A 60302-nucleotide genomic window follows, 5' to 3' on the forward strand; every position below is an offset into this window, starting at 1 on the left:
AGGAAGAGTCAAAAGAAGAAGAACAATGAATATGATGCTATGTTTCCCTGAAGCCACGCTCGCCAGATTTGGTTTGTGATGAAAGGTGATTTGGCCCGATCTAGTAAAGAGGGGACATGTGGACACTACCTAATCAAGAGATGACAATTCAACTTATCATAATCAGTTCGTAGTAGATTGAGCTCGGGTACCCAACCACCTCGGGCTAAAGTGACCTCGAGACGAGATCGCTTCGATACCAGATCGCAACAAGAACACCTCAATGCCGAGACACTTCGGCACTCAACCCAGTTCGGGATTTAAAGACAGGGATACCGACATACCACTACGTAGTGATCTCGAAAACCCCTCCAACGGATCGCAGGCCTCACGGAATCACCCCGCGTAACAGATAGCATTATCTCCCTGACCGGTTTAGGCGGAAGTGATGAACCTTATCGGTTAGCAGCGTTATCTTCCAACTAACGCGGAAACAGATCATATCGTGACGATGATCTCGGAACCGATCCGCAAAACCCGCGAGGACTCAATTATATAAAGGCTCCACCCCCGGTGGTTCAAGGTACGTGTGATTTTTCTGCTTTCTAGTTCTCCTACATCCTTAAGCTATTTCAGTTCGCTACCAGTTTACTGATTTAAGCATCGGAGCGACCTCGCCGGGTTAACAACCCCAAGTTCTCTGATCCTTTTCTTGCAGATCAATTTAGTCTGTCGTCCGCCTGGAAGCCAGATCACCTCCAATAGGGAGCAACAAGATCGCACAACATCATTTGGCATCGTCTGTGAGAAACGCTATAAAAAGTCTTTTTCCACCATCAATAACATAATCAAATCCATAGCTTTCTCCAACAAACCCAAGTTTTTTGATCCTTCTCTTGCAGATCAATTTAGTTCGTCATCCGTCGTCCGCCTAGAACCTCCAACAGGGAGCGCAGCGAGATCGCGCAACATCAATTTGGTTCCCATCTTCGCTTCCCGATGGCTTGGTTAAACTCTTGCATGAGAGTGATGCTCTACAGTACTTATTGTGCTGTTTTATCCAAAAGTTCATTTGGCTTGGAAAAACAGGTGCAAAACTTTTGTTTATGATGGGAGAAACGCAAAATACTAGTGCTGATGCTATAATATTTCGTACAAGCAGGTTGATGAGGGTGCCTCGTGTCCTGACTGGGCTGCCATTTAGAGTTTAGGCTGCTTGTGCTTCACTACTTCTCCTGATATAATCAAAATTATTCAGCCAATCCCTACTAGACACCTGGCATATTCGAGGACATTCTCGTCAAGCCTAGCCTTGGAGGGACACCCTTGCTACAGCCTTTTGGAATGTTTTATATTATTTGCACTCTATATTTGCATTTATACTCCTTCCAATTCCAAACCTCACCCTCAGAGATGCTATGACCGCGACTCTGCTCTCTTAGGCTCATTTAATGTCAGAATAATGCTCCGCCACGTGATTACCGTCTTAATGAATTTATCCCAACGTGCAAAACTGATACAAAGAGCTCGTAAGAAGACTACCATCAATGGAGCCTCCAGCCTCGTCTATTACATGTGATGGGAGCAAAGAGCCACGTGCATTTGTTTTTCGCTCTCTGATTCTCATTTTTGCTTGTCTCACTTTGGCACCTCGGCTTTTCCGATTATTTTGATCATTGAATGAATTCGTCACCCTTGGAATCACATTCGGGCGGGGCCTTTAATTAACGTTCTTTTGTACTCACATCACATGTAAGACCTATGGGCTATGGCCAAATCACCTCGGTAATTTCCAATTTACCCTCCCTCGCTACAAGAATAAATTGGCTGATTTTACCAGCAGCAAGCCACACGGCCAAGACACCAAAAATTCAAGGGCACGCACGCTTGATAACAAACCATCAAGCAAAAAGAGTTAAGATTGGGCATCCTCAACCCTCCTCTCGGCTCCAACCTCCGCCGCTGTTGTGACCTCCCCCCAGGAAGGCAGGAACACCATCACCAGAGCCACCACTGTGACTCTCTCCCACCTTTGGCCTCAATTTTCCCCTAATTGCCATTCTCAGCGTCGGCATAAACGTTGAGCTTACTAATGTCGAAGTTTGGAGTAATGGCCAACAATTGTTCTTGTTGAGGTGCATGTGGTGCGGTGGGGCTATTATTCTTGTTTGCTAGGTATCTCAACGACAAGCACCTTTAAGTTATGTTTGGTTTGAAGCAAAAAGTAGGAAAGGAAGTAAAAGGCAATGAAAACCTTTACAAACTTTGTAAAGAGAGTTAATGTTAACCCCCTTGGAGCAAAAAAAGAAACCAAATTTCAGTAAGAGAGTTAACATCATGAAATGCGAAAATATCACTAAGTCCAAGTTTTGAATATAAAACTAAAATACTAAAAATAAATAAACTAAATATAACAAATACTGTAAGATAATAAATCAATTACAATTTATCAAAGATTTCCTCGAAAACTACAAAAAGAAACTTTCATTATAACAAATTGAAAATCAAAAGAAAGAAAGAAAGACTTTGATACCAGAGAAGGAGAAAAGAATCATAACAAATTTTTATTCTTTAATGTTATAATTACAACCTCAGTGAACTAATTTTATAAGAATAATCAGCTCGCCTCTTGATGTGGAATAGTCCAATTCCCCCTCTCCCTTCTTTTTTTTCCCCCTCCCTTTCAAGGTATGCAGGGAGAAGAGTCCCCTCTTACAAAACTTCACAAAACAAAAGATTTTCCTTGTGTGTAACAGCTATGCAAACTCCTACAGATTTGGACTGTGTGTTCTGACGATGAAAAGGGACCTCGTTTGATTTGATGATTACATAACGAGGTACCCAACAAGAAATTTACATGGTGGGCAGATTGAAAAATACCACCTCACGTTCGTCTCATGATGAATAAGCGACCTTCGTCTTCTGGTTGTTAGACTAAATAGCTTGGAACACGGGACCTTCGTCTTCTGAAAAGCATTTGGAATGTCATCTCTAGATTGATGCAGGAATCATCATGTCATAAGATGTGCGGAATCGTAAGCCTGAACCAATATGTCTTGATATGGGGCATATCCAGGTGAAAATGCTTGGACCCAACACCTGGAGAAAGAAAGAAAAACCAACTATATGAGGTCAGGCTACATGAATCCTTTTTTGCCATTCCATACTCTTAAATGCCATATCCATTGCTGAATTGTAAGCCTTGATAATTTCTTACTACTTCAACCTGTATCCTTTTCGGTCTGCCCCCTAGCTCTTTTAACCCCTTCAAATTGATATCCATTCAATCCAGTAGCTAATTTAAAAAAAAAAAAAAAAAAAAGATATCCATTCAATCACCATCTGAATCTTGTATGCTATATGGAAATAAAATGCATTTCTTGTTTCATTTTTGGAAAAGAAAAAAAGAAAAAGACATTACAACCAAGAATATATGTTGTATCTTTTGTCTTAAGAAAGTAATGATTTTCAAAAATCACTGTCAGCTCCAGTTTTCTTGAAATTGCAACAAAAGAAAACAATTTATGTGGAGAACACCTCCCTAGTGAATGGCATTAACCCACAGGTTGTGTACATCTGATATAAAAAAGAAAAACATTTATGTGGAGAACACCACCCTAGTAAATGGCATTAATCCAGAGGTACCTGTATACATCTGATGTACACAGTTCCTTTACATGCATCTATGGTCCTTTTTCCCAAATTTTTTTCAGATAAAGCATGAACCCTCTACGTACAAATGGTTGTTAATACCTCCTAACAGGGAAGAAGAAGACTCTAAGAATAGCCTTGCCAGCCAGATTCTCAAGACCCATGGACCATAATTAAAGGCATTCCAGTTAACGAGGTCATTTGGTCAACGAAGACAGACATGGGAGGGCACTTGGCAGTAAGAGCATCAAGATGACAAGTGTGCAAGAAGCAAAGAAACCAATGTTCTTACCGATGTTAGATTTTCGTAGGGACCAAGATCATATGGATGCTGATAGACATTCCCAACCTTTTCTGCAAGCCACATTGCTCTGACTCCTTCATGATACTGCAATAAAAATAATAACAAAATCCAGAGAAGAAGACTCCTTGATCAAATCGGCCAGCAGAAAGATGAAGAATAAACTAATTGTATTCTATAAAATTTCTTCAAACCTCAATTGTGGTCTTATTGTGCAAGATGAGGTATATATGCCAGCCTAAGAGAATGCTCAAGGCCACAGATAAAGGAACAAGCAGAATTCCAGAAATGATCTGTCCAATGCAAATAATTGATGTATTATTATTATTTTTTTTTTCAGTTTTAGATACGAGTTTAAACTTTGAAAATTGCAACTATTGCTTACATAAAGGGTCCTGATGGATCCTCTACTCTTCTCTTCGTCCTTTTGAGCATCTTGGGCAACACTACCAACAAGTAAGACCTGATACCAAAACATGCATTATTTGTTGGCACATCATAGCAATGTGCTTCTGCACAGGTAAGTTGGGATTTAACCCATGACATCTAGACAGAATGTAATAAACCATAAAGCAAACAACCATACACAATGGGTTAGGAAACATACCAGTGCATAGATGCATGAAATTACAGCATACAACACGAAGACGAAGAAAACCTTATAGTTTGCATGGCCCACACAGTTATTTAACCAGATGCAGTGGTGGTCCTATATGCAAGGTATGGATCATTTTAATTACATGATAAAAAAGAATCTTTGAGATAAAAAGGCATGAACACTAGCATATATAAGAGGCCAGCTGGCTCAGCTGGATCAAAATCCTGCCTTCCCCCTTTCCCAAAGTTTGTCCAGGCAAGAAAACAAAGAAGTAGTTCATTCATACCATTCGCAGAACACATCTTTTGCAAACACGACAATGATGTGTGCGAGGAGGCTTAAAGTTGGAACACTTTTGGCAATATCTCAGATCCCCACCCTGCAAGAAAATCAATGATTGAGTGTGATAGAAGATCCCCAAAAGCTATCTACAAAACAACAAAGAATGAAAATCTTTGAATTAATACCATATAAAGAAAACACTCTTATGTGTGTGTGTGCGTGTCTGTGTATCAAGAGGTCTACCATATAAAGATCCTTAAAGAAAAATTCCTAAAACTAGTCACAAGCATTACTATTGCTTCTTACATCCAGATTAATCAGATTGGATTAGATTGGATTGGATTGGATGCATACTTGGGTAGTTAGATGGCACTTGTAGTCTTTTTTTTGATAAATGCCACTTGTAGTCCTACTGCTCCCATATGGAATTGTAGAGCAAAAGATAACTTTTAAAAGTTGAGAGACCAGGCAATGCTGTTTAGACCCAGATTGTTTACAAAATAAGAAAGATGACTGGGTCACAACTTGAACATTCCAACCAGAATGACCTCTGATGCCATATTTCCATATTTTAGAATATACAAAATATTTAACAATAATAACATGTAGATGGGTCACTGCTTGGTGCAGTGGTAAAATCTTAAGTTGACAAGCATGAGAAGGCGGGTTTAAAGTCTCAGAGTGGCCACTTTGTGCAAAAAATGCCTAAGGTTAGGTCTGCTTCCAGTCCACTGTCCAAAGATTCCTGATGGCTGGCTGGAACCAACATTGGGCAGGCCTGTAAAACAATAACATGCACATAACTTGTGGGTGGATGGTTATTCTTGATTTCTGTGAATGTTGTAGCCTCTCTTCCAAGTTTGAGTCTCTCAAATTGTCGTTTCTTAAGAAACAAAGAATTAGTTTAAAGCGGACGATCCAGGTAGATTAAAGGTTTTCATCAACAACAGTGGTTTCCATCTTTTCAGAAATGTTAAAATCATGGTTTGAAAAGATTCAAGTAGGCATTGGGTCCTGTTCTGGATTGAAAAATTATGATTTGAGCAAATTCAAAAAAAATAAAAAAGAGGTAGGACTGCTACCTTGCCTCCACCCCAAAACAGAGGCACAACACACAAATTCCCATTTGTCCTTGTAGTGTATCTCATTCTCATAAACTTGTCCTTACATTAGGGCTTGGGTCCTAAAAATTGACTAATATCTGGTTTCCTATATCAACCAAGGGTTTAGAGTTGTAGATTTACTAATGTAGTGTTCAAACTTGAAACGTTAAAGCATTAGTTTTTGGAGCTTGTAAGGGAAAGTTGGTTTTGCTTTTGAAAATTCCAGCTACTGCCAAAAGGTTGTCAAAACATACAAAGATATCATATCCAACCTCCGGAATGCATAGCAAAGGCATTTTCTCAATGATTAAGATTATAAGGAACTGAATACAGAAAAAGATTCTTGGAATATATAGTAGGATTGGCATTTATTTTTTTTAATTCCAGATAACACAGGAAATTATAGAAAGAAAGTGAAAACTAATTTTAAATAACGTCCTGTAAAAGAAAAGAAAGACGAAATTGCAATAATTCACTTTAAGACCCGTTCTACTGTAAGTATAGTGGCTTTAACAGCACAAAACCTACCTACATGTCAATATCCTTCAAATTTGCTAGGTCAGTTCATTTAACCAGCAAATTGTTGTCAGATAAAAGTTAATGATCAGATCAAACGAACGAAATAATGATCAGAGAAGAAAGGAAGCTCTTAGTTGTCAAAATCCAAAATTTTTAATAAATACCTGCGAGGAAATAGGAACCCCTCCCAGAACCCCCAAAGTAATAACCGCAATGGAAAAGAGAATGTAAATAAATCCTTACTGCCCACCTTTCTCTTGATCTCATGAATCGGTGTCTCTGCATCTTCAATGTCCGGCACAAAGGTTGACGAGACAAGACCTGGATCCTTACCGACAGCCGCGACGTAGTTGAAAATGCACATGGACGCCGTTGCCGTGAAAATGACGGCGTTCATGAATCCCGGAGAAGTCCTCAGACCGAACCAACCGTCTATGAAAACAAAGACGGTGGTATAATATATGTAAGCGATAGTCGAGAGGACAACTAGGACTGGGAGAGAGATGCTACAGCTCTCCCTCATCTTTTGGGATTCCCGGGTTTTTTCCGTGTTAGTCAGGAAACAATGGGAGGACGAGAGAGTTACCGGAGAACGACGCAGAGAGCTAAAGGAGGGGCAATTAAGGGATTCAGAGGGGAGCCCAAGAGGGACGTACTTGCAAGGAACGGCGTCAAGGTATCATGGTTTGACGGTCGGAGCCACCGGCGTTTGTCACGACGGCAGTCTCCGATGCTTCCTGTTTTCGCGAATCAACAGGCGTCTGCAACAACCGGTTGATGCCTTGACGTTGGTCCCGGAATGCGGATGGTCACGGGATTTGATATTTGTAGGCAGGTGAATGGTAAATGGACCGTTGTTTTCGTATTACCTAATTACCCTTCATTTCTTCTTCTTTTACAAATCTTTCTTTCCCGCCGGTCAGTTTCCCTTCCTCACGTCCATGTCCCATCCACAAGACAAGAGTCAAGACAACCACCACCGACCACGTATCTGAGCTCTGAGGTAGTCGTACCTTGTGGTATGTTTGGTGATACGGGTAGACCCAAATTAGATCCATGCCACATTTAGAACTAGGACTATCACAAAGGCCCAAATTCTTCTGAAATACATCCCACAGCGATGATCCAATCAAAATTTGGCCAAGATTTCAGGTATGGATCCAACTTATAATCTGAGCCAAATATGCAAATGGACCAGATTTTGATCCATAATATAGAATCTTGTCAAGTTCCAAACCTGCATCCAAGCCCATTTTTACCATCCTGGTTGTGACTTGTGAGTCTAAATTTGGCTCGCTTTGCTCAAGATCCAACCCGTTTCATGCCCTATTATAAGGCAAGAAATACGGGTAGAACTGTACAAGTAGCTTGTTAATATGATACACAATTGCTGTGTTGAAATGGAGCAATTTGATCACTCGGATATGGTAAGCATGTGGGTTGAATCTGTGAAACTGTCCTACCCAATGCTTAGTCATTTGGGAATTGGGATGGTTCTAACTCTTAAAGTTAAATTTTATTTGAAAAGAAATCTTGATTTAGATAAGGGCCCATAACGTGATTAAATCACAAGCCAAATCCCAGCCCATGGACATCGTAATACAATGGCCCATTTGGGAGGGCCAAAGCTGTGATTGAACTGCTTTGAAGAAGCTACCAAAACAAATTTCACCTTAAAGCCATATTTTTGGATTGAGTGATAGCAAATATGGGCTCCACCTAAAGGCCCTCCAAACAGCATTAAACCACAAAAAGGATTTAATTTTTTAATGGTACGCTTTAAAAGTTTAGATAATGGATTAATATGTTTTAAAGTTTTGGAACAAAATGATACTAGACCCAAAATACTGATTACTAATCTGCAATTTTTAAATATGACAAAGACATGATAAGAAACAAAGAGCAAAGAAAATTCATGTTACGACATATCACATGTATAAAAAAAGAAGGGAAGGTATTTTTCATTATTTGTTTCATGTTTGCTCAAGTAAACATAGATTTTATAGCCATCTCCATTTACAACGTTTTCCTTTGCTATGTAATGTGTTTACCAAGGTTTTTAAAACCGGATTGGACATGAAACCATTTTAGGGATCGGTTTCCAAGTTGAATGATCCAATTGTCTGGTTTAAGCGAACAATCCATTCTAACTTAAAAATAAAAACAAATAAATAATGGCTAAAAACCATTGTCTAGGTCAATGGTTCGACTGCCTGAGTCAATAGGTCATTGACCAAATCAACAGTTTTGGGCCAAAAAGCAATTTTAAGCCCGATATTGTTGGATTTTTAAAAACCATGGTTGGATTTGGGAGGGGATCGTAATGATCGTAATGATATTTTTGGTATGACCGTTCGGTCCAGTCAGGTTTTCAAAAACCATGGTTTTACTATCTATGTTATTTTTATAGCCATATATAAATTTGCAAAAATGACCTAATTGACCCTATATTGTTGGATTTGGGAGGGGATTGTAATGATTAGACCTGTTCATGGGCCAAATTGGACCCGACTTATTTTAGAAAACCCAAGCCCAGACCAAAAAATAATTAGGTCTGGTATTTAAAGCCCGAACCCAAATCTACGGGCCAAAAATTTTATCCAAACCTAAAAAATCAGGCCGAGCCAAGCTGACCCGTGGGACTACTCGGCCCATACACAGGTCTAGTAACGACCATGGTGATATGAGAAGCGGTTTCAAGCGTAATGGTTGCCTGGCAGCCTTCAATCTCCAACCGTTATTCTTGGTAGCGAAGCTAAATCAATAGATTTGCTATTATAGATATCTCTCCCCATTGACTGGTTGCGATATGATGTGCATTATATATGTACTAGTAGTTCCTTTGGTTCAGGCCTAGAACTATAGTATAGAGACAAGTTGCTGTTGGCTTGTCTTAAGTCTTAATGTCAATGCTGTTACTTACCAACCAAATCCATTGATTTTCCATGAACGTTTTGCTCCTTGAAAGAACAATTAAGGAAGAAGGGAAACACTAAACTCCTACTATGGTATGGTATGGATGCCAATGCCACCTAACCCCCATAACCCATTTCTTAAAAGACGAGATCTTGAGATTGTGATAGGGTGTTCTATTTAATTTTATATTTTCAAACAAAAGCAACTGCCATATGATATCGGTAAAATCTTGTATTGTATTAGGGACTGCAGTCTAACGAATAATAATGGCCCTAATCAGCCAAAGTGTATATGCCCCACAACCACTCAGCCTCTCGCTTGAGATTGGATTTATTTTTCACATAGGCTCTTTGCACCCACCTCATAACAAATTTAAACATCTCCCTGTTAATGATAATATACAAGTATAGGAGATGTGCTGTGAAATTGGTGTAAGGAACTCTATGTATTGAGGCTCTCACTTCACTTACATGGCTGATATGGGGCCTTATCATTGATAATTATGAGGTTCTCACTTCATAATTCCATCATTCAAATAAAATCTCAAAGAAACATTTAACCTAAAAGTTTAACTTGTTAGGTGATGAGATCCTTAAATAGGTTTCTATTCTCTAGCTTGTCACTCATATAAAAGCCTATTAAACTTGAAAGGTAGAGGATCAAACACTAGACCATTTGGTCAAATAGGCTCTTATACCATTTTAAAGAACCATTTTACTTAAAAGCTTAAATTGTTAGGTGAGATCCTTAAATAAGTTTTATTTTTTAAAACAAAACCATCGTAATTTGTCTTGGTTTTATTTGTGTGTTTTTAATTTTATCCAAACACCAACTAATTAATAGCATAATTTTCAAAACCAGACCGAACAGTCAGACCAGAAAAAAACCGGGAAATGGTTCCATTACCCCAGAACAATCATTTTAGCCAAAAAAAACTATTGATTTGGTCAACAAACTGCTGACCCAGGTGGTCAAACTGTTTGAACCATCCAACGGTTTTTTGGCCATTTTTTAATTTTTTTAATTTTTTTGTCAGAATGGGCCATTCCTTCGGTTTAAACAGTCAAACCATTCAACCTGGAAATTGGACCCCTGAACAGTTCATTGTCCTGTTCGGATTTAAAAACTTGATTAATAATTTAATAGTGACATAGTTACATTTGTAAATTCATAACAGAGTTGAGACAAATCTTGTTGTCACCGAGAGAGAGAGAGAGAGAGAGAGAGAGAGAGAGAGAGGGAGAGAGAGAGATATTTGAGAAAATCTTAGATCTATTTTCGTCTCCGCTGCAAGTGATCTCCTCCTCCTCTCTTCCTTCTTCTTCTTCTTGTTCTTGTTCTTCTTCTCTCAGTTTTCTTTCTTTTCTAAACTTTCTCAGCCGACAACTTCTCACTCTCATTCTCAAACCTTTTTTTTTATGGCATTTATATGCATCTTATCCTATATTCTAATTTAATGGGTAAGGTGATATATCACCTGTAAAAATGTTTAAACCATTTGAATTGAATGATTGAACCATTGACCCGGAGACCCAAAAGAAAGGTGATTGTTGCAATTGGCAATGGAAGTTTTAATTTGCTCAGGAGCCACGGGGGAGGGGGTAGCTAGTTGAAAACTCCAATGTAGTGGATTATATTCATAGAGTATAATTCCATGGTTTTTAAAATTGACCCGGAGATCAAACTGGTTAGGGGCCTGGTTACCGGGTCGAATGGTCCGACCATTCAAACAGAATGCTTGGCCCATTCTAACAAAAAAAATTAAAATTTTAAAAATTAAAAAAATAATAATAAAAAACAGTCAAAACCGTTTAAACGATTAATCGCCCAATTCAGCAGTTTATTGACCAAAATCAATGGTTTTGGGGAAAATCCGGTTTTTGGGAAAAATAAAACTGATCATCTGACCGATTTTGGTTTTTCCGGTCCAATTGTCCGATCCGATCCAATTTTGAAAACCATGTGTAATCCTTTAAGAAGCCGCAATGATTAAGTGATGTTAACTGTTAACACCGGCTCGTCTAATAACATTATTGTTGTCGCTAGAATTGATACCCTTGTATCTTATTGTGCCTAGGCCTGGGTGTATCATGTATGTCAAATATTTTTACGTACGTTCGTCATCCTCATCCATATGTGAAATTAAATGGGAGAATGAGATCAGTCTAAGTCAAAATTGTGTAATCCTACCATACAGGGGATGAATCCTGACAATGAATTGATATCAAATTTACCGAGAGGATTTAATTTATGGGGTACTAATAGAATATGGGGGTCATCATTCAGAATTATGCATTGAGTTGCATTAGGTTGCAGACTACTTAACCCAAATTAAATTTGCTCTGTTTTGAATAGTGAAGTGACATGAGAGCTTGGGCCTATGCCTTCCAGCCTTCCACCATGACAAATTTACGTGTTAGTGTTTCATTGGAGGGAGGGTCTTAGAAACCTTATTTTGCAGCATACCCTCAAATTTAAGAAAATAAAATTGAAAATCGTCACCTTTTTTCATATATGATTTCGTCCGAGACAACCAACTCATTAACAAATTTTGGCATCTCCATGATGCCATAGCCTAAACAAAAACCCCACTCTTGTTCTTTTTCACTTTGGAGTAGTATCAAGAAAAATAAAATTAAAAAAAAGTAAAAGATTAAATTAAAGAGAATAAAATGGAAGGCCCTTTCTGTAATAGTGTAATAGGATATACATTTTTTTGAATAGATATATAAAAAGAGCAAAAGGCAGTGTAAATGAATTAAATTAAAGGAAAATTCTTGATAAGTACCTATACTTTGGTTCTAGTATAATGTGGTCTCCAAACTTTAAAATGTGATAATTTAATACTTGAACTTTCAAAATGTGACAATACAGTACCTGTCGTTAACCAGTCCGCTAATTAGCCGCTAAGTAACATTTGAAAAGTAAAAAATGCCTTAAAAATGCCATTTAATTCTCTTTATCAACCATCCAAAACATTGACAATAAAATGAACCATCCCAAACTCTATATTCCTCTAAACAGTCACCAACTTTTTTGAATAGAAGAGGCTAGGATTTGGGATTGCTCAGTTTTTTGTCAACGTTTGGATGGTTGATAAAGAGAATTAGATGGTATTTGAAGGGCATTTTTGACTTTTCAAACATCACCTAATGGTTGATTAACGATAGGTACTGGGTTATCACATTTTGAAAGTTCGGGTATTGGATTGTTGCATTTTAAAGTTCGGGCATTGGGTTGTCGTGTTTTAAAGTTCAGGGACCAAATTGTCACTCGAGCCAAAGTACATGGTACTGATCGGGAATTTTCCCTTAAATTAATCCAAGTGATGATTATTAATACTTTGGAAGATCCAATGGTGGAGGTGGAAGCTTCTAATTCCTCAATTTTTCATCCAACACAATCCATGCCATCTAAGCCCCAACTAGTGTGCACTTCCAAGTGGCAATTAATACATGAACCACACATTTGTTGGTGCATTACAAAAATAAATCATGTTTAAAGAAGCTTCAAAGAAAAGAACTAAAGTTATAATAAATAGGAAGAACAATTCTTCACTGAATACTTAAAGAAAATCAATATAAACCTTTTAGCTTTACCCTAACTATTCTTTATATAGACTTTTTTACACCATCATGTCTCCTATAAGGAACTTTCCTAGTCAATTTTGAACACTCCTAAGAATTCTATTAAAACTCTTCAAAAAGAAAGTCATAATTGAATTTAAATGCAGAAATCTTGTTGTAATTCTAACTTGGTAAATACGAACTAAGATAGAAACCTTACAACGGTGTTAACTTGGTAAGAATGAACTACGATAAAAATGTCATGATGATTCTATCTCAATAAATATTTACTAAGTTGGTTCAATGCCATCACCTCTACTTCTTACATGCTTTGTAGTAGTCCCAACTTTCATAGAACTTATTAACTTCATTTTATACTGCATCCTCCTCCTCCTATATATACACTAAGATAGGTCTTCAAAAACCAACTTTATAAATGTTTGCTCAATTGGTGTGAATCCTATACTACATCACATATTCAATGTTCAATCACCTATACACAACTCTATTAACACAACAGCAATATATGTTTGGCATTGATGTTGTAGATGCAGCACCGTTTTTTCATAAACTAAGTTGTTGCCCTCAACTTTGTATTTAGCAACAACAATATATAAAGAGAGAGGAATAAAGACTAATAATTGTTCGGTTGGTTAATAAGTAATTAGCTGGTGATTCTGCTGAGAAAGAAATGTACAAAGAGCGCACTATATATATCAACTACTCAACTCTCAGATTGATCACAAGTCGGTTTAGAGTGTTATTCACTCGTAAGTTTTGGTTCTATTACTGTCTAATAACGATTCCTGGGGCTTAACTAACACTCCTTTATTATCTGCTTAACATATTATCCCTCCCAAATTTCCAATAATGTCCATTTTCTTTTCGGCCCGTTTCTGCATTGTCCAACAAAATAACCATGACTAATGTTTTTTCGGTTGCTGGTCAGCCACTAAAATCGACATTTTGGTACATTCCTGTCATATTGAGAGATCGGTCTTGGTGTTGGGGAGACCAGAGCAGAGAGGTGGATTGATTGAGTAGACAATAATCTTCAGGGGACAAGCGAAGCGGAAAGGGACTCACTGCACCAACATCATCAACTCGAGATTACCCTACCTAGAAGTACAGAGGGTTGAAGTGTAATGTCGTAGCCATCAACCTCCTACCGTCAACATTTGTGGTGGTGAAGGCAAATCAATCGAGGAAAAGACTGACCCATGTCGTTGCTCCTTTCAAACATTATCTGTACGGAAAATTGAATTAATGTTCGTCTTTAGTTGAAATTGGCCTTCATTTCATAACAAAATCACACACCTTGTCTCTGGGCAAATCTAATTTCTTGTCCAGGAAGCGTGCATGACCCAGAGCCCACCAACCTGGCCTAATAACCTATACCCATTTTCGGGCGATTCATTCATTATGCGTTGAACACGTCAAAAAAAACGAAAAAGTACGGACAGGTTCAATGTAAAATTTTCATTCTCCCAAAAAAATCTCTGATACATCAGTCAATTAATACAGTGGCGGGGCCAGGAGTTTCTTCTTAGGAGGTCATGAGAAAGAAGGGAAAATGGAGATTAACTGAAATTTTAAAAAATGCATTTATGAGATGTATACAAATAAAATCTAACCAGAAAGTTCAGTTTAAAGTTTATGCTAAGCTTAAAGTTAAAAAATATGAATCCTATTAAATTTCGGGCTGGGTTAAGATTGAGATATTGTTCAATCCAACCTTATAATATATAAATAAATAAATAAGATTCTAATTCAAATCCAACCTGAAAAATTCAATTCAAACAAATTAGATTGATATAATCTGTTAAAGTTAGAATTAGATCATGATTGAGATAAATCAGTATTAATATGACTCTGCCCACCTAATACTATTTTTCTTTAAAATGTTTTTGGGGGGCCAAGTATTAGCCCAACCTGATTGTTTGCATATGGGATGGGCTACCCCTAGCTAAAGGTATAGGGTGGGAAAAGTTTGGGGGAAAAAGGACCCCCACCCAATAACTTGTCTCCGCCTTAATAGGTACTCGACCCTGAACTACACAATTTGGCTATCACATAATTCCTATACGGGGTTAGATAAACAGGGTAGATTAAGTTGAGAGATGGTCACGATTCTCATTACAATCACAGAGATAAAGTGTTAGCTGGCTGCCATTGCAGCTCGACTGCTCCAATATGAATATTTCAAATTGGAACATCTTTTTCTCGAATTGGGGAAAAAGTTGGGTGGCTCTATAATATATACCATAAATCAGCATTGTTAGTTCAAACCTGAGATTGCATTTTTTCCACTTGATTTATATGTCATCTATTGTGTCATCTATATTTATTGAATTATTTGAGTATATGTTTGGAAATGCACAATTCCATGACTACTTTCCATTTCCATTTAAGCGTTCCAATATTCTCAAGTCGGAAAACATCCCACTAAAAATCCCCCCCCCCCTCCAAATGTTAGTCCGAATTCAATCTTAACCCAATTTGAAAAGGCCGGATTGGGTTGGGTTGATTTGATGCTTGGGTTAGGGTTAGGGTTGAAATTATAAACCCAACTTTACTTCAGGTTGAGTAAGGATTGACCCCTCGGCCAATTCGACCCAACTCAAACCTGATTTTATAGTACATTTCATATATATATCATACATTGATTTGTTTAGATGCATGATAGTGTATAGTCACCACGACATAAGTATCACTTGTTTCATTTAAAATAATCACTTCACTTAATCCTATTTGGAAATACTAAAACCTTAATAACATATTTTATGTTTTCTCTCCTCTCAGTTGTTTGCCACCAATGGCTTGTTGTCCATAAAAGATCTATTATAAGTCATCATAATAAACTATAATCATGTCAAACACTTTTTTTTTCTGAATTTTGTACTTAAAGAACCAATAAAAATATCAACAAGCAAATACTAATAAAACATAGGATTAATATATGTAATGAAAGTTGAGTTAAGATATAAGATTAAGAAATTCTACAAGATTTTAAGGGATGGGAAGAAGGTTTGGTTGGGCCCAATTCAAGCCCAGCCCAACCCAAAGTTGACTTTGACTTTGGGTTGAGTTGGATTAGGGTTAAAGGAATTTAGTTAGGGTTTGGGTTCGGGTTGGGTTAGGGTTAGGGTTGAAGGAATTTAATTAGGCTCTGAGTTAGGATTGGGTAGGTCGGGTTGGGGGTTTAGAACTTAGGGTTGCGCTAGGGTTGGCCTCAACCCGACCTAATTCGACCCGACTCGCATTCCTAAATTATACACTAATTTTATGATTTATTTACAGTTTAGGATTTTAAGGGTTTGGAGTTTAGAATTTAGGGGTTTTGGTTAGGATTTAGGGGCTCGGGTTTAGAATTTAAGGGCTTGGAGTTTAGATTTTAAGATTTAGGATTTAAGAGATTAGATTTTAGGGTTTAGATGTAAATATGAGGAGGTGGTAGGATGCATGTCCTCCAACGTGGAAGAAGACAAGTATTGCCCATATTCATTAAGATTTATATTCAAACGTTTACTTCAAAATAGCCTTAGAGGAGAAGCCTATAATCAGATCAACATGCTCTTTATGCGGGGAGCTAAATTATATTTCTGATTGTATATGATCTCCTATGTTTCTAATTTACCAGTAATATATTTAGGCCCTATTGAAAAGATCTAAATAACTTTCAAAATAAGTTCTGTATATGCAGCATATATAAAATAAAGCTGCAATTGGACCATGCTAATAGCTGCTCAAAGAGACATGAGGCTGGCTATCGGAGTGATGTGGATCCAATAAGTATAGAGGAGATGAATCAATAGGGAAAATAGCTATCTCAAAATGATGGTACGTAAGAGAAGCTTAAGCTCTCACTTGTTTAGTGTCTTTGTACCTTTGGTTTTGCTTATTTTCAAAACTTAAATTAATTAAAATCAGTGGAGGAGAAAACCCTCTGAACAAGCAGTTGCCCAACAGACAGATCCCGTTGCCTTCTCCAATGAGGTAAGGATTTCTTATATAATTCTTCTTTTTATTTTTTTAATATTTAGCAATTATATTTGTGCTCAGGATCCTATAGGTACTAAATTTATTTTTCATCAGTTGACGCATTTTGCCTAGCTAGATTTAATGGGTCTTTCCTTGTTTTAATCTGGGAAGATTATTTTACTGATATGGTGTTTCTCCTTTGTTTTTGTGATTAAAATTCAATGGTTATGTTGGTCTCTAAAGCATTGTAATCCCTGAAGTTGCTTGATCCTGTTTTATCGAATGGCCCAAAATCTTGGTCCATGGATAAAGCAAAGTGTTCATAGCTCAGAATGTGTTTTCCTCATCATGGTAAGCCAAAGAAGAAGAGGGTTTTCTCCTCGGGTCCATTAATTAGCTCCCAGCCTCCCAAGACTTTCTCTTGCGACATTTATTATGCATAGAGAACTGTACATGACGAGTGATTAGAGAGTCATAGAGAATGGTTATTTATATCTTGGGCCAAATACGCATGGATCCAGCCATGGATATAAATATCTTTTAATCGTTGAATTGAACCTGAACCATACGTTCTATATCTTTATACTTTTCTTTTCATCCATTTAAATAACTTTCGGTTTAAATGTTTTAAGGCCTTAACGAACATAGAAATAGTTTACTATTTCCCTGAATATAACTTAATTTTCAAGGATAAAATGAGAATAAAAATAATAAGATACTAATTAAATTAACCACGAGAGAGAGGACTCGTAGATTAGACTTCAATATTATTGATGTTATTGCAGAAGCTCCTCAAAAAACATATCAATCTTCTTTTAGACGTTACAAAAACAGAAAAACTTCACCACCGATTCTTTGGCCCCTTCTTTTCTACTTATTTGCGGGAGGCAGGAAAAAATAAATGAACAAACTACAATAGGTGTTGGTTAAAACGTTTGCTCCTCTGTTACTAGGGAAAAGGAGGAGCAATATTCCAACACAATACAATGGAAAAGGGAAAAAACAAACAAACGATGAATAAGTTAAACCGGTACATTCACTCAGATCGAGTCAAAAAATCAAGAACGAATCCGAACAATCAAACAATTAATCAACGTTAACATTTGGGAAGATCAAACGGCGGAGGCGGTAGTTTCTGATTTGGGAGCTTCCCATCCATCACGACCCATGCCATCTTCAAACCCCAACTCGTATGGACCTCGAGGTGGCAGTGCATGAACCAGACCCCTGTGGATTGTTCAGAAACCAAGTCAAATAAATGTAATAAAAGTGAGAATGAGAAACGTACGTCTATCGTTTGATATCATGGTGGTTCATGCATGATATATACAGCGTTTAGCTTTATTACTAGCTAGGCTGCTACTCACCTGGATTGTCAGCGAAGAAGCGAATAGCAACCCATCCACCAGACGGCACGCCGACGGTGTTTCTTTCCACGGGATCCACAAGATTGAAGTTGGCAGGGTCCTTGTTGGGATCAAAGTTGCCAAAGCCCTGGCCAACTACGAAGAAGTTGAAGCCGTGGAGGTGGAGAGGGTGGCTTTCTGCACCAAGAATGCTTGTGTCCTGCATCACTAGCTCTACGCTGGTGTTGAACGGCAGCACCACAACTTTAGTGCCATTGGTCACTAGTGTGTTGTTTGGTGGAGTGCCGGTGTAATTGAAGTGGAGTGGTGGGTTTGTTGGGAAATCAGTGGTGTAAACACCATTGGCCTGGCCGAGGAAATGGGCTTGGAGGAGAGCTGTGGTGGGCATTGCGAAGGAGACATTGTTCACAGAAGCGGAGAACTTAGTGCCATTGGGACCTTGGCAGGTTTGGTTCTGAGGGCATGGGCTTGTACCGAGCCCCACCGTGAAGAAGAACTGCTTGTCAACGGTCTGGGGGACGTTAGCAGGAAATTCAGCTGTGGCCAAGCTGCGCAATCTGTTTGTAAAATTGGCGACGAAGGAAGTGTCATTGAGGACAGGGAGGACTGGTTTGAAGAGCTGAAGCTTCTTGATTGAAGAAGTGATGGAGAGAGAGGAATCGGAGGGCTCATACTCGAGGATTCCAGCAGTGGTAGAGTTGTCGAATGTACCAAGGCCGGTTACATATGGCCTGGCAGCCATGAGGAAGGTGGCATTGGGGAAGTGGGGCTTGGTCTTGAGAAGGACATTGGTGGTCTGTCCTGGTGCGATGACAAGTGTGTCAGTGTCCAAGGGTTTTACGTAGACTGCATCAACATCGACAACTGTGAAGGTGTGGTTGGCGATGTTGAAGAAGAGCTCATCATTGAGTGCGGCGTTGATCAATCGCAGGAGGTAAGTCTTGCCGGGTTTCACTTTCAGCTTGAACGTATCTGCCAATTAAGTCATGCATGCGTCAAAGATCAAATGAGAAAGTACAATAAGCTTATGATTCCCAAAATGCATGCTCTATTAAGTCTTGTAAGTAGTAAAAGCCATTCTATAGCTAGTGTTAAGGGAATTGAAGGGTACCTTTGGCAGAGCAATTGTACAAGGGACCGGGTAACCCGTTAATCGTATAGGCATCAGAGACGTTGGGGCCCCCTCCCGTCTGCAATGCTTGGTTGATCACCGCCTCAGGGTCAGCGTTCCACCATTCTCCTGAAAATTCATCAAATCAGAGTTGAGAGTTGATGACAGTGAGAGACTAATTAAGAAGAATTAACAATGATCGAGGAACAAGAGAGATGCTTGTTGGTAGTCGGTTACCAAAAATGATGGGGACTTCCTTGTAGGGTTTGGCGAAGGGGTAGGAGGAATTGCGCTTGGGAAGAATGACAATGGGTCCGTAAAGGGTAGACCTTAGCCACGAAATGTGGGCATGCCAGAAGAGAGTTCCTCTCTGCCCTGTAATGGTGAAGTTGTACACATAGGACTGGCCAGTCTGTATGGGGCACTGAGTAATGTATGCCGGTCCATCTGCCCATCCGCTCTGCAGCTGTCTAATTCCATGCCTGTTTTCAAACACATTCAGCCAAGTTTCTGTTTAGGACGGAAAATAGGTTGCAAACTGGATATATATATATATATATATATATATATATAACCCGGCGGCCGGCCGGCCAGGATTATTGAGATGAGTGTCTCCTTACCAGTGCAAGGTGATATTCTTTTGAACATGGTTAACAACCTTCACAAGTACCCTGTCACCTTCCCTAGCAACGATTCGAGGTCCAGGAAACTTCCCATTGACAGTCACTATACTCTTTGTGTGGCATAGCCGTGTCACGTTCTGCAGCTTGATCTGCAAATTAAAGCAAAGTAAACAGGAGTGAATATGAGATATCTAAATGTAAGCATCTCTGACGATACAGATGCATCCAAGTGCAACTACTTTTGGCAATGCGGTGCAACATACTTCGAATTTGTAGTGCCTCGTTATTCCTGAATGCTGAGCAGCTATGGGTAGGAGCCACAAGTTGCTCAATAGCACCACAAAAGCCCCCACAAGTGTTGATAATGGAAGAACAAAGGAACCCATATCTCCCTCTTTGATGAAAAGAGAAGACACAAGATGGATCAACTCAACTGATTCCTGTAGACGTGTTCGTGAAAATGTTCTTGAGGCCGCTTTATATAGAAGAAGTTGAGGGTATGTTTGGTATACGTTAAATGCTGATAGATACTATCAAACAGAAGACGACAATGAAAGCACTTTTCTACAACAAACTTCAATCGTGTTTTGATGATCTGATCAGAAGTTCAGTAATAGATGTTGATCGAGCTTAATTTTAGAGTGCTATCAAAGTCAAATTATTTATTTTATCAGAACAATGTTTCTTGCGGAAATGCCCTTAACAAAAATTTAGTCTTATAACTTGCAGATGACTTTTGTCGAGCTTACTCTTGGAGACTCTCAGACTCAAGTTGGTTGGAGAATGGAGACTCTCGGGTCAAGCACTTTTCTCCACCAATCTTCATTAATTCTTACTCTACATCACATTCCTTCCATATTAAGAAGCTCTCTCCTCTTCAAATGTACTCTTCTTACTTCTATGCAAATGCAATGGTCTAATAGGAACTACTGCATAAACCATACGTTCTACCATACTAAAAATTCTGTATTCATACAACTTATGGACTGGTTTACTATGAAAGTTAACTTTCCAGTCTTTTTAAATTTAAAGGGTTGTTCGTTTGAACCCTTGAATGTATAGAAAAATAAATGTCTTCAAGTTGTAGTCTTTCCAACCGGCCGGAAATCTTTACAATCAAGCTAGATCTAATGCTTACCATCTTCTCACTTCTCATCAAGGAGTCGCTTTTGTCGAATTTCTGTCATTTTGGTTTTCGATTTTCATGCACAAATACTTGTCATATTCGGTGGGAAACATTGGTTGGTCTGTGTCGAAACAGGAGAAGGACATTTGACTAACCCAACCTTCTTTCAAGCAAGACATATAGATGGATTTGGTCGTTCCGTTCTATTCTACAATAAAACAAAAATGAATAAGAAATCAATTAACTACTAACTAGCCTTACAAATGAAGAAACAAATTAAATAATTTTGATTTTGGTTTGATCTCCGCATAAGAATGATCTAGGATCACAATTCAGAAGGACATTATGTCCAAGACTACCAACTACGCCCCTTGTAAGGAACTCTTTCATATGAGAGTATACATACGATACGATGGGATACTTATCACAAATTGAAAAATGAAAGTATAGTGCCAAAATATGAAATAAGAAATCCGTAATAGTATTTGCCACATAATTGGAGACTACCCTCCTGTTCCAACTATCCAAACAGACAAGGAAACGGATTGCAAACTGGTGAACGACCTTGATCTTCCCTTTGATTTTCTTTTATCCGCCAAGAATGTTGCAACTATGGCTGCGTTTAGTTGCAATACAAATTTCATTTGTACTGGTGAAAATGCATAGGAGTGCAAATAGACTATTTGACATTATTTGGTTTGTGAAAATAAGTAAAATGGTTTTTTTATCTCACCTCGTCTCTAAGAATGGAAGTAGGAGGGCTATTTGTTTAAGAATGAGGTAGGAGGCAAGAGGATGTAGTCCCCCACTTCATATGAAAGATAATTAAGATAGGAAGAAAGTGGTACAATTTTTGCATCAGTTTAAGCAGTAAATCCACCAAGCTGTTCTCTTGTTAAAGTAGGATTAAACATGCAGCCTAAATCCTTCCCCAAATAGATAATTGATGGCAAATAGAGATAGACTCCAGAAGCCAGGGTCATGGAGAAGGCAAAGATCCAATCAGCCTGGTAATCCCAACCCCTTAACTCAGAGCTTTCAGTTTTTACTTCTTTTTTTTCCTTTTTTTTCTGTTTTTTTTTTTTTATTTATTTGAAACAACAAAGAGCTTTCTTAGTTTCGTTGGATATAGGATTAAGCACATAACGTTAGTGAATGTCATAGTGAAAGAACCTTCTTTTCTTTCACTCCGGTAATTAAAGCATGGAGCCATGAATTACTAAAGAAAACAGAAATGTCACAACGACTAAGACGGCCAGTCCAAACAGCTACCAGCCTACCAGGTAGGCTCTCATGCGTTGCAGCCGAGAATCCGCCTCTGTCGAAGGCTGGAGAGAGAGAGAGAGAGAGAGAGAGAGAGAGAGAGAGAGTACATGGAATATCTTATTGGAAGTGTTAAACTTCAAAGCTACAAACCTACACCTTGTCGGGTTCATCAATCACATTGGCATTCAAGGGAAAAAGAATTCATATATATTATGTCAGGCATAACCTAAGTTGATACATATATAATTATATCGATGAAATACATACAATGGTACATGGGTGTGTGACAGCTTCAAACCATGTAGGAATTATCTACTCCACTCTCTCCATTTTCCTGCCATCCTGATGCTGCCCTAAACTTACAAACAGGGCATGTACCCTGTTGCCGCAGCCATGGGTCTATGCAGTTAGCATGGAACTGCAAAAGCAGAAGCAGAGTTGTTAATCAAACAACACGTGAATTCATAGGGTAGCCATTAATACTGATCTATGAAGTTATGATGTTAAGAACCAGAACCAGAAAAAATCTAAGAGAACCCTGTATTGTGGCTGCTAAGAAATGTAGAGGGCGGAATTCACCAATAGTCAAAGACCTAACAAAGGGGAGAGGAGGAACCTGATGCAAGCATGGCAAGCTCCTGATAAGTTCCCCAACATTAACCTGCTCTAAGCAAACACTGCATGTAAGCTCATCTTCTGGAGCCTTGATGCTTCCATCTACCTTGCTGACATCTTGTTTTTTCTGCTAAACAGACAGTAAAATTGAGCAACAATCTTTGCAATGGTATTTAAAGGTGGAAAGATACGCTTGCTACTGTGTTGACTATGAGCTAGTAATGTCAGTAGCCAAGTAAACCCCTCATGGTGCAACAGCTCGTCTAAACATTTAAACAGAGGGAGGGAAAAAAAAAACTACTGTCCCACCCATGCTGCAAAAAGAGTACTATGTTTGCATAACATGAAATTTGTGCATAATCCTTCTAACGGTAAAGAGAAAACGTTTTGAGGGGGAAAAGGTCATGTATATTTTTTAAAGACACCAATACTAGTCAAATGGAAATAACGAACAAATACATAGATGCAATAGGTGCAACATGATGATTAATAACAACATAGACATTTTATTCCTAATAATCCTCAATTATCAAAAAAAAAAATTAATAATTACCCTCTATAGTATCAATTGCATATGTCCAGGCCACCATGGGTCCCATGGTTCAAAGTGTAAGTGACCAAGTACAATTCTGAGATTTTGGCTACCATTTTCAAACCTCAGCTTGGGACCAGGGCTGGTGTTGGTAGAAAATCTTGACTAGAACACATGGAATATGAATAAGAGCGAGAGTGCATGATGATCAAGGAGATTGCCATGTTGGTAATTGGAGTCCATGGCCATGCCATGGTGGTAACCACAATATTGCACTTGACAGTACTGTCATGAAAAGATCAGCTAGTCGGTTGAGGACCAAACAGACTGCGTCACTGACTAGTCTATCAACACTCATTATGCAGTCACTGCCCGACAACTAAGCATTAACTAGGTCGATTCTATTATGATTAATGACTAGTTATCCTAGCCAACCATTAAATTATTTTAAAGCTCATTTCTTATGTGTATTTCTAATTATTTAAAGTAATATTATATATTTGTTCATTTTGTTATACGCTTTTTGTTGCTTTAAATATTTGTGTTGCCACATGGTTGGATCATGGGTATATAAAATAAAAACTAACCAAAAAAAAGGCAGTGGAGGAGGATTTCTTTAAAGTTTTCCACAAACAAGTGACAGACAAAATGCTCAAAAGGTTGATTGATGTAACTCTTCTTTAAAAAACAAGATTTTTTTTATGAATAATGAAGAATTTTATTAAGATAAAGTTTAAAGTATACAGTTCACTGACAATTGGTTACAAAAACAGAGTTCTCCCAGAAGGTACAAAGTAAAACAAGGTTCTTTTTCTGTAATATAAAAAACAATGCTCTTTTTTTTTGTTAAAAAAAAAAAAAAGATTCAGTCCACGATTTAATGGGCAGACCAAGTAAGGAGCCCTATTAATGCATGTAGTAGATGTATCAAGATTTTATGGCAAACTATTGCTCACGCTGTATTGTGGGGTATTTGGAAGGAGAGATTATCACATTTTTTACAAGGACAGGTCCCAGGAAGAGCTGCTCTCTTACATCATCCATAGATGTTTTATGTGGAAAACCAGCTCTGAGCACCTGAAGGTATCTCTGTAAATGACCTCCACAGGAATTCAGTTAACTATTCCTTCTCTTGCCCCAGGCCCTTGACCCTCCCTTGAGGTTCTACCACTAGAAAGGATGGGGTGATGGCTTTGAATTTTGATGGCAGTGCCTCTGGCAATCCGGGTGTAGATCAAATTGAAGGTGTAATCAGAGGAAGGGACAGTAACATTTGTTGGGCTTTCAGTGGACCAATTGGTATATTGCAGACTCTAGTAAGGCTGAAATTGTTGCTGCTATCACCAACATCTGCATAGCTAGAGACTTGGGTACCCTGAATCTAACTATAAAAAGGAAATTCTGCAAACACTATCAAGTGGTTACAAGAAGAGGGTGATCCCTAGAGACTAGCTCATTACTTGGATGAAGCTAGAGGGATTTTAAATTCTATGAATGTAAACCCGTGTTGGATTCCTAGGGAACTAAATTCTCTTGCTGATGGTCTATCCAAATCTGTTGCTTTCTTGGATTGCCTGTATAGTGAAAATTCTCCACCTACGTAGTCTTGTGAGGTTTGTGTTTGGTTTCTCTATTGTACATCACCTCATGTACTCCATTTTAATGAATGAAATCTTAGTTATCCTTTCTCAGGAAAAAGAACAGGTAGAACTATTCTACCAACTAACTTACAGGTCTTGTGCAAAATATACAAACTTGGGTCTGGACAACCTCAGTTCAAGAAGGCAGAAGGTATAAAGGTTGAAGGTCATGCTGTTACTGAAAATAACAAACAGTGGAAAGCTCCCTGAGGTGTACTTGCTCCAGAATCAGGTTTGATGGAGGACAAAGACAAACCAAAAGAGGGAAGCCTTAACTAAAGGTTGCTTACAAGAAGGGAAGAAATATGAAAAAGATAAAGATGGAGCAAACCACATAGTGAATATTGAACTAGCTATATCACCACCAAGGATGCTGAGATGGAAGAGTGACACGTATGAAATGATGAAACTACATATAAATGCATTTAGGAGACCTATCAATAGCCCCTACAAGTATGAGGTAGTGGTGCCAAAGAGATAAGAGTGTCTGACATAACAAACTAGGGGGATTAGTCCATCTCGAGTTTTCAACATAAAATGACTTATGACTATACTCAACATAAGCAGTTCTGCACAAAAAACATAATAAATACTATATAGAAAACATGAAGAAACAGGAGATATATTATAAATTAAAATTTGATGACAATTCTATCTAATATGGCCAAATTTCAGAAAATTATGTGTTCTCTGGCATGATCTTCAAAATGATGAAAAAGAACAAATTTTTCAGAAAATGTAGTGAAATTTGTAGGCACATGCTTAGCAGAAAATATGGCACAAGTAAAAAGGATCATATGATAATGAATTAAAAAAATAACTTTTTCTTCAAATTGTAGCAATTACTAGCATTTCATACTTATTAATGACAAAAGTTACCAAAACCATGACAAAGTAATCCCAGAATATTCACAGTTAACCTTCACCTCAGGTCACTTGTCAAGGCTGATGTTAGTGAGACTTGTACCACTTCTTATCATTATTTTTCTCTTCTCTTTTTCCTTGGTCATTAATTTCTTGGATTTCTACCACAATTCATTCAACTGTCTTCTTTTTCACAATATAATTTCTTTGGCTTAATAAGGTTCAAGATCTTATTTTTCTTAACTTGTAGCTACAAAGGCAGAATTTAACCCAAACAATAAGACTTAACCCTTGAATTAGCTCTTAATCTTCCATATAGAAATAGAATATGCTTGTCAGTCTTTCCTACAGGACATTGTATTTGGTAAACAAAGTTTGTAATACACCTTGTGAATCATTACTATCTATTTACCTAGTACAGAGAAGAAGATTTTGATTAGACAGACATATTCTTGCTTGTATACTACTCTATCAAGATAATCATGAGGTAAATAAGCAAGTAGCTTATCTATAACTTATTCTTGCTTGTATACTACTCTATCAAGATAAAAGAAGAATACCTCAGCTGCGGATGAAGAAGATGATGCTTGTTTTACTGATGAACCATCACTGTTAACAAGATTATAATTATGTCAAAACATTTTGACAAATTGCAGCATTCCCAAATTTTCCACTTAAGTGTCCCAAAAAATACAAGGATTTGAACTTGCCTATGTGGGACAGTGACCTTGTACTTGTGAACAGGAAGGGCATTGATCTCTTCCTCACTCATTGAAGGAACCGTAGAAGCATTATCAGCATCTAGTGCTCTCAAAGTTTCATAATCTGCAAAATTATTAATAGAACCATTTATCTTCATGAACTATCACACTATTTCAAATCAATGTAGATAAAAATCAAATAAGCTTTCCAAGCCCTTTTCTGCTTTAATGCTTTCTGTCAAACTTTAGTGCCCATCAAAAACAGCTTCTCTGGCAATATCAGAAACAACACTTGCAATCCCATTGTCATGGTAAACTAGTACTGCCTTTTCAATTTAAATAGAAAGCATGTCATAGTCGAGCAAGAAATACAACCTAGCAACCAGTACCTAGGTCATCAAATTCACGGTCAAGAAGGGCAAGCTGGAGCCTGAGTCCTTGTAATCTCCCTCTTGTTGCAAACGCTATGGAAGGTGGCATATGCAACCGCAATTCAGTGTGACCTAGAAGACCACTGGCTACTGCAGCATGAGCTTGCGCCTGATCTTGAAATTGTTGACAAGTAGCATACATCCTGAGGCTGGTGGCCATTAAAAACACTCCCAAAAATAGCCAGAGCTACAAAGTTCAAAGGGAATCTTCTTTAGTTGCCTATAGAATAGTTTATGCTTGCCAGAAAATTATTAATCACCACGGTTAACATGCCCAAATAACAGATATGGTGAAATTACCAGAAAATTTGGTGACATTTGGTGTGAATTTAGTATCATGAACAGTAAAAGAACTGCCAAAGAAACATGTTGAATATGGATTAGATGTAAGCCATAAAAGAAATGAATATAGGAAACAGTAGAGTCAATGGAAAAAACAAAAAAGAAACCTGTGACAAGGAAAGCCATTGAATTGGTATTAACTGGCCGGGCTGCAGGAACACGCTGGTATGGATAAAAAAAACACATGAATACATAGGTATAAAAACACCACAAATAAATTATTAAAAAAGCAACACAAATAATATGCCAACATACCACTGGACGTCGTTCAGGAATAATTCCTGGAAATCCACTTTCTATATCTGCTCTAGTCCCTCTGAATACAAAACTCATGGCTGCACAAGCTTTGAAAGAAATTTTCCTACGTAAGACTCTCAAAGAGCACAGGGCCCCAACCAAGTTCTTCAGTATATTTGTTAGACCTTCAATACCCTGCTAAAGTCTTAAGAGATAAAAACATTAGCATAAGGTTAAGTCTAAGAAAAATGTTATGTTAATATTACCATCTTTAACCAAAAGTACAATATCAGAAACTATGACCTAAACAAGAATGCCAACCCAAAAAAAAAAAACACTAACCAAGAATACCTATGTACAAAATTATATGCATCACATGCACATAAAAACATAAACAAGAAATACAAGAATTAAATGGCAAGGAATACTTTGTCAAAGTTCAAACCCTATAGATAAACACATGGAGACAACCAGTTCAGTAGTGATTGTGCAAAACAAAAAAGAAAAAGAAAAGGAAAAAAACAGTAACCAAATAGTTAAGAAAAGAGAAGAGAATTGATTGAGATGATGGGAAAAACTATTTAAAGAGGACTACAGTGCAGGTTGGAGGAACAAGTGGATAAGGGAAAGATTGAAAAGAACATGCATTAGACAGTAACAAAATAAATGAAGGTCCAAGATGGTCAAATACAGGGCAAGGACACTAATATAAGGGTCTAGGATGAAATTCTTCATTTCCCATATTTGAGATCAACGATGCAATTTTTTTTCCTCTTCACATCACAAGTGAGTGTAATGGTAGATGATTCAAATGGTTAGGAAAAGGCAATAATTAGGACAGAAATGCACATATCAAGTCAAATAAACAAGTCAATAACAGTTTAACATGGACTGTCCCCATTCATCCAAGGAGGTTCCCAGTGTAATATTTGCTCTTTCCTAATTAGTTACTTCCAAATTCCAATTATAAATCCATATAACACCAGCTGTCAACACCAGTACAAAAAGTTGCAAATGCAAGACAGAGAGAGAGAAGAACTCTGATATGAGCAAGACTAATCCAATGACTAGAGCTATCGACAAAACTTTTGTCTTATATCCCCTCACCTAGAAAAGGAGTCAAAAGTATAAACAGAGCTTGGAATGGGTTATACTTGTTGGCAGAATCTTCATCTCAAGAAAGTAACAGTGACACAACATGGGTTTATGGTATATGTGTTGGTTCCGCCAAATCTACATCTGTTTCCTGGATGCAAGTTTTGATGGACTGGTTTTCTACCCACCTAACTGGACAAACATCAAATAAATCTGATGTAGGACAAGGAGAAAAGGTCCTACATGGATGAACATGGTGGGTTAAGATGAGGAAATTATGGATTTGAATTATTCCAGATCTGAAAAGAGAAGAGAAGAAGAAAGAGATAAATAGCAAACCTTCAGAGAAGAAGAACAAAAACAAGAAAACATTTCCTCAGAGGTAACTTTCTTTTTATCAACAAATTAACATTTTCCCCACAGGTAACTTCAAAACAAACTTTTATTTCGTTAAATTAACACTAAAACTTGAATTACAATGACTATTTACAGACTCGACATAAGATCTCAGATCTCTCTTTACAAGCTCCAATTTAGACTTAGAAACTAGCCCAAAACAAATTCTAATTGCTTCGAAACTAAGACAACCTAATAGATAACCAATAGGGACGCCTTAATAAAGACTCTTAACTCCTAAAATAATTCCAAATATCAACTGCCAATCCTACTAAAATTAAAAAATCAAAAACAATTCTAAAAGCAACATTAAGGAATAAAAAACCAACATCCAGTCATTGACTGACACCATATCACTAAAATGACTGCAATTCACTGAAAACATGTTGAGTTTACAAGATCATGGTCTCATCGGATAAATAACTCAATATATATGATCTATCTAATAACACCAAAATCAGACAAAAAACAAGTTTTGATCCCCAAAAATAGGATGAAATAAAAATGGCATAATTGCATCTTTAATTTTTCAAAATGTCAAAAAAAACTCTCTTATAAGACTATAAGTTTATTGGATGCTTTAAAACAACCAGTTCTGTTCCTAAGAAACTGACAGACTAGAAGATAAATTTCAAAAAGAAATAAAAAATATTAAAATTCAAAACACCCAAGAATCACAAAATTGTCATTGGATGAGGAATCAGGAGAAAAGTGATTTCTTTCTCCATGGGTTCTTTCCCTGCTTCCATGCCAGTATCAAAATTATTAACTGATGAGGCAACTATAAGTTGAAATAGCCAACTAGCAAAACACTTTTCGATGTGAATTTTCACTATATCATCTTTTTTTTTTTTTTTGAGAGAGAGAGAGAGAGAAAGAAAGGTAAAGTATTGTGTTTTTTTCATTATCTTTTTTCACTATATCATTATATTTTTCAAATTATCAAGAAGAGAGTTTGCTTCTGTCATTTTTGGACTACAAAATTGTGGGATAAAGACCTAAACCTCCCCTGAGGTTTCTCATAAATAGTAACATCCCCCTCTTCTAAAAGGACTTGAACCTCCCCTGTCAGTAGACAACACCATTAAATTTGACAGAATCAATGGAAAGACTTTCTTACCCTTCATTTTTCTACAAATTTTCTAAAGGAACCACTGAAGCAAGAATATGTTTTGGTTAAAACCATGTCAATAAACGTGTACAGGCTAAAACCTTCTAAGAGTAAGCATCTCTGCTAGCTGCCTTACAAAGTCTCTTGAGGTTTCTCCTCAAGGGTTCAAATTATGTTTTAATGGAGTCCAAGTGTAGACAGTTACAGAAATGAAACCCCATTGTTCACTCAACCTAACAGAATATCCACATTTCATAATTGATCAAGTTCAAATCCTGATTGCTGTTGCCTGTTGGTAAATAATTGGATTAATTTCTTGAATTTAGGATCAGAAACATTACAAAAATAAAAACTCTGTGACGGTACCCATTTTACTATGCAATTAAATACAGAGACCTTTGTTTCGCTTTCAGTTTTAATTTTTCTTTCACTCCTTACAATTCTTACAAATCAAGGAAAGAGATAGATAGAAATGTGGTCCATTTCTATGACATTTCAGAAAAAAAAATAGCAAAACGATGAACGCATTTAGAATCCCTCTACAGGGCTAATGTTTGGCATACTCCAAAGGGAGCCCACACAGCTATGCAAACAACTCTATAAAAGCTGGTGTGCTAAGATTCAGGATTTATGCTTGGCCTACATGCAACTATTCATTTTTTACATAGTAAGCAGCTTGTTGTCATCGGCTGATAGAAGACAACAAGATGGTTTATTCTTCCCATGGTAAAGCCCCTTGAATACCCATCTCTTATTCACTTTTCACAAGGTTCTCACCATTTTCTTTATGGCTCATTTGGTGGAATACTATACTAGAGGCAAGAGAGTGACAAATTCATCCAAGTGGGCAAAACTGACTTTTTGAAAGATTTTAACCTCATGTAATGTCACATATAAACGGATCTTGGCGGATTGGATTGTAAGGGAAGGTTTCTGTTTGACGACATCATCCGAGAAGGGAGGTCTTACTCCAATTTGAAATGAGAGGGGATGTTTTAGTATTTAGGAGAAACCTTATGGGAGGTAAATGCCTTGACTTTTAGCACTAGGTGTCGTTCTATGCAACTAGGCACCGGCCTAGGCAACAAAAATGACAAGGCAGGCGCCTTTTATAATATCATTTATATTGTTGCATCTTATTAATGTGTGTGATAAAACATTATAAAACATTATAATATATATATATATATATATATATATATATATATATATATCAAAGGGTTTTGAGGAGATAAAAAGAAAGAAAGAAAGAGGTGCCACGCCCAAGTCCTAGGCACAGCACTTTCAAAAGGTGCACGCTTGGTGCACCTAGGCGTGCACCTTAGCCCAGGCATGCACCTTTGAAAATTTTATGCTTTTTTGCTTTTTTTGAACCTAGCAGCTGGGCCAAGGGCTCCGCCCCTAGACCCCCGACCACACCCCTCGAGGCAAGCCCAAACAAGTCCATGTTAGGGTCTTAAATTCTTAATTTTCAAACAAAAAATAATGATTTTATAATTGTGATTGCTTTTTCATTTTAAAATTATAAAATCATTATTTTTTGTGTGAAGATTAAGAATTTAAGACCCTAACATGGACTTGTTTGGGCTTGCCTCGAGGGGGGGGGGGGGCATGGCACAAAGGCAGCTCGTAGAATCAGGAATGTAATATGTTTTACATCACTTTAGCTACTTGAAGTAATGCAATTGAGGAAAAAAGAGATTGTGGGTTTTACATGCTTGAAAATTTTTTATATGTTTAATTTTATTTTTAAATTTTCATTTGAATGCGCTTTACATGTTATGTTTATGTTTTTTAATTTTAGATGATAGGTTTTTTAAAACAATTGTTTTTTAAGTTTATATTTTTTATTAATATTATATTTAATATTTTTGAATTTTGAATTTTTTGGCATTTTTTGAATTTTCTGACTTTTTTTTATTTTTTAGCATTTTTTTGTATTTTTGTGCCTTGCTTCAAAAAGGCGCCCACCTTGCCTTGTGCCTTGTGCCTCAAGCATAAATTGGCCCCTGCGCCTTGCACTTTTAAAACACTAAAGAGGTTCTTTTTTTTTGCTATTCTCTCTCTCTAATTAAATAAAACAGAAACTCCATCCTTGTTTTGTCCATTTTACTTTCCATCTTGAATATTTATCATATAAAGTTAATAAACTTCTTTAGCTGCTAATTGATATGAAATTGCTCTTTTAAGTACTTATTATAGTAGTATTATTTTTAAAAATAATGAAATTAATATATGTAAAAGATCTTTATCTTTTAGGTTTGATGACTTGTCACATTTTTAGAGAAAATTTAATGTTCTTACTAAAGAGAATTGCTATTTTTTCAATTAATATAGATGTTGAATGGTATATAAAACTAGGGAACTATCCAAAAGTTAGTTTTTTTATATTATAAAATTTTTATCGCCTAGGCGACTAGGCGCCCCAGTGTCACCCAGAATCGCCTAAATGCCTTCGAACTATGGGTTTAAGTCTTTTACCCTAAAATTTTTTTCTTTCAGCATCCAACATGTCCATACATTCATGTCAATTGGTGGAAAAAAATCTTAAGGCTGCAAATACATCAGAACAAATTCAAATAGGGGTATATCCAATTCCAATCTTATAAGAATCAGATAGATCCATATCTACCATAGTGCACCAAGATAATATCCAGAAATCTACCCTCCTTGGCAACTGCCTTCATTTTGGTGCCATCAACTAGACTAGGACCATAGCCCCATGGTTGAGGACCTTGAAGTCCAGCATGTCAACCAATTGGGTTATGGGCTGAAGAACATAAAAAGATTTTCAGTTCTAGAACAAAAGATGAGTTAGAAGACAGTTCATTAATTACTACCACAGAGAAATCTCCAACAAGAGTTAAAGGTGAGAGTTGTGACACCAGAAAAAGGAGTCAACACTTGAATTCAGACTATTCTAGTTGATTGGAAGAATAACTAACCGTCAATCACCTTAACACAGGCATTCAAATTTGCCTGTCAGAGGTTACTGCAGAGAACTTCCTTGACCCCCCCCCCAATAAAAAAACGGAAGTTTTAAAAACAAAAATACCTTCCAAGTTGAAATATTTTAGTAAGAAGCTGAATCATTAAACATAGAGGGAAAAACGGTAATAAGTTTAGGTTCTGGAACTGAAACAACTAATAAAACTTTTTCACACTAATGCACACAACTTGCGTGACAGGAAAAATTAATTAATCCACGACAACAGTATACATTTAAGAGAAGAAACCTTGGAAGATCATATTAGAATTTTTCTTTTTCTGTGACGCTAGACGATGTAAAGGTGTCACTCTCTACAAATGGACTCATACGTATTCACATTAACAGTCTTCCTAGGTTCCTCAACTACCACCTACATTCCCTTCTTTTTAGTTTTGCATTTTTTTTCTTTCCTCATTTTTTTCGTCGTTTCCTCTGTACATTGTTGAACCTTCCTTGTACTGAAAAAAAATCACATTTTGCAGAAAGTAAAATAATTCCCGAGAAGGAAACATTGTTGCAAGCAGAAATTTTGAACAAAATTACAAGAGAAAATATACTAATTTTGTCTCAAAACAACTCGCCCAACATCCCACAAACGAGATGTATCAAGCAACTCAAATTCATTATTCGTCTTCAAAACGAAAACGAAAATAAAACGCATAACATCAGACATCCTACAGCATCGCGGTTCCAAAACTTTCCATCGCGAAGCCCTAAAACAGTTGAAACTTGTAAAAATTGCAGGATTTAGAAAGAAGGAGAAAGAGAAAATGACTCACTGGAATGAAATGCGAATTCAAAGCAAAGATGTCACTTGTGAAGCCTCGATTACACCAAATAATCGGTTTCTTTTCTGTAATTTTTTTCCACTGACAGAGAAATAGGTGGAGCAAAACTGAAAAGAGGAGGAAAGGAAAGCAAATGACTAATACGACGTGTCTATATATACCAACGCGTCCAAACCAAACTCAACTGAATTTTGTATTTATTTTGGTAAAGAATTTTCCCGAATTTTCTCGAATTAAATACCAGGTTTCTTTTGCGGGGTGCTATACTGTTATTAAAGTTTAGGGTAAATTAAAAAGACCCCCCCGCTAATATGGGGTCTGTGACAAAGATCTCCTATACTTTATTTTGCGACAAAAACACCCCTGTATTATGATCATGAGAAAAAACCCCATTTAGTTAGTTTTCTATTGAAATCTACGTTGCAATATTTTTAATTTTCATACTACTCTTATAATAATTATTCGGACAATTTGGAGAAAAACATTGTTCATCTTTCCCGACCTCATGATACACGAACAGCAACGGTAGTAATCCCTTTTACCTCAGATTTCATCTCTCTTCTTCCCCTTCCCCTTTCTTCTTCCCGCTTTCTTCTATTCTGCATGTTCTGTCCAAACTCTCCAATCTTCAAACTCTCCTTAGTCTTCTCTCTCCACCGCATAGGTGTAATCGTAATTGGATTACAGTCAAAAGTCCGGCTGTCGATGGCCCTGAAAAAGGTAATTCTGTTCCGAGCAAGCAAAAAGAGGAAGAGGTAGAAGATTGGACGGTCATGCCTGTGTTGGATGGTAGCCTCTACATAGGCAAAAATTTCATTCCAGATAGCATGAGGAGCTCTCATCACTCTCCACCAGTTTTCATCAAGATAATAAATGAACAACGGAGATAATAAGGCCCACACCATCATCATTAAAGTGAATCTTGACCTTTATAATAAGCTTGATAAAGGAACAGCAATGTTGTAGCCCGTAGGTTTGATCAACTCTTTGTCAAGTTAAATCATAGCAACCAATGGGGGCGGTTCTGAGAAAGCAAGGCCGGAAGACCTGGCACCACAACCACCAATAGCAGAAAGCCAGAAACATGATTTGGTCTTTGTTCCGTTTGGTCTCTCTGGTGTTTTTATCACTAGACTCTGATGTTCTTCATTATGGGTCTAGTGTTCTTCAGTACAGACAAAATACTATCTTGAGAGGTTAATCGTTATGGTGGTCAACCTAATAGAGGCCTTACCATTAAACTCCAATTTAAAACTTCGAAGAAGAAGAAGGAAACTGGAATTGAACTTGCAATTAGTGTGGAAGCTAAGAGGTGGGAAGGTTTTATTTTAGTCCTAACTCCTAAGAACTTGGTCAAGCACAAAACCAAGCTTCCTAATCCGAAAAAAATAATTTACAGTAGTAAGACCTAATGAGTTATGAGCCCAGGAGTTCTAGATACAGAAAAACGGGTTACTTTATCAAGTTCTGACTTTTCTCATGGTGGGATTGCAGAACCAACAGCTTAGCTCAGGCGGTGGAGAGAGAAGACCAAAGAGAGTTTGAAGACTAGATAGTTTGGACAGAACAGACAAAACAGAGGAAATCAGGAAGAAAAAAGGGGAGGAGTGAAAGGGGAAGGGGAAGAAGAGAGATTGGGGGTAATGTTGGAGATGTAGACCAATATTGACCTAGTTCCCTTGTCTCTTTGATGATGGCCATTAATGTTGGAGATGTAGAGGGTCCTCCTCCTTTGTGGTTGAATCACAAACTTTTATACTAATTAGAAAATAATTAAGCACATGAAAAGCATTCCACTAGGCCTAGTTCCCCTATTTCTCCATTGATGGGTGGTGATGTTAGAGAAGAAGAGAGACCTCCTAAAATTTCCATTACTCGAATACTCTATCACAAAATTAAAGTTGGTGGTGTGATCGAAAAATCTAGTAACATCATCAAAGTTGTTGCCAAAATTTGCAATAAGGATGAAATAGGGAATTTGTTGTAGACCTTGGTTGATGAGATCTCACATGGATCCATGTCATCTTGGGTTGGTACCTCAGCTACTATGGAGCATCTACAACTAGAGCTTATGTAATCATGTTTAGGTGAACTTGGTCAAGTCAGATCAATGTGAAGTCAATTGGCCACCTTGCCCCCCAACCTTGTTGCCAGGATGTGATTTTTTTATTGGTGGTTGGTTTTGGCTATATCAAAAGCAATTCGACAATGGTTACAAATAGTATTTTGTTGTGGTTTTATTTGCTCTCAAACATCGAATTGTAAAAATTAAAATTATAAAATCAAATAACAAGTGTCAACACTTGATTTTTGCTCAGTCCCTTCTTTAACCCATCTCTTACATTCCAGATGCCCGATAAGATTACACCAATCTTTTTAAAAACATGCCAAAACCCTAAAAAACCAAATTTTAGCCTAAATGTCCATAAATCCACTGTTGAATCTACATGGTTCTATTTCGATGATCTTAATTGTGCCACATCACCCCACTTGATCCTTGATCAAAGTTCATCACATGAAACAAAATCCTTAAACAACAAATCACACAAAATTTCAACCTATCATTCATCAGAGATTTCATTTTAGCGCGTTTGACACTATGACGCTTCTCGAGTCTAAAACCTATGATCTATACATATCTGACACGATCAAACCCTCCCAACAGCCTCATAATCCCAATCCATACATATACACCAAATTTCATCTCAAATTTCCCTCATTTAACCCATCATCAAACTTTGATTTTATTTTGATGAATTTTATTGATCAAAGGCTTACCTGTCATGAATCTCCATCACCCAATCCTTATTCGACCAATTGGACCCCACCAACATGTTTAGAGACCCAAAAAAATACTAGAACGTCAAATTTCACATCTTAATTCACCTGTTTGACCTTTAAACCAGGAAAACATCATTTCAACGCACCAGATTGAATCGCCACATCAGTTGTCTCAATGAGGGTGGAGACTGATGTTAGCTCCTTACTTGAGCCCATTAAAAGAATTGGACCAATGAATTTGAGCCTAATAGGCTTAAAAAGCTCAAAATACCAAACTAACCCCCATTTGAAACTAAGAAATGACAAAATCGCATTCAAAAGTTCATCAAATTTATGTTTTTTGCTACTATTAACCCCAAATATGGGGCTGCAACGTCTAGCGCACCCCAAACCCTCATTGGATGCACGAAATCCATAAAAAGCCTTCCAAACTCGAGAAAACTTGTTGCACAAAGAATGAAGGGTCAACTAAAGGCTTTTTCCTCTAAAAAAACTTGCCTATTTCTATGAAAGCTGCTTAACCCCATGCACTGTATTTGGATGAGTTTCAGATCCATTTCCCTCCCTTCGCCTCTATAAATTGAGGCCCAACTCAAGTTTGAGGGGAGAAGAGAAGAGCATTGTCCTAGGCTCCTATCCTTTGTAGTGCATCCATTTTACCTAAAATCCCAAAGTCCTTGAAGTTCAAGCCCCAAATCTGCTTCCCCTATTTTCCAGACATAAATTTTAAAGATAGAAACACTCATCCCAACTTGATAGCTCGCCCAAGCTTCATTTGAAGTTTTTCTAGCTATTGGAAAACCTTCCTCAAGGTTGCACACGAGAAGTAAGTCTCTCATTCCATCGTCTTTTTTTTTTTTAAGTTTAAATTTGTAAATATATGTTTTCAGTGCTCTAGGTTGCTTGAGGTCCCATAACCATGGGAAACTTGCATTCTTGATTTTATCCAGATTAAGAAAAAGAGGTAAACAGGCGAGAGTCTTAGGGAAATCAATACCTAAGACCCGATAGCATCACCTCAAATCAATTATGGGTAAAATTTGAAGCATTTTCACCTTATTTCTAATGCTCTGAGCAACTCTTTTCATTGGCATTTTGTTAGAATTTGAGCCTGAACTGCTCCCATTTTGCTTGCTACAGTAGCTTGGAGAGAGAGGTGGCTAACACCTTTTCTCTCCCAATCCTTTCGGATTTAGAATATCTTAGTTGTGTGCTTTTTTCAGGGAGAATAAAATCACTATCAAAACCAATAAATCGAATTTCCAAATATGAAATGAGAACCCATTTCTTCTAAAAATGGGTGGCGACTCCATTTCATTGAACTAGACATGAGCTTCTTGGAGCTCACAACAAGCTCATGATATTATCTTATGTAAACCAAAGTTGACAAATGACTAATAGAACAGTACCATCTATGTAATGATATGACCCAACAAGGGATATCAGAGTCATTTGAGAAAAACAAAGGGAGATTTAAGTATTTGTCAAATACCTTAGGGAGGGTTTATGTATTTTTCATTTTTTATTATTGGAAAGTTGTCAAGCAATCGAATTTAGTTTGTTAAAAGTTGGCCACTTTGGTACAATGGGATTCTCTACAAACAATCACTCTATATACACTACCAAAGCATGAAGTCTTGACGTACATTAAGAACATCTCCCTATGAATTTAACATAAATGTATGGGAGATATTCCTTATATGTGGTTGGATGCTATGTGAGCAAAATTTTTGCTTGCAATACATTTGGGCTCCAATTTGTTTAGGCTTAAAAAAACACTAAATTTTTTTTTGGGTCCTTTTGGTAAAACAAATTTTGCGGTATTCATTTGAGTGGTAATCAATCAATTGGTATTTATCCATATTCACATGGGTTTTAATTGGTTAAAAGTTTGAGGTATCATACCTTTCCAGCACCATACAAATTGAAATTTGAAAACGACAATGATATGAAAACAATGGGATTTCATGGTAATCTAGGAAGAATTGTATAAATGTTGTTCTCTTCTTTTGTTATTTTGTTATGGAGTTAATGACACTTGACTTTGTGATTAAATTGAGTAACTTAATATCTAGATTATCATAATATTTTAATATATGCTTCAAATTTTGTCATTATAATTTGAATTTTGTAAATATCACCTTTTAAATTATTTATTATACGCATTCAAATATTAAAATGAAAACAAATGATCAAATCACTTAAATAACTCAATGGTAAAGTGAGACCATGGCTTTTGTAACCATGAGTGCTTGGGTTCAAATCTCTACATCCTTAAAAATATTTTGGGGTTTATTTCAAGACAAATTTGGTTCCAATGCCGGTTCCATCAAGGCCAACCAATGCTTATTCATTGGGTCAATTACAGTAGGACAAACCGATAAACTCCTAGACCCTTGAACCGATTTAGGTGGGAGTCAAGTCGGTTCCAAGAATTTGGAATCAGACCCTACCCTATAACAGATTGGATAGGGTTGGGTCAAGACCAGTTCGAGGTCGATTTCATTCGATTCCAAATAAAACCTATGCATATGCTCACCGCTAAAAACAATAAAGTAAACATCAAGTAGATTATATACTATTTTAGTATTTTTAGCTAATTGCTGCGTTGGATTTCCAATTGCATAACAACTCCATCCTCAGGTCATTGGTCTGAAGAAAATATTTGCATTGTAAAAATAGTGTTTCATTCAAGGGCCTATGTCCTAACATCACCGATCATTCCTTTCTAAGTCATAGCTTTTAGCTCATTTAAAGATTTTTCTAGGTCTTATAGTATAATTTCATTTGTATTTGTGCAATAGTATGCAAATGCAAATGAGTTTAAGTGCTATTCTAGTTTATCTTTGTTTTCAGAATTTTTTTTTCGGTACACATGAAGTAAAATAAAACCTTTTTGAGGTGAACCAGAATTTGCACCCTTCTCGTTTGCATTTCCTTGCATTTGTATTAATGGAAATAAACTTGTAACGCAAACAAGTGGAGCATAGGAGTTCCATCATTGCACCGTCAAGTATGATCCTCTTCCCCTTTGAAGGGTAGACACCGTCAAGATTTGTGAATTTTCCTTCAAACCAAACAACCTAATATCATGACAACCTTTTATCTTTCTCTTGGTAAGGGGTGTTTTAATTTTGGCGATTTTACTAACCACCTATGGTGGTGATAACTGGCTTCTTGATGAAGTATCCTTCTGATTTTAACAAAAACTCTATTATCCTTGTCAGGGTGGAGTGGAGGTGGCCATTTGGGGATAGGCTATACCCCATTGCGCAACCCAAACTCATTTACCCAGAAGAAAAAATAATTGCCTTGAATCAAGTCTGCAGGTTGGGCAGGCCTAATCTGAGCCCGACCAAAGCTTTTTGCGAAGGTTGGGCTGCAATTCTCAGGTTTGGGCCTGTGCCTTGGCCTGAAGTCTTGGGTTTATCAAAAGTTGGGCTTGAATGGAGGCCTTAGAAATAGTCCAAGCCCACCCAGCCTTTTACATCATATCCCTCTATGTAAACGTCCACCAATGTGAGTTTGTCTTACACCGTCGGTCCCAAATTTACAAAAAAAGGGTTGCATTCTGTTTGAATGATAGTTAGTACTAGAACTTTTGCCAAATTCTTTATGAACATGAATTCTAATTTGTATTTTAATGTTTATCCTTAAGTGTTAAGAAATGATTTAAGTATCAATAGTTTAATAGTGGATATGACTTTTAATAAAATGGATTGGAGAAACATGATTAACTAAACACTCCCATATAGTTGGGTTAAGGCATGGATGATGATGATGGTATATGATTAATTAGGCCCCATCCCATGCAGACATGTAAATACATGTTATTTATGTAGATGTTTTTTTTTTTTTTTTCTACCTATGTAAATAAATTTATCAATATGTAATGTTATATTGTTATTTGTATTTATATATATTTTTTTATTTTTTTAATAATGATTATGACTTTAAATAGAACATATTAACAAAACAGGATTCATGTAACTGACCTCATAATAATGAATTGGGCTTCGATTATTTATTTATCATCTAAAAAAGTTTGAATCGGTAAGTTTCAATTGTGACATTGAGTTGGTAGAGTTTGTGGGTTGGGTCTGGTTCGGACAAGGTGTACCAATCCCAAATCGACTATTAATTGGTTCCAAGATTTGACCTAATTATAACTGGCATCTATTATCAATGATAGAAACAATTTAGAATTTCATTTTAGATAATAAAACTTTAATAAAACTAATAATAAATATACTTTATATGTTGATAAAGTCATAAAACAGGTGTTTTTTTTTCTATTAAAACAAAATTATCTTATATACCCATTAAGAAAATCAGAAGACTTCTTATATATTATTAACTATATAATCCATTCAGATTTCGGGGAATAACATGTTGGTTGGACCCGAACCCGAACCTCGGGTCTTGATCCGAAATAGTTGTTTCTAGCAATTCAACCAATATTCAAGAAATTGACGTGGGTTTTAATTGATAAAATAATGGACAAAAAAATCCCTTGATTAAAAAAAGAAACAGAAGAATCATGTAAATCAAGTACCACTCGACCGGTATTTGATTTGCTCAAAAACAAAAAAATCATTCCACTGATCTTGATTTTTGGCAATCAAACAGAACACAGTGAATAATAAAAAAGATTTGATTGTAACGTAAGAAAATCGTAAATCGTAATAGCCAAACTGTCCGATCGATGGACCACCTCTGATATTCCCACGTTAACGGAAGAGGTGGACTATTACCAAAAAAAGAAAAGGGAAGAGGTGGACCATGGATTGGACAGCGTGGATCAATAAGCAGAGGTGCCCTTTTCTCTCGGTGTCATTGCGGTACGATGATCCCGAAGCTATATCTACGGAATCGGCTGCATACAAAACGCGCCCCATAAGCGTCCAGCTCATCGCTTCCGTGCATTGGGAATATCTCCTCATCACAAGCACGGGAGATGATCCCATTGCACGGAGGGGATGGACTGTGGGGCGCGCTCTGTAAGCAGCCCATCCTATCATATCCTTGTCACAGAAACTAAGAACCCTGACCCAACTTTTGACCAGCCAGATCACACCTGACTGGAGCCAATCCCACCCTTGATTTTTGCAGATCAAATTCCAGCCACACGTTTTGTTGGTGGTGATGCCCGATAACATACGCCTCTCTCCCCAAGCGATCCGAGTTCCCAAAAGTGAAACAGTAGATGGCATCACTACCTCTTACCTCCCCCGGAACCCGATACAACAAGGGATCTCCCGATACGGTCATCTCGGCTCCCCGAAACATCAAGCTCACCGTCGGTAATGGTGGCAGACTCCACTGATTCAACGGAATCCGGTAACATAAATCCATCGCATCTTGGAAAACGAAGTCTGGATCCTCCAAAACCCTCAAAACTCCTCTTGTCTGCTGCAAGAACTCGTTCTTCAATGCCGTGTAAGCGGGTTCAAGTAGGAATGTGAACTGAGTGCCGGAGTCAAGCATGGTCTGACCGGCGCCTGTGTGGTCCGGCACGAACACCGACTTGGCTAGCGGAAGTACCTTCGTAGAAACCCTAATCCCCTCGAGTTGAATTGTGTAGGCGACTCGGTCGAAATAAGGTAACGGGGTTGATATTTGGATGAGCGGCGTGTAGTTTAACGGGCCGAGCCAGGGGATACTCGCTTCTCCCAGCAGTAGTATGCCAAAGGAATCGCGATTCGAGATGCAGTAAGAGAATTTTGGGAAACCCATCTGAGAAACAAAGGAAAGAGAGCCTCGATTCATACCCATTAACCCTGTAATCTTGGAGTCCTCTTCCGAGATGCTACTGTAGCTGGAGTCCATGCAGCCGAAGATGGTAGCAGGTGTGGCCGAGCTCCCGATGTGGAATGTATCATATGCGAGGTTCCCTTCGCAGGACGACATGTCTGCGTAAGAGAGCGCGGCATGGCATAGCTTCTTTGGGTCGCACGAGACAGGTATAGTAAAGTCTCTGGTTCGCGTCGTGCAGATGGGAGAAGTACAGGGGATTGGAGAATAGGAAGAGGAGCCAAGTGGATCAAATGTTGTATACAGGCTTGGGGATTTTTTACAGTGAAGCCAGGAAAGCTCGCTTCCGGTGTCGATTACCATTGTAACGTCTTGTGGAGGAGTCCCGACTGTGAGAGAGACTGTTAAGCTGACGTTATGGTGGAAGTAGACCTTGTTCGGGGGTTTTGGGACGGCCCAAGCTGGGATTACCTGGGTTTTTAGAGGTAAAATGACTGCATTATTATTAGAAGAAAAGCAGAAATGGAACTGAATACAAAGAAGGAAGATTAGAAAAGGCGCCATGGAACAGGAACTTTTTTTAGTACAATATGTATGAATGGATTGAAGAATTTGGTGAACTTTGAGGAACGTAGATGTGAGTTTCAGAACAAGAAGTGAAACAATAGAAAATACGCAGCTGTGCCCTGCAACTTGGAGTGGTGAGTTTCAGTGATGTGTATATGCTGGAATTTATATTTTTTCCAATTTTCCTCTCTGGTAGCGGTGGTGTAGTGGGGAAAAAAGAAGGCAGACACCGAGTCGTCTGTACTGTCTCTCACTGTCTATATATTTATATGGTATTTTTTTTTTGTTAGGATATTTGTATATTTTTTTTTGGTAACTAGTTTTTGTTAGAATATTTACATAGTAATTGGAGATTGGTATTTTATACAAAAAATTACTATTTTGTGTTGTTAAATAAAAAAAAAACAACCAAATTTCCCTTTTTCTTTGCTATAAACCAGATAGCCCAACACTGGGGGCGTTTGGCAAATCTCTTTGTATGGTCATTTGGTCTTTGTTTGAAAGTTCAAAGTTGATCTTTGAGCTTTCAAAGCTTAAAATAAAGCTTTTTGTCTTTATGCACATAAAATCATTGAATTAGCATATTTATAGATCATCACGGTATATGAGAATGCATACCAAATGGTCTAGATCTTTAAAAATAATACCCTGAAAGCTCATTACATGATACATCTTTCCACATCTAGTCTCTTTTATGATCTTCATAAAAAGATTTACCAAATTGCCCTTATATTAATTTGATTCTTAAAGGATAAATTATTTGAACCTCCCCTCTCATTTTTGACAACACTTTAATCTCTGAGAAACCTACCTAACATTATTTGATAAACTATACAAATTGACCCTTTATATGCAGATGGGTGAATGTTGAATTGCAAAGTTATTCTTATATGTCCATTTAGACATAATAATGATGATGACGACATAGACACAACAATGATGACAATAATCATCTAAGCCATGTTTCAATTATATGGGGTCAACTACGTAAATTCTACTTTTTTTTTTATCATTTTGTACCATATTCATAGGTACTTATAAATCAATTTTCCTAACTATTAGGTGTGGTATATCATATATGATCGTCTATGCATGTAACAACAAATAAAATAATAATAATAATAATAATAATAATAATAATAAAGAAAAAATATCATAAACTTGGTAAGGGACAAGAGAGAAGGGGGTATTGATTTATATTTTTGTACTTTTTCAATCAATGGGTCTTTCAATATTCTTATCCTTAGGTAAAACTAAGTTCTTTTTTTTTCTGTTTAAAAATATGACATCATAATTTTCCATTAACATCTTAATATAAAATATCAAATTAATGGAAGGAATCAGTTTGTATAATTTGTTTAAATTGTGGAATGAGGTTTTTGGAATGGCCAAGGTTAAAAGAGATTCAAGCAATGACTAGAAACTACAGGCTACAGAAGAGGTTTAAATAATTTACCCAAACAGAACTTCTTTCCCTTTTCAAGAAATCTGGTCGGTTGCTATAATTATGATAATGACTGGCATGCCCTATTCGAAAGGTGGGATTCACAGCAACCATGAGGATAAAATGGGAAAGTACTATCTATTATTAAAATACGGCAGTCTTCCACTCCACTAGAGCACTACTTTGTACAAATTGACAGAAGCTTACTGCCCATGATAGAATTGGCCCTGGCCATTCATCGGAGATTTAATATATTTTTAGTTTTATATATAAAAACAGCACCTTCAAAATTTAATTGAATGTAGCAACGAATAAATTAATGAAACATTTTGGACAAACACGGAGAAGAGAATCGACGGTGTCTTTGTCTACGTTCCAACTATAGAGAAATCTGTCAATCAGAATTCAGAAGCAAGACGATTTTGTATTACCGAAAAGGGATCGGGTGTGGGTCATTGTTTTGGTAGTCGGATGTCACCCTCACCCATTACTACTCTCCAAAAGACAAAATTTTGTTGTTTGTTGTTGTTGTCTCCCCCATTGTAATGATATATGTTAGTTAGGAACCTTCTAAACAATCCATTTATTTATGTTAAAATTTGAAACAATCTAAGAAACAACAACCCGAAAAGCTTTCCTTTTATTTCTTGAGAATAAATAGGGTTCCATTCATCATCATAAGTGCTTGGTGGTAGCCACTTCAACCACCACATGACTACGTGTGAAATTGAGGGAGTGTCAGTGTCCACGTCCAAGCTATCTACATATTGATACCGAATCGTGGGTTTTTGTCCAATACTATTAATGTTAGCTTGTTGGTGTTTAGGAGGAATAATAGCGGTCATAATCTTATCTTCTATATATGTAAAGGTTGGAGGAGCTAGGAAACCTTGGGCTCTCTAATGGTGATAGACTAATAGTTATGTTAGAGCTCTGTCAGTCTGATCGAGTCTCAGTAGCAGTGGGGACATGAGTCCTAATTACCTAAACCTTTGTCCGAGACCGACCCAAACAACCCCTCAAGTCCACTGATCACGAGAGAATTGTTGAAAAAGATTCAGACCATGCCCATCAATCAAGTTATAGGAGTGGAGTCCAGGATGCAAGCACTCAAAGATGATTGAATGGTTGCCACCTAGCTATATTGACAGTCTTGAAAGTTGAAAGAGAAAAATCAGCAATACATAGTCAAACGAAACCCGACCACTCAATCTAGCCACGTTGGCCAATGAAAAGCAAGCAATAGGGTCAATGTCTCGAGTGTTTGTTCCGTCACTTTGGAACGTAATTATATAAACATTAAGCTAGCTGGATGATGTAGACTTTGAAGCTAGTTGTTTTCCACGTAAATTTTGTTTAATATTATTGTTATGTAGGTTAATTAATTGATGACGTGAGATTAAGAGAAGAAAAGATGCAAGCAACGAAAAAAACAAATGAATTGGTTGAAAATAATCAATCTCCCTTTGGATTTCGACTTAAATTTCGAGGCATCAACGATCCCTCGGAATCCATCATATGTATGTCAAAGCGCATAGGTGAGGACTGATCAGGAGGGCACCATGCATTAACGAGTCCTAGCTTCAATTCGCTCATCACACTTTAATTATTACCATGTAAGACGATGGGGGATTCCTAATTTCTGGCTTAAATCCTCACACTCATCAAACGGGATGGTAATTAGAAGATATTTATATGTGCAAATTATTATATGGTTGGTTATTACACATTACATGGTCATGTATCAAGGATGAAATTCCGTTGGTGTGTTGTCGTTACACAATAACGACTATGTGAAGAAGCAACATATATAGATACAATGCAATGCATCGAATTTCAAAGAGTGAGCACTGACAAGGGAGCTAGTTCGTTCGGTTCCTCATTTTTTGGCTTTAAATTCTTAGTTACGTTGCTCGTTGCTCGTTTGTTCTCCGAGCTCTACGATTGGATGCTCAAAAGGGCCCCGCATTTATTATTGTTCACGAGTCACGACGGTCGATCTGGTTGTCGGGGACAAATAAAATCTTCCCTTTCATTCCACATAAGATGGCCAGATGGGATGAAACAACACATGTAATAAATAAAATCTTCTCGATCGGATTGATTCGGAGGATGATGATAAAGCACAGCGGACAGGTCTTGGTCTTGTAGTGCCAGTGGAGTCGCATCTTAAAACAAACTTTTTTAAGTTTTAACAAAAGATTAAATAAATAAAACAAACTAAAATCTTCCACGTGTCAACTTGTGTTAATTTAAAGCTTCAAGCGCTTTTGTGTTGAGTCCGAATAACATAGTAAGCATACAATTAGCATTAAATAAATAATTAAATATTCTGATAAGTGTATCAAAATTTGTTTTTAATATAACTTAACCCATAAAACAACTGTATCCAAAATTGTGTTGCGTTGGAGTCCGGACTGTGTTTGCGTTCCCCTGCCTCTCCACGGCTCAACCTCCTCTATATTGATGATGATGATGATGTAACTTAACCCATAAAATTAAACCTCGATGGTCCAAAACTCTAAACTCCCCCACAATATTTAAAATGGGTATAGGACGGTTGTTATGTGCTATTATAGTGGAGAAAAGGGCCAATCCATCTCATTATTAATTATAATAATGATAGTTATCATAATCGTTACGCCCATCCATATCCAAATTCACATCTGCAGCACGCCCCACCGTATATCCCAACCATATATTCAATCATATATTGGGAACATCTCCCACTGATAATTTCAGGAGATGTTCTCAATGCACGTTTGAGATGGCATGCGGGGCACAAATGTGATCCATCATCTAACCCTTATCCTAATTGTACGGAATTAGAATTCTGTTTCCTTTTGCCCCGCTCCCTCGAAAAGAACAGAAATGTATTATACATAACGAGTTATCAGAACAAATAAAAAGAAGAGAAGGGGGAAGGGATGAGGTGTTAAAATTTAAAGAAATAGAAGAAGAAGAAGAAAAAGTCTCTTGAGCAAGCTAGTTAGTTGTCTGATTTACTTCTCTAAAATGATCAAATCTCTTCTCTACAAGCAACTTCAGATAATACCTTTTAACTTTCAAGGAATATCCACATTTCTTTTGAGGAAAGAGATGACAAAAGATGAATCATCTTTAATGATGATAAGAAACTCCCTGTAGTTTGTGGCTTGGACTTGGGCTTCCCATGCGGCCCATGCTTCAGCCTGGTTGATAGAGCATGTACTGAGTTTATAAGCTTTGACTGCAAATACCATACCAAAATGGTCCCAGACTATACTGGCCACTAGACAATATTTCCCATCGCTATTATGAGAGGCATTAAAATTTATTTTAATATAGCCATATTTTGGAGCATTCCAATTAATTTGTTTCCAAATCTTGCGAGATGTGATAGAGGTAATAATTTACTCCCATAAAAAAATCTATAAACATATTGAGAATTCTATCTAAAATTATTGGAATGGGAGTAGTAACCTCATTAAAGGTTTTGGAGTTCCTATTTTTCCAAATAACTCAGAGAACAAAAGCTAGTTTTTCCTTTATGAATATAATTTTGTTGTCTTTTCTAATGCACATTCTTGTCCACCAATCACTTAGATTTTCATTTTCATTTAGGCTCTCCAAGGGTGTGTTTAACATAAGCCAAACTTACTTTGTGTGATCACAACTTTTAAAAATATGTTTAGTATCTTTCTCAAACCCACAAAAAATTACAAGAGCCATCAATATTGAATCCTCTTTTGTTCAAATGGCTTGTAGTAGGTAGTCTATTATCAAAAAGAAAAAAAATAGAAATAATTTAATCTTTAGAGGGCATTTCAAGTTCCAAATGTTATTAAGCCAATTAAAGTTGTCAATTGGGTTTGAAATAGAGGAACATTTAAGCAAATAAGTTGTTTTTTATTGAGAATGTCCCCTTAGGATTACACCTCTAAAATGTTATCTCCTCCATGTAGTTAGGGCTATGTGAATAGTTTAAATGTCTTGCCAAACATTTTCAAAGACCTTAGCTTTAATTTTGTCCTCCTTCCAACAATCCCTCTCAAAATCTATCATTTCTGCTACTTTAATATTAATATTTGTGATATTTTCATGGTTCAAAGTTTCAGTTAAACATTTGTCATATACCCAATTTTCCAACCAGAAATTAATAGTACTTTCCATCACCCACTTGCCAACAAGATCCCATTTTAATGAGATCTCTATCAAGGAGGATGCTTCTCCAAGCCCAAGAGATTCCCTTTTTTTTTTTTTTTAATTTTGGTGTTCAAAAAGTTTTTCCTTCTCAAATATTTACTCTTAATAACTTTCACCCATAAATTATTTTCCTCATTCAATATTCTCCACCCTAACTTAGCCAAACTGGCCTTATTGACCCAACGAAATCTTTTTATTCCCATACTGCCCCACCTTTTGGGAGTACAGGTTTTTTCCCAATTCATCAAGTGAACTTTCTTACCATTAGTATTGTTCCAAAGAAAATCTCTTTGAATTTTATCCAACTCATTTATAGCATTTTTAGGGATTTTAAATAAACTTATTATTTATTGAGGCATCATGTTTGTTGTTGAATTGATGAGGATTAATCTACTTGTAGTTGATAAGGAATGTTTTTTCCAATTTGCCAATTTATTTATTATTTTCTCTTTGATATGAGTAAATGTGTTCTTTGTAACTCTTCCTATGATAATGGGATCCCATTGTATCATCTCATGCCAATTAATTCATCATTTTCACCTATCGTGTTAGACTTCAAATGACCCCTCTATTTAATTCTGTGCGACTTCCTCTTCAATGTCTCCCTTCTTATAAATTATCTCTTAGTCTCTAATTCTAAATATACCCTAATTTGTTCTATTATTATTATTATTATTATTATTATTATTATTAAGTTTACATGCCATACATTCTGTTTTAATCATACTTATTATTTTAGGCAATATTGTAATTTCTCTTGGATTGTCAAAAAAAAAGACCTTAATCATTTATTGCAAAACTTTATGATAATGATGAAATTAATTATAATGTGGAGACTTAATCATGGATGAGAGATTGCAATATTGCCTAGTTCAATCCATGCTTTAGTCTGAACCATACCCACAGACAAATGGGTGGATATTGTGGCGTGGATTAAAACCAAGTGATTTATAGTATTTCCATAACCCATAGTACCAAATGCCTCCTAGGTTAGCCAAGATGATGGAATTTACTCCCAGTGCATTGGGTAATTATACCACGTCATCAGTGCAATTTGGCAAGTAGTTGTTTCAGGTAGGTGTTAGTGGTCTCTTTTACTATTTATTGTCATTCACGGGAGATGTTCTCATTATGCGGCTGTGTTAGGTATTGTTATGGCTCACATGAATGTGGCTAACATTTTGTGGTCAACAAATATTCTAATCTCTCTCTCTCTCAAGCTACACAACAGGGCATAGCCCATCCCTCCTTCATCCCCTAACCCCCAGTCCTGGTGGCGACAGAATTTAATCCCAGGTCATCAATTGAGCCACCATCAGTTAGGCCACATGTTTGTTTTTGCATGGCCCACAGGAGATGTGTTCTCAATGCACCATTGGGATGTACTTGGAGTATGTGTGGGGCACACTATGTGGGGAGCCAATCTGAACTCTATACTGCAAGCATGTCCCACAGTATATCCCCATCGTGCATTAAGAACATAGGAGAGATATTTCCGATGCATTGTTAGGATGTGCTTAGAGTTTACATCTCTACCCCACAATGCATCACAGCACATTTCCGCCGTGTATTGGATACATCTCCTGATGATAGTATGAGGATCGATGATGATATTCCCAATACACGGGGATGTGAACTCCGTGCTTAAAGCATGAGTGGGGACTGGGGAGACAATCCGAGTTCTGTGCTGCGACTTTTGCGCTGCTTTAACCGAACCGCTTCCAAGAAGCTACCTACCATAGGTTTGCTGGAAAGTGGATTTTTGAACTCATGTGAACCTATTTCCAGGCATCATGGCTCATGCGGTTGTCTAAAAGCCCACAAAAAAAAAAGAAAAATACAAATACATAAAAAATACAAAATACAAGATACAAGGTTTGTTTGTAATTCAAATGTTCACTCTTTTCCGGCAATTCTCATGGTTATCCTGTTCCTGCAGTTCTCATTAATTATATATATATATCTATAATTCGTACGCCCACTCCCTTGCACGACGTTTATGGGGAAATGTTCCCGATGCGCAGGAGCTGTAGTGTTGCGCTTTTTTAGGGAAGTCCTCAATTGTGTAGCCTTCTGCTAATAAGTCCTCAATTGTATATGCTGCAACTTAACACTTGAGAGTGGAAAATTTCTAGGTCGTTTTCTTTGAATCACTCGTGCGCAAGAGCGCGAGACATAAGCCTTGAAAAGAGAAGTATTTAATTTATAACTGCCGTTCAAAAGTTAGGATGTTAAAGTACAAACAATGGAAAAAGAAGTCTCAAGGGATTAATTGGATGAATAATTTGTACTGTACACACTAAGGTAGGTTCACTTGGAACTCTATGGATTAAGCTTCTGCATATTCTGCATAAAGAACCAACAACTATTACTCTTCAGTATTCTGGTGTTCATTTGAAGAAATACATTTTAGAAGGCTTCTCTACTACACTCATCCTTGATTTCTCTCCACTGAATGTGTGTCTTGAATTGTTGCCTTTTCCGTTGATGACAGAATTTTCAGGCAATTTAATGTGTGGTAAGCTAGCTCTTTCTCTCCCCTTGTTTTAATGTCACTTTGGTTAAGCCATGTTATCAGCTATTTTTCTGATTGCTGAATATGTTCCACTGCAAGAACATGCTACTCCGACTGTAATAATAAAAATGCAAACCGCAATCTGAAAGAGAAGCCAGAAGCAATGGAATTATTAGGAAGGTATTTCACATTAGCACCTTAAGATGATGGTGATGATGTTGATAGGAAGTATCACAGAGAGGTTATATATGTAGGTTCTTTTTACCTGAAACCTATTCAATCTGCCGCGCAAGATTCTGAGGTAGCATGCACATGGAAAGATAAGAGCCTGCCATACGACATCAATTCAAAACTCGAATCAATTTGTTGTTTTTCATTTCATTTCATGTGTTATAACTCAACTTACATATTAAAAGGGCATCTGCGGAGTGAAACTTACTACAAGCATTGTAAGAAAAGACCCAATAAATGCCAACATGAAACCTGCAATTTCGATTGATAAAAGCAGTGTAACTTGGTGGCTGTTCTACTTTTTGGTGGTCAGGTAAGAAACAAGCCCATGAAAAGATTAGCAACTATACAGAACATTAATTTAAGTAGAGTGAGAACTTACCAAAGAAAGGAACTGCCAGTGCCACATACAATGTTGAGAGTACTAAAGCTGTTCTGATAACTATTGAGGCACAATGAGATCTTAGCTTAGCTGAAGGCAAGAGTTCCTCCAGACTCAACGCAACTGGAGTCATCGTCAGGGCATACTTTGATAGAGGGTTCACTGCCTGAAACACAATAAACTCGTTTAAGAAGAAAAACAGAAAAAGGACAAACATAAAGAAAATATCATCATATCAAAAATTGCATGACGCGACGGTTGATGGTTCAGTACTAACGTAACACAATTTCTAACCTCACAGATTCAACCTGAAAGTAACTATAGGTGCAGAGCTCGTATGGTTATCAAGGTCAAATACATATGGATTTGGGAGAGCACAAAAACTGTTACATTGGATTTCTTGATTATCATACCGTTGTCCATGCTGCAACCTTGGAGGCAACAAAATTCTGAGGCAAGTTTAGAGTGAACTGAGACTCCATGGATTCACCAAACATCAGAAAGCCACATACTGCTACTCCACTGTATAGGAAAAAGCATATAACGAAACTGCAATTTAAGAACAATAGCATCGGCTTGAGGAACATATATAGTACCATAGTAACAAAGAAACTGTGCTAATGGAAACAAGCAAAACCATGGAAAAGAAGAACCGCAAGTGCTGGAGACTGCCATGCGTGTGATGAAAATTTATGATCATTAATCAGCATGATATCACATAAAAAACAGGTTGGATAGGGCGGGGGGGGGTGTTGATTGTTCTTCTTCACCATTCTGAATTAATGTCATTGCAAATGAATAAATGGAACTTCGTTAAATAAACGTTCCAAAAAACAATATTGCCAGCTTAAGTATTCTCCTTAAACAAAATATGGAAATCACAAATCTAGTAGTTGATTACCTGGCCATTAGAACTGATGAAAACTGTGATGGGTTCTTCATGGAAGAGTAGATATTTGGAAAAACTGAGTGCCCGGCATAGCAAAAACCACATATCCCAATTGCAACAGGAAGGTTTACAAGATCCAAAGCAGTCCCACTTTGATGAAACCCAACTTTGTCCACAGCCCCCACCCATAACAAGCAAAGCACCAAAAGTAGTGTTGAAATTACTCCTCCAGCTGAAACAGAAACTCTCTGGAATGAGTAAGTTTAGCTCAGATTAACCTAGTAGTAGAAATGAATTCCTAGATGCTAAAAAGAACATGACCAGTGAAGGACCTGAAAGGTATGAGAGCAAACTTAGGTCCCGAAGCCAAACAGTTGGAAGAACAAGGATGGTCATTGCGATGGCGAAAATGTGATGACAATCCAAATAAATCCCAGCAAAACTCATTTCGACATTTGGAAACAAGGACGACAAATTATCACTCATTAGAGTAATGTATTCCACGCTACAGACCTTCATAAATTGTATTGGACTCTTTAGTCCACGTTAAAGACAGGGCATTCCAAATTTACAGTTTAACAAGGAACTGAACAAGAAAGAGTACAGATGGAAGCCTTCCACTTACATATAGCTCAATGTAAAGGATTATCTGCAAGAGAAACAGATTCAGGTGTCAACGTTGTTTTCCATAGAATATATTTAGTTCTGCTTCTAATCATGCAAATTTCAACAATTGAAGGCAGAGATGAAAGGAAGATTCAGATATTATACATATATGTAACTTGATATATACATTTATACAAAGAGACTTGTATATTCAGGAAGTAGCAATTGATGATGAACTTACAGCTATGACTGAGCGACCATATATCCCAAAGGCAGCTTGCCCAATATCGGGGTAAGTTTTGAGTCCAGGAGAGCTCTCTAAACATGTCTTCAACATAATTCCAGTGTAGCATGAGATGACACCAAATACAAAGAGAACCAAGAGGGTTACCCACCCTCCTTCTTTGACTGCAAAAGGAGTTGAAAGGAGTCCCACCCCACATAGGATGTTGACACCTGTAGAAAGAAGAAAGGATCGTCTAAATACCGTTCAGGAAATTGAAAATGGGATACATAAGGAAATATGTGTACGCAGCTGCAATTTTCAAGTGTTAAACCTTGTGTATTTAACCCATTAATTCCCACTGCTTATTCTGTTTTAAATGATAGACTGACCTTCTCCCAAGCCAACCCCACTCCCTCTGATGCTTTAACTATACCCATAGTTGTAAGCATGCACAAATGGAACGAAATGCAGAAAATATTAATAATAAAGAGTTGCTTGATGATAAATTACCATTTAAGACTGATTGAGCATATGAACACTCTCGGGATTGCGGTAATTCTAGGTAGGAGTACCTTGGGGAAGAAGCTACAGAATGCCTTGGATGGAAGGATGCAGGAGGTACCTCATCTCTGTCCCAGAATGTAGGGTCAAAGAGAGGTTTACTCAGTGGTGAACCAGAATCTGAATGATGTTTCTTGAATAGTGAAGAAGACAAGAAAGAGCTGCTAATTCCTGTAAAACTCCCGCCTATGAAACCAACGTTGGAAGGGGTCACACAGCTCGTATACATGTCCATCGACTGCCTGAACATGTCCAACAGACACAGACATAAAGATGTATCCAGAAACCAGAATAAAGAACAAAAGCAATAAAAAAAGAAAAAATAATAATAATGTTAATTTCCAGATATTCATCTTAGTTCCTTTTAGGCTCAATTTGGAAGGAGTAGAAATACATACAAAATTAGAAGGCTTTGCACTCCACGTATTTGTATTCGTACTCCTTCCAAACTGAGCCTATTAGGTTTTACCATTCCTCCCCAGAGAAGGTTATAATTACAATTTGTTCGAGGGACTGCCCATGACACCTTCCTTAACCAAGAAGCTATGATATGTATTAAGAAGAGTCAAGAGTCTACCATGGTATCTACAAAGAATTGATGATTTCAAGTTCGGAACCCCCATGACTCCATATGAAAGTTGTTGAATTTGTTTGTTCAAATAAATTTTGAACACAAGGACTTTGTTTGTGAAACTGGCCACATGGAAAGATGGTGCATGGCATTCTAAACCAAGAATTCCATGATCAAATCAAGAATCCCATGCATGTTGGCTAAGCACTAAAGCTGGTCTCTACCAAAATCCAATAATCCATAGAACACAGTACGTGCACTGTGTCATATAGGGTCCGTCACACGTACGTGGGAGGGACGAGAGAGAGAGAGAGAGAGAGAGAGAGAGAGAGAGAGAGAGAGAGAGAGGAGACCTGTAACTTTGAGGCCAGGAGGTGGTGTAAGAATCGATTGCAAAATTCGAGGGTCTCGGCGAGGAAATAGTGCTATCAGATTCATAACCATCTTGGCCCTCTTCAATTGTTTCGGCTTGATTTTCTTCATCGTCCGTCTGGAAGTCCAATCCTCGATCCATGCCGAATTCTTCCTCCGGCTTCATTTCCTCCTCACTCCTCAATTCCAATCAATAACAAATTAACAATGCCCGCCAAGCCAAGCTGTTTCTCTCTGAACTACAAACAGCCGACTTGCTGTTAAGGTTTTGGTTTCCAGGTTCGAAAAAGCTGTGAATCCTTCTAAAAAGAAATTTAGAAAAAAAAAAAAAAAGAGAGAGAGAGAGAGAGAGAAATTAAAGAAGAGGAATAATAATGTATAAGAATCCTTAGAAGAGCCGTTTGATATTTGATCATTCTTCACCATTCTCAAACTTATCTCAAACTTATCGGATTCGAAAACGTGAATGTCGCTCAATTCACTAAATAAAGTTGGGGATTGCTGGTAATATCGTTGAATTCGCGGTAAGCCGCTAAATTAATTGGTGGACCGGGCACTGCTTCTAAATCTTATTAGCTTAATAATAATAGGGATTTTCAATTGAACAATACAACGCAACTACGTGAGTTTATTAAGGTTGAATATTTTTTTCTATTTTCTTCACGTTTTGGGTAAATTATAGAGAGCCCCTGTAATATGGATTATTGATAAATACCCCCAAACTTTTATTTACAATAAAGACCCTCCTAAACTTTCAATTTACATCAAATACTTCTCTGATCGTGATGGGGCGCATTAAATTATTATTGGGGTTTTTATAGGGGTGGACTGAAGTATAGACTTTTTCTTCACTTTTTTCTCTTAAACTCTAATTGACAAAAAAATTCCTCAATTTTCTTCAAACGAAACCAGCTAAAATACAAGAATAATTTCACTAGTATAGAAAAAAAAAGTATTTTAAAATTCTTGATTCATTCACTCACATAAATGTTTCTCTTCATCGTATAATATAAAAATTATCCACCTCTTTCTCCCAAAAATCAAGAAAAACTAAACGAAGTCATAAATTTATATCTTTTAGAAAAACCTCTACATTTCATTTGAATATTGAATGTAGATAGGAATCTACAAAAATCTATTGGAGCAACCAAAAGGGATTCGATGTTATTGATGGAGGGTAATTTATCTAACCAACCATGAAGAGACACATGGCAAGCCCAAATTGTCTACTCACACCTTAGTGCCCTAGATTTGACCTTTAACCCAGAGAGGATGGTAGAGCGCCCCCCGACAGGGCAGCACACACCACCTTGATAGAGATAGTGAGGCTGGCTTGACTCCAACATGGTTTAGCTGAGGACTTGATTAGCCAACTATTTGGGGTACTGAGCTACTGACCTACAAGGTGGATCAACCTTATTCGGGGTAGCACGACCTATGGTCCCAAGTTAGGCAGTGACACATTACTTACTTAGTGTGGATGACCCGGCATGTCCAGATATCCCATACAAGAAACTTGGATCCCTATGCCTATAAAAGGACCTGGGCACTCCTTCACAAGGTACGTGCATACTGTGCAGATCACCTGCTTCTTTCTCTCAAGCTCTGTTCTTAATTTTCTTATTGCTGACTTAAGCATTGGAGTGTTCAGCACCTTGAGTATTCTAATCATTCTTGTCTTGCAATTTGATGGAACAACCTCATCAGGCCGTCTGAATTGTCCTCCAACAAGATCATCAGATTCCTACTACAACAATTATATTTAGAAAATTAAATGAATCATAAATCATTAAATAGATAGGGGTAATTTGGGGATTTAAAAAATTAAACAGATAGATGAGAATCTTTTTTGAAGTTAGCTGATGGAAGTCTAATGAAAATGAATTGTATAATTATAGCAAAGTGAAACTTTAGGGGTTAGTGTGAAAGAGTACAAATACAAATATGTAGAATGCAAAGCCTTGTATTTTGTAGTATTTTATATGTATTTGTATTTTCATAGCATACATTTGTATTTGCACAGCATCCAAATGTAGCCAAAGTGAAAGTTAGGGGTATTTGACACAAATTCACATGGGTACCCCACAAAACGCGCCCCACAGCCCATCCCAACCGTGCATTAGCAACATCTCCCCATGACAAATACTAGAGATGGTTCTCAATGCACATCGAGATGTACATATTGGGTAACAATCTAAAATCACTTACACGGGGTCGTTATAATTTATCCTTTTTTTTTCAACCAAAAACAATAAAAGATATTGAAGTATTATTACAAGACCTTGCAACTGGACTGGATAAGAAATTACTAAGTCGTTGAGCTCAAACTCAATCCTGCATTTTCATTGATCAAACTTGGCAAGGCCAATGCAACCGGTGCAAACATTTTGAGCCTGCTCTGCATTGAAACTTTTTTTAGTGTTTCAAAAGTAGCGGAATAAGACATAACCCTATAATTCCAAATTTTATAGGAATAGGAGTGAAGACCGGAGAGGGAAGTCACTAGTGAGCGTGAGATACAGAAGATTGAACTGAGTTTGTGGAGGAAAGGAAAAAAAAAAAGAGCAATTTGATTACTTTTAGGCCCCTTCATTTTTTTATGACTTATTTATCGGGGTAGGTGTATTTATCCATGTTCTTTTATTTCCCAAGTGAAAAAAGAAAATAACCATTTTAGCCATAAAAATCTATTATTAAAATGGGCATTTTTATCTTATTCAAGTGTTGGAAATTTTTTTCCATGTGAGAAAGTTATTTATCCACTTAAGAGATGGGTACCCAAAAAAATAAACTTTCCCCTCACATTAATGTGAGAAAAGAATATGGAATTATTGGTGAATGGAAATCAAAATCCCATTGGCCACATTTTCCCCCTCTCAAAATGAAAAAAAAAAAAAAAGAACTCTCAAAATGAAAAAAAAAAGGAACTTTCCGAGTTCTGAGCAGCGCCATTCGACCATCAGATATCTGCATTTGATGAAATTGAAACCTCCCCACCGCATGCGCACGGCGCACTCTAGTGACTCCATCGTCGGACATCTTTTCTCTCGTTTCTGTTGAGCCGTGCCGGCAGTACTGAAAGCTGATGAGCCTGTTGTATAGGGATCAGCAATCTGTATCTGCTGTCATCGATTGCATCAATGAGGTTGGACAGATCAAAAGAGCTTTGAGAGGAGGAGGCCGCATAGGCTGCATTGAATATTTTACTCTACTTCCTGCAGAATTGGTATCTGCTCCTGACACAATGCACATCATATTGATCTCACAGTCATATCCCATCCTGTATTAGGAACATCTCCCCATAAATAATAAATACAAATAAGAGAGATATTCCCAATGTACAGATTCCATCCAGACTCCTCGCTACAATGCAGCAATCAATGTGTGAGTGACAAGGAACAAAAATCCATGCGGATATCAACTTGATTCCAAACAAGCATTCAATCAGAATTCTCTCTTTCTCTCTCTGTTTGGGCCCTTTTGAAAGGTTGGCCTTGTTTGCAACAGAGTTTCTATCCACCAACGGATATCTTTTCTATTAAATGGTTCTTGCTCTGAAAAAGGTAAGACTATGTTTCGTTTGATAGAAAAATAAGAGAAATAAAAAAATAAAAAAATTGAGGGGAGGTTATTGAGAAATTTTGTAAAATTCCCAATAACCTTTTGTTTCTCTTATTTTATTGCAAACCGAACACAGTGCGGTAGTTCACAATTCAAATTGTCTTGTTAGTTGTTAATTTGTTACATCCACAGTTGGGCCTTCCGTGGGTTTGCCTGAGACCCGTCTTACTTTTTGTAGGTATTTGGCATCAATGCCGTTTCCTCGGAAAATACCACATTAGTGCTACATTAAAAATAGTTTTTTTGGGGGGAAAACGTCTATTGCTTAGTTAACTGTTTTTCAAAAACTGTTTTCTCATACTACCATTTGAGAAAACGCCTCTCAGTAAACGGCATTGGTTCCAAACACCAAATTTGTCTTAGAATAAGATACCCTCCTCCCTCACCTTCTCCAGACTCTAAACATGTATGTGAAATGTGAAATGGCAAATGCAATTTCAACAGTCCATAAAGATAAAGCGAACAATTTTAAAAGTATTAGTAAAATGTCTGAGTGACGACTGGAAACCTTGAAGTTAAATATTTTTCTCGATGGGCTACACAACAGGGGTAGCCCATTCTTAAAATCCATAACCCCCGACCTTGGTACAGGATTCAATTCCAAATCTCTGCTACAATCACATGGAGACCTTACCAACTTGATGCAACAGTTAGATTGTTCCATCACGACCTGGTGACCAAGTCACCAAGGTTCAAAACTTGGAAACAATTTCTGTGTATCTGCAGAGGTAAGGTTGTGTATCAAGTCCAGTTGTCGTAACTCGTAACTTTTGACATTTCTACGCAGTCTTACTCCAGCAGGTCGGCAAGAGTATTGACCAGTTCTAATGAAATGCTATTGGGAGTAACAGAAAAGTTGGGGAAAATCATTCAAAAAAATTGGAATTGAAGGGAATAAATGGATGTAAGGTTGTAAATACTTGTAGAGTTAAGGAAAGAAATGTAACCATATACTTAAGAGGTGACATGCAGTGCAGGGACTGAGAGAAAACCTTAAGCTTACTTTTCTAAATTTTAAGCAAGGTTTTAAAAACCAACCAAAAACGGAACAGTTTTAACCACCCGTTTCTGTGTCAGCAGTTCAACTATCCGGATCAAACGGTTCAAACAGTTTTGATGTAATTAACCCTTGGATCGGAACAGAAGGGTATGAGCAAAAAGAGAGGTGAGTAGCTATCAACTCCAGGAAAAAAAAAGGAAGGAAGAAGAAAGGAGGAGGCTAGATTTGGTGGCGGCCCAAACAAAAATTGCAGCGTTGACGTTTCTCTCTATCCCTTTCAGATCTCTCTCATTCTCTGACTTCAGATATGAGATTTCATATCCTCTCTCTCTCTCAGATCATGAGCTCAAAACTGAATTCTTGTTTCAGTCCCTCCCCATCTCTCGACCGCCCAGGTCAGCAGTTTTCTGACCAATTCAACATTTTTTTTTTCAAAAAAGCACTCCAGTCCAAAAACAAGCCCAGAG

The 60302-nt window shown here is 37.3% G+C and overlaps 4 protein-coding genes and 1 pseudogene across 12 annotated transcripts; all 5 read right to left on the reverse strand.

Annotated features, from left to right (window-relative positions):
• Positions 1 to 2519: 2519 nt before the first annotated feature.
• On the reverse strand, positions 2520 to 7404 carry LOC148868718 (putative protein S-acyltransferase 16). Of its 2 annotated transcripts, XR_016107209.1 has the most exons (8): positions 6684 to 7234; positions 4816 to 4908; positions 4539 to 4640; positions 4317 to 4394; positions 4126 to 4224; positions 3923 to 4018; positions 3197 to 3274; positions 2520 to 3078 (listed from the first exon to the last, which is right to left on the reverse strand). XR_016107209.1 is itself a non-coding variant. In XM_088969631.1 (7 exons), the coding sequence occupies exons 1-7, from the start codon at positions 6954 to 6956 to the stop codon at positions 2971 to 2973; spliced, it is 849 nt and encodes a 282-aa protein (XP_088825757.1). In that variant the 5' UTR covers positions 6957 to 7404; the 3' UTR covers positions 2520 to 2970. The 2 variants fall into 2 exon arrangements, 1 of the variants encoding a protein (XP_088825757.1); XM_088969631.1 differs by lacking the exon at positions 3197 to 3274 and having other exon boundaries at positions 6684 to 7404.
• Positions 7405 to 17650: 10246 nt separating this feature from the next.
• On the reverse strand, positions 17651 to 20445 carry LOC148868719 (laccase-17-like). Its single transcript, XM_088971596.1, has 6 exons — positions 20261 to 20445; positions 19995 to 20146; positions 19612 to 19856; positions 19375 to 19503; positions 18264 to 19235; positions 17651 to 18123 (listed from the first exon to the last, which is right to left on the reverse strand). The coding sequence occupies exons 1-6, from the start codon at positions 20381 to 20383 to the stop codon at positions 17993 to 17995; spliced, it is 1752 nt and encodes a 583-aa protein (XP_088827722.1). The 5' UTR covers positions 20384 to 20445; the 3' UTR covers positions 17651 to 17992.
• Positions 20446 to 22486: 2041 nt separating this feature from the next.
• Positions 22487 to 34367, reverse strand: SDIR1 (RING/U-box superfamily protein). Of its 4 annotated transcripts, none has more exons than XM_088971599.1 (9): positions 34122 to 34367; positions 27770 to 27956; positions 27622 to 27676; positions 27473 to 27525; positions 27131 to 27359; positions 26751 to 26865; positions 26601 to 26649; positions 23006 to 23131; positions 22487 to 22807 (listed from the first exon to the last, which is right to left on the reverse strand). In XM_088971599.1, exons 2-9 carry the CDS (start codon positions 27845 to 27847, stop codon positions 22682 to 22684), a joined length of 831 nt encoding a protein of 276 aa, XP_088827725.1. In that variant the 5' UTR covers positions 27848 to 27956; positions 34122 to 34367; the 3' UTR covers positions 22487 to 22681. The 4 variants fall into 4 exon arrangements, with proteins under 4 accessions (XP_088827725.1, XP_088827726.1, XP_088827723.1 ...); XM_088971600.1 differs by having other exon boundaries at positions 27770 to 27946; positions 34122 to 34337; XM_088971597.1 differs by having other exon boundaries at positions 23006 to 23134; positions 34122 to 34337.
• A 7117-nt stretch (positions 34368 to 41484) lies between these two features.
• LOC148868721 (aspartic proteinase PCS1 pseudogene) lies at positions 41485 to 43516 on the reverse strand (annotated as a pseudogene). The gene has a single exon (XR_016106951.1). The product of XR_016106951.1 is annotated as an aspartic proteinase PCS1 pseudogene (transcript).
• A 7527-nt stretch (positions 43517 to 51043) lies between these two features.
• On the reverse strand, positions 51044 to 55757 carry LOC148868722 (Transmembrane amino acid transporter family protein). Of its 4 annotated transcripts, none has more exons than XR_016106445.1 (11): positions 55196 to 55757; positions 54221 to 54513; positions 53726 to 53940; positions 53504 to 53527; positions 53211 to 53391; positions 52891 to 53110; positions 52403 to 52511; positions 51990 to 52155; positions 51783 to 51859; positions 51642 to 51704; positions 51044 to 51518 (listed from the first exon to the last, which is right to left on the reverse strand). XR_016106445.1 is itself a non-coding variant. In XM_088967171.1 (11 exons), exons 1-11 carry the CDS (start codon positions 55378 to 55380, stop codon positions 51423 to 51425), a joined length of 1596 nt encoding a protein of 531 aa, XP_088823297.1. In that variant the 5' UTR covers positions 55381 to 55757; the 3' UTR covers positions 51044 to 51422. The 4 variants fall into 4 exon arrangements, 2 of the variants coding, with proteins under 2 accessions (XP_088823297.1, XP_088823296.1); XR_016106444.1 differs by having other exon boundaries at positions 52403 to 52538; XM_088967171.1 differs by having other exon boundaries at positions 51816 to 51859.
• Between the last annotated feature and the right edge of the window lie 4545 nt (positions 55758 to 60302).

Source organism: Nelumbo lutea, chromosome 2, assembly GCF_056320005.1.
Source record: "Nelumbo lutea isolate HS-2025 chromosome 2, American lotus-T2T, whole genome shotgun sequence".
In the NCBI taxonomy this organism is placed as follows: domain Eukaryota; kingdom Viridiplantae; phylum Streptophyta; class Magnoliopsida; order Proteales; family Nelumbonaceae; genus Nelumbo; species Nelumbo lutea.

Bases quoted from the DNA above. Each gene is read 5' to 3' on its own strand.
- LOC148868719 (XM_088971596.1), bottom strand. From the start codon at position 20,383: ATGGGTTCCTTTGTTCTTCCATTATCAACACTTGTGGGGGCTTTTGTG. The intron at 19,504-19,611 runs GTAACCGACTAC...ATGAATTTTCAG, and splicing joins GGAAGTCCCCATCATTTTTG to GAGAATGGTGGAACGCTGAC. The intron at 19,236-19,374 runs GTACCCTTCAAT...CTTAATTGGCAG, and splicing joins GTACAATTGCTCTGCCAAAG to ATACGTTCAAGCTGAAAGTG.
- LOC148868718 (XM_088969631.1), bottom strand. From the start codon at position 6,956: ATGAGGGAGAGCTGTAGCATCTCTCTCCCAGTCCTAGTTGTCCTCTCG. The intron at 4,395-4,538 runs GTATGTTTCCTA...TTTTGGTATCAG, and splicing joins TTTCATGCATCTATGCACTG to GTCTTACTTGTTGGTAGTGT. The intron at 4,019-4,125 runs GTTTGAAGAAAT...TTTTTATTGCAG, and splicing joins ACAATAAGACCACAATTGAG to TATCATGAAGGAGTCAGAGC.
- SDIR1 (XM_088971597.1), bottom strand. From the start codon at position 27,847: ATGAGTTTTGTATTCAGAGGGACTAGAGCAGATATAGAAAGTGGATTT. The intron at 27,677-27,769 runs GTATGTTGGCAT...TATCCATACCAG, and splicing joins TTCCTGAACGACGTCCAGTG to CGTGTTCCTGCAGCCCGGCC. The intron at 23,135-26,600 runs GTATTCTTCTTT...CTGTCTGTTTAG, and splicing joins CTTCTTCATCCGCAGCTGAG to CAGAAAAAACAAGATGTCAG.
- LOC148868722 (XM_088967170.1), bottom strand. From the start codon at position 55,380: ATGAAGCCGGAGGAAGAATTCGGCATGGATCGAGGATTGGACTTCCAG. The intron at 53,111-53,210 runs GTCCTTCACTGG...TTTCTGTTTCAG, and splicing joins TTTGCTCTCATACCTTTCAG to CTGGAGGAGTAATTTCAACA. The intron at 51,519-51,641 runs GTAAAAAGAACC...CTTCTCTTTCAG, and splicing joins GCAGATTGAATAGGTTTCAG to ATTGCGGTTTGCATTTTTAT.